The sequence below is a fragment of the Crocuta crocuta genome, unplaced genomic scaffold (genome assembly GCF_008692635.1).
Source record: "Crocuta crocuta isolate KB4526 unplaced genomic scaffold, BGI_CrCroc_1.0 scaffold260, whole genome shotgun sequence".
Taxonomy (NCBI): domain Eukaryota; kingdom Metazoa; phylum Chordata; class Mammalia; order Carnivora; family Hyaenidae; genus Crocuta; species Crocuta crocuta.
Window position 1 is genome coordinate 2,816,970 of NW_027527525.1, and position 72,089 is coordinate 2,889,058.

At 40.1% G+C, this 72,089-nt stretch overlaps 1 long non-coding RNA gene and 1 other non-coding gene across 3 annotated transcripts; both read right to left on the reverse strand.

Annotated features, from left to right (window-relative positions):
* Nucleotides 1–4,683: 4,683 nt before the first annotated feature.
* Nucleotides 4,684–13,575, reverse strand: LOC144231924 (uncharacterized). Of its 2 annotated transcripts, none has more exons than XR_013335244.1 (4): nt 13,451–13,575; nt 11,718–11,819; nt 6,923–7,206; nt 4,684–4,773 (listed from the first exon to the last, which is right to left on the reverse strand). It is a non-coding gene; the product is annotated as an uncharacterized LOC144231924 (long non-coding RNA). The 2 variants fall into 2 exon arrangements; XR_013335245.1 differs by lacking the exon at nt 13,451–13,575 and adding an exon at nt 12,642–12,721.
* Nucleotides 13,576–19,657: 6,082 nt separating this feature from the next.
* LOC144232170 (U6 spliceosomal RNA) lies at nt 19,658–19,760 on the reverse strand. The gene has a single exon (XR_013335324.1). It is a non-coding gene; the product is annotated as a U6 spliceosomal RNA (small nuclear RNA).
* Between the last annotated feature and the right edge of the window lie 52,329 nt (nt 19,761–72,089).

A 72,089-nucleotide genomic window follows, 5' to 3' on the forward strand; every position in this document is an offset into this window, starting at 1 on the left:
GAGCTGAAGAAGGGAGAAGGGAGGGAAGAGAAGGAAGATAAGAAGACAAGGGAAGGGAAGGAGATTCAGTGTCTTCAGTTGTCATCGCAGCACCATGAAGTGGGTATAGTTACCACCCCCGTTTTATAGATGCTGAAACTCAGGTATGGAGAGGTTACATGGCCTGCAAAGTCCTATAGTCAGGAAATTGGTGAACCATGCCCTAAGTCCATCTCTATTTGATCTTAAATTCTTAGTTTTTCCCACAACACTGCTTTTATGAGGAGTTTCTTGGCCACCTTCCATCCTGCCTCTAAACACTTAGTTAAGAGATGGCCAGTAGGCAAGCAATAAAGCAGTCTGGAATGTTACTATCGTAAAAAGGACTTGATAAGCTGAGTTCCAGTTCCAGGTCAAATCCAAATACAATTTTCTTAGAGCAGCATAAGATTCTTTGCCTCTTCGGTATCACAAAAAAGCGAAGACCACATAATATTGGAAGGATGAGCTTCAGGATCCAAAAATCTTGAAAATATTGGATCCTGTTCCTTATCTATAAAATGAGCACAGGGATGCCTGAGTGGCTCAGGTCGAGTGTCCAACTTTGACTCAGATCATGATCTCACGGTTCATGGGTTCAAGCCCCACGTCGGGCTTTATGCTGACAGCACGGAGCCTGCTTCAGCTTCTGTGTCTCCCTCTCCTTCTGTTCCTCCCCTGCTTGCATGCGCTCTCTCTCAAAAATACACATTTAAAAAAGATCAACGAGCAAAGTAATAGTACCTACATTATGAAGCTTCTCTGAGGATTAAGTGGGCAAAAACTTAGTGTCTCGCATGTAGAAAGCATTCAGTGACTGTTAGCTAGGTTTTAAGCATATACTGCCTACTGATGATTGCTAATGCTCCCTCCTACACTCAACATATTGTGCACGGATGAATCTTGCTGGCTTTGGAGTCACAGAATCTAAATTTCAATCCCACATCACCTGATTACTCTCTATGTGACCACGGGGGAGCAATTTGGCCTCTGTGTGCCTCAGTCTCCTCATTATTAAAAATAGTGTGATAATAACATCTGCTTGTTTGTGGGGTTTGAATGGGACAATGTATGTAAGGCATTAAGCCTGCAACCTGACCAATAACAAGAGGTTCATAAATGTTGGCCATTGATATTCATTCCAAGTAGGCGTATCTGATACACAAAAGGGACTCAGTCCATGTTCGAATCCTAGATACAAAAAAATTAACTTGTTGATTAAGTAATCGACAAACTTTTATTGTACACACACTCAATAATAGGCAGTGTCCTGTGGGCTGGGTTCAGACATAAATGAGCACATAGTTCTCTTAGCCGAGAGAATTGTCTTCCGGTATAGACAATGGGGTAAGGATCTTTAGGTACGTGGGCTGACTGGGGAGACTCTTCCTTCCCAGGTCATCCTGGAGCACTGAAGACATAAACTAGGTTGCAGTTCATGAAGTCTCAGGAAAATACATTTTATCCAACTTCCTTCCCAAGGTATGAGTTCCTTTAATCTGAAGTGTCACTTCAGGAATGAACAAATGATGACTCTCTTTCCACCGACTGACAGCCTGTCTTTAAACATCACTGCACACAGGACGCTTTGTGAAACAGTGGTTTCCACTGTCTGATAGCTCTGTAGTTCTTCCACCTAGTGGCTACAGTGAAGCCTGGTCCCCTTGAAAATGTCTATCCTTGGTCACTCGCAGTCCCTCCTCTGGGGCTGGGCAGAATCGATGTGGCCCCTCTCGTCCCCATAGGCCTTCCCACATGTTCACCCCACGTCCAACTCTCCTGCCGTCTTTGTTTCTTTAAGTTGAATTTGCAGACGTGCTGTGACGAAAGCCCAGTAGGCACGAGCATCTTTCCCCAGTGGTGAGCTGCCGAGTTCAGGGGCCACGGCTAGACTGCGCCCTGGGGCTCTGGCACCACGATTCTGGTCTCAGGGTCAAGGTCAACCCCATCCACACCTGTGACCTGGGCGGCTCTGTCGCTGTCCCCTCTCCTCAGTCCTTACTGGTGGCCTAACTTGTGCTCCAGTGTCAGCTTCTGCATAAAGGAGCTGCTATCAAATCTGCCCTTGGGGCTTTCTAAGATTTGCTAGCCAAAAAGGTGACTGAGGCAGTGATTTCCAGCGCCATTTAGCATCAGGCCATGATCACGTGGGCTGGGAACGGTAGAATCCTTTCTATCTGCGGCCAGGGCCTGTGTAATCAGCCCCCAGGCTCGGCTCTTTCCTGATGCTCCTTAAGTGCTGAAGGCTCAGAAACAAAGGCCAGTGAGGACGAGTTCCTGGAAGCCAAGCTCCTTGCACCTTGCACGGAGCAGGAGGAAAGAAGTGGTGCCGGTCTGGAGGCCACGGAGAGAGGACAGGAGGCTGCAGGCAAGACAAGCGCAAGGCGGACCCGCGCTGAGCTGACGCCCCCTGGTGGCACACAGAGGAAAGACGGCTGACGTGAGCTACGTCTACAGGGCTCTCAGGAAGGAGTGAGTGCTTGGAAACGGAAAGATAGGGCTCAATTACAACCACTGGGATGGAGCTAGAGAGAATTATGTTAAGCCAAGTAAGTCAGAGAAAGACAAATACCATATGATTTCACTATATGTGGAATTTAAAAAACAAAGCAAATAATCATAGGAGAACAAGAGAGAGAGACAAACCAACGAACAGACTTTTTGAAAAATATTCATTCATTTTTCATAAAGTGTGAGCAGAGAAGGGGTAGAGAGAGTGGATCTGAAGCAGGCTGGGTGCTGACAACAGCCAGCCCGTTGCGGGGCTCGAACTCACAAACTGTTAGATCATGCATGACCTGAGCCGAAGTTGAGCACTTGGCCGACTGAGCCACCCAGATGCCCCAAGAAACAGACTCTTAACTATAGAGAACAAATGGTAACTGATGGTTACCAGTGGGGAGGTGGGTGAGGGGGGTTGGATTAAACAGGTGATAGGGATTAAGCATCCTGAGCACCGGGTGTTGCATGAAGTCTTGAATCACTAAATTGTACACCTGAAACTAATATGACATTGTATGTTAACTGGAATCTAAACAAAACTTAAAGAAGAAAAAAAAAGAAAGGTAGGGCTCTGTGCGAAGGCAGTGGGAGAAAGGGGTATGGGAAACCACCCAAACAAAGATCTGAATATTGAAGTGCTGTTTGAAAAGGAACAAGGTCTGGGGCGCCTGAGTGGCTCAGTGGATAAGCGTCTGACTTCGGCTCAGGTCATGACCTCGCAGTCCTTGGGTCTGAGCCCCTATTCGGGCTCTGTGCTGACAGCTCAGAGCCTGGAGCCTGCTTTGGATTCTGTCTCTTCCTTCTCTCTGACCCTCTCTCACTCATGCTCTGTCTCCATTTCTCTCTCTCAAAAGAAATGAATAAACATTTAAAAAAATTCTTTAAAAAAAGAAACAAGGTCTTCAAAGGCAAGCAGTACCCTTCCTGCCAGATGATGATTCCTCAGACCTTGAAGGAAAGGGTTGTAGAAGCACCTACAGGGGTGCTGAGTGGCGTGTTTCCAGCCCATCCCCCAGGTGGGCAGAGGTCATGGTCCCCACTCTATCCCCATTCAAACACGATAATGCCCTGGGTCATTGTCAGGCAAGTACACTGAGACTGGACTGTGAAGGAGTTTGGGAGCCCCCTTCTGCCCTTCCAACCTCCTCCCAGCCAACTCTCACCCCACCTCACCCCTGCCCAGTTCACTTCTATAGCAAGGAGCCATTTGTGAAGACCAATATCAAGCACTGTGTACGGTGTTGAGAATTCTTTAAAATCTAAAGATGACAGCAACTCCCTTGATGGTGACTGCAGCCTTGTACAGAAAGCAATTTCACGAACGATTTCAATACAACATAGGAAGTGTCACACGTGAGGCATGCCCCCAAACTGGGGCTGGCAGGCAGGTTTCCTCTGGATCATCTGCTCTGGTTCATTAGTAGGGGCTTCCTGGAATGACTTAAAAAGGATTCTGAAGTTGAATCCTGGCTCAGCCAAGAAAGCGTGCCATCACTAATTAGTAATGTGTGCCAGGAATGTAAGGGAGAGGCGTACAATGTAGGAGGTGTCACGGGAGGAGAGAAGGGTCTGTGGACACAGTCCCAGGGGTTAGGGGAGACTTCCTACGGAAAGTGACGTCTCAGATGCCCCTGAAGAAGCAGGAGCAGATGGGCAGGTGAGGCAGGTAAATGCGTCATTGGAGGGTTGGAAGGGAATACTTCTCAGGCGTAGAACAGCTTAAGCAGAGGCAAAAGAAGAGTGTGTTCAGTAGTTGAGTCTGACTCCAGTGTAAAGAGGGAGAGGTGAGGGGCAAGATGAGGTTGACGGACAGACTGGAATCAGACTGTATGGGGCAATGTGTCCCTCTAGTACACAGGTGATGTGAATTGGAAAAATCATTATATTGGGGCACCTGGTGGGGAAGGGGGGCTCAATCGGTTGAGCGTCTGACTCTTGGTTTCAGCTCAGGTCATGATCTCATGGCTCATGAGTTTGAGCTCCGTGTCGGGCTCTGTGCTGGCAGCATGGAGACTGCTTGAGATTCTCTCTCTCTCTCTCTCTCCCTCCCCCTCTCTTTCTACTCTTCCCCTGCTTGTGCTCTCTCTCTCTCAAAATAAATAAACATTAAAAATTTAGAAAAATCATTATACATATGCTCATTTAATAGGGACTCCTGAAATTTTCTGTACACCTCGAAGTATGGGTAATGGATTACGTGTCCCCTTCACATTCATGGCCAATTTTTAGTGTCCGTCAAGGGTCTTCCCCCACCTGAAAGAGTAAAGTTCAGTGCACTGAGAATGTGGTACGCATTGACACATGAGGATTTAACCTTCCTGAGGTGGATATACCCAGACTTGTTGAATATTTCCAGGAAAAAAGTTCATTAAAACCACCTACTTACCCAGTTGAGGAATCCTTACTTCCGTACTCCCGACATAGTGTTCTTGAACATCTCTGAATAAAAGGGAGTTATGAAGCAACCTCTTTTATTGCTGAATAATCTTGTGTTCTTCCACAGCTGGGTAAGTTGACATGGGCCCTTTGCCACTGCCAACCCTGGTCATTGTACTTCTTGCTGGAGCCAGATAGAATGAACACAACCTCACCTCCCCAGATAGATATTTGCCTATTTGAACATTTCTCATGTTACCATTCTCGTTTCTGGATCGTTGCTTCCTCCACCTAAAATTGTATAGCTCCTCAGTTGCAGCTCTTTAGAACATTCAGGTTCCTCATCATTTGAACATCTCTTTCCTGGATAGACTCCAATTTTTTAGCGTTTCTATTGGGCTATGGCACCTGAATCTGGACAATCCTAAATGATTGCCAAGCCTTTAAGGAAAGGATAGATAATTCCCCAGTCCCCAGTGAGGTTTTCAGCAGCAAACTCTTCTGTGCAATAGAAATGTCAGGGACCTCTGGGAATCAATCACTTAGTGGATTCTCTGCTATTATGGGGAAATAAAATAGTGACCCAGGAATCTCTACCTATATTGACTGATCCTGAAGGATGTTACTATCACTTTGATTCTGCACATGAGGAAGGTTTTACACACCTCACTCTCTGAAGAGCTAACTTTCCAAATCAGCCATAAGGTTAATTCTTAAAACATGTTCATCATCAACGATCTTATGTGCCAGTCCCAATCCAGATGGCATTTGACTTAACACTTCATTAGCTAACAGAATGGAGATCTCTAAAAATGAGGCTTGTCTGGCTTCTTCTTTATGTACATTTGGACTAATTTTCAGTCCCCTAATTAAACCTCTCTCTGATCGGCAGAAGCTCATGACAAGCAGATATGCGGATGGAACTAAATATTTTCAGTTTTCTCTTCAAGACAATAGGCATCCAGAACACTGCAGAGAAGAGGAATTTGGTGAAAGAAAGAAATCATATACAAAATATAGGAGCATAAGGATAGCATCAGAAGAAGCCTTTGACTGGATGGAGGAAGGATCTTGGGGAACGTGTGGACAGGAATAGTCCTCTATTCGCTCTCCAGGAAATCAAGCTCCCAAGACAAATACACCCTTGGACAATTACTGTCAGTAGGGCAGTCAAAAGCAACCCCTCTTTCCTGAGTCCTACAGCATAGCACAGAATGAGACAGGGAGCACTGACCACAGAGTCCGTAGACGTGGGGGTGAGGACAGACTCGCTTCTTCTTGGCAAAGCATGTTGGCCTCATCTCTGAACCTCACATAATGCTAGCCAGCTGCTTACATCTCAAGAATTATTGAGCTTCAACTTATATAGGTTGGTGAACAATCTTTGTGTTACTGTGAAGTGTTACAGAAAGGTAAGACATTAATAATACCAAACTCTGCGTCATAGAATCATTTATACATACCGCCCACTAGAATATAAATGCTAGACAGCAGGACTTGCTGTCATCTCAGCCCCCTCTGTATCTAGCACAGTCCCTGTCATGCGTAAGAACTTGATAAATGTTTGCTGAATTGACATCCATTGAATTGAATCACTAACCTGCACGGTCTTTGGGGGCAGCTGTAGAATCTCATTTTACATCATCACTATCACCTTGCTCTGAGCTGACATGAGGAAGTATGCAATAAATGATGAGCGAATGAATGAATAAATTGTGAGGAGCCGAAACGATGGTTCTCAACTCAGAATGCACTTTAGAATCGCCTGGGGTGCTTTTAAAAATCAATCTCTGGGACCCTGCCCCAGAGATTGATTTTTTAAAAGTTCCCCAGGATATTCTAATGTACCGTCAAGGTTGAGAACCAATCACTTCAAACAATAGGAAAATGTAACGAAGAGCCCTCCCCCTAACACTTCTTTTTCTAACCACTCTAGGTTTTAGATTCTTGAGGGAAATAAAGCATTCTGAAAGCTCTAACACTCTAAAATGGAAGAGTGATGTGGGTATTGCTTTTTAGAAAATACCATCAAGAAGTGCTTTCCATCCATGCTGGCTGATGGGCCTCTTAGCAGCCATCACCTTGGCAGACACTTGACCTGGATGTGGCTGAGCTGGGAAGGCAAGATCAGCCACCAGGGCCATTGCAGGGGACTCTGGGAGCCCAGATGTTCTAAGAGACTGCCACCTTGTGGTCACTCTTCAGTGAAAGCTGTAGCACCTTCCTCAAAACCGGTTTATCTCAGGCTGCTGTTGGGTTTTCTCTTTCTCAGAGTACATGCAAAGCCTCCTGGCATATATTCTGGTATTTCTGGAAAAAGGAAATAAGGAAGAGAGGGTACTCAATTCTCCATGGTGGAAAGAATGCTTCAAATATTAACACCAGGCATGATATAATGGTTAGATGAACAAGTGACAGAGGTCAAGAGAGGAGAATGTAAAAAATAGTCCAGGCTTCATTTCTAGGGGGAAGGTATTGGTTATGTCAAACCCATTTACAAATCTTTACTTTCACAAGAAAGGAGTAAAAGAGTAACAGGGCCATCATTCTCATTTCACAGACAGAATGAAGCCCCGGGAGTTAATTGTGTTTGTCAGAGTTGCATGAACTCAGACTGGGAACTGACCTTTTAAACGAATGTCTTCAGAAAATGAGATTCCTTTTTATACTAAAGGAAAAATTCAGGAACACAAATTCAAATGTCAAGACCGGATGTAACTGTGTGTATGTAGGAAACAAAATACACAGATACACATATACACAGACCCATGTGTGTATTTTTGTTGAGGTTATTTATTTATTTTGAGAGAGAGAGGGAGAGCATGAGGAGGGGAAGGCAGAGAGGAAAGGAGAGAAAGAATCCCAAGCTGACAGCGCAGAGCCCAACGCGGAGCTCCATCTCACTAACCATGAGATCGTGACCTGAGCTGAAATCAAGAGTTGGGTGCTTAACTGACTGAGCCACCCAGGTGCCCCAACCCACATATTTTTTTTAAAAATTCAAAATGTGGACTAATTGAATGATAGAAAATTTCGCTCCATGAAAAATTTTACTTTTCAATATTGTTTAAGAAATTTTTTTTCAAAGATACAAACTAATATCAGTATTTTCAAGTTTTGCCAGACCTGCTTTAATGAATAGGTAAGATTCACCGGAAAGGGCACCTGGAAACTAATATGAGGTATGAATTTTATTCTTCACACCAGATCACTTTTCAAGCAGATTAAAATGTATGAGAAGTGCAGAGAGCTGTCCCTGGGTCCCACAGACCTGGGTTTGGGTGTCAACCCAACAATGAGCTACAAAATCCTGAAGAATTTGCTTGAACTTCTGGGGTGTCAGTTTCCTCACTGACAAGTAAGAAGAGTAAGGACAACTTGCTAATAATTCTTATTGCTGTTAAATAAGATAGCCCCAGCCAGAGGTCCGAAGACAGAAAGTGCCAGAATATTAAGGGAATGAGAATAGTTTTACCTACACTATGATTTTCTTAGAATGTTTGTCTAGTTGGTCATGTCGCTATTCAGTGGGGTACGACACCACTCTAGATGTCAAGGATCTTATCAGGGTGCAGGAAACAAACCATTTACATCATCAGAAAGAAAATATGAAAAGGATGTTTCAGACAGCTAAGAGAAGTTGGGGAAATTGCTGAATAGATTAGCATGGTCATCACAGTGGGTTAAATTGCACTTTGAGTGCAGTTTTAGGAAGTAATTTATTGGAACAATAGCTTTATCAATCAATGGACATTTGACTGTATTCAGCAGCCTGTACTCAGCTACCAAGAAGGCTGTGCCTTTTGATTCCCACCTGTGTCATGAGCCAGCTGGCATCCAGAAAGTCACATCTTGAAGGAACAGGCTGAGTTTCAGTAACCTGAGGCCATGTGCTCAGAAATCACTGTTAAAGGATGTGACTTCAGAAGCTTAGAGACAAAACCTTCCCCAAACACGATCTCTAGACCACACACTAGACACTAGAGGTGGAAGAGGGGAATTTCTATTGAAACTAGAAACTTTCCTCAGGGCTACAGGATAGAAACACAGGGCTCTGAATACAAATGCCTGTATTCATCCTGTTTTTTTTTTTTTTGTTTCCCTCCAGCATTAGTAGAATGAGGGAAGCATGGTGTTTATGCAATGAATGAACACACGAAATTTTAAAAAAATGATTGTGACATGGGTAGTATCTATCCTTACACAACATGTGGGGATAGAGAGCCTAGAGATAGATGAGCAAAGCCTTTAAAAATGAAATCATTGCGGGGCACCTGGGTGGCTCCGTTGGTTAAATGTCCCACTTCAGCCTAAGTCATTATCTCATGGTTCGTGAGTCCAAGCCCCGCATCGGGCTCTGTGCTGACAGCTCAGAGCCTGGAGCCTGCAGGCTTCAGATTCTGTGTCTCCATCTCTCTCTGCCCCTCTCCCACTCATGTTCTATCTCTCTCTGTCTCTCGAAAATTAATACATGTTAAAAAAAATTTTTAATGAAATCATTGCTCAAAATCACTCATCATCAGGGAAATACAAATCAAAAACAGGATGAGATCTCATACCACCTTACACCTGTTAGAATAACTAAAATTAACAACACAGGAAACAACAGACGTTGGTGTGGATGTGGAGGAAGGGGAACCCTCTTAACGCTGTTGATGGGAATGTAAACTGGTGCAGACACTCTGGAAGACAGTATGGGGGTGCCTCAAAAAGGTAAAAATAGAACTGCCTTATGACACAGCAATTGAACTACTAGGTATTTACCTAAAGGATATAAAAATACTGATTCAGAGGTGAATGTATTTATATGACATATATATTACATACATAATAAATATATCGTAACTAAATATATGTATAAATAAATCAGTCAGAAAAAGACAAATACCATATGATTTCATGCATATGTGGAATTTAAGAAACAAAACAGATGAACATATAGGAAGGAAAAAAAAGGAGAGGGAAGCAAACCATAAGACATTCTTAACTATAAAGAACAAATTGAGGATTGGTGGAGAATGGCGGGTGGGGTATGTGCAAAATGGGTGACGGGTATTCAGAAGGGCACTTGTCATGGTGAGGGTGTTGTATGTAAGTGATGAATCACTTCTTTTTTTTTTTAATGTTTTTTATTTATTTCTAGGAGAGAGAGAGACAGCGTGAACAGGGGAGGGTCAGAGAGAGAGGGAGTCACAGACTGAAACAGGCTCCAGGCTCCGAGCTGGCAGTCAGCCCAGAGCCCGACGCGGGGCTCGAACCCACGAACCGTGAGATCATGACCTAAGCGAAAGTCAGACGCTTAACCGACTAAGCCACCAAGGCGCCCCAGTGATGAATCACTTCTATAAATTCTATAAATTCTACTCCTGCAACCAATATTACACTATATGTTAACTGAGTGGAATTTAAATAAAAACATGAAACAAAAATAACACAAAATTAAAAAAATAAAATCATGAAATCACTACCTGTTTTAAGAATGAAGTCTAGACTTAATGACTTAAAGCACTAAAAGCTATTGGCATTAAGATCTACATCAGGTTATTTAAAGAGGATAAGAGGGGCGCGGGACACCTGGGTGTCTCAGTTGGTTGAGCACCAACTTCGGCTCAGGTCATGATCTCATGGTTCATGAGTTCGAGCCTCACATTGGGCTCTGTGCTGACAGCTCAGAGCCTGGAGCCTGCTTCAGATTCTGTGTCTCCCTCTCTCTCTCTCTCTCTCTCTCTGCCCCTCCCTCCCTCACACTCTGTCTCTTAAAAATAAACATTAAAAAATATTTAAAAAAAACTAAAAGGGATAAGACATTACTACAACGTATCGAGAAACGTCAATGTCAGTAACACAGGAGATACTTCAATGTAGTTGGCGTTCTCAACTGGCAGAGTGGATACTTTCCTATAAAGTGTGGTTTGAAGGGCACAGGATGATCACAGACCTCCTTAACCTCAAAGGACTTACTTATCAAGATTCTACAGAGCCTGATATTTTCATTTTCTCCCAGTTTAAGGAGTGTCCCCCAGAAAGATTCCAGTAAAAAGAAAAATATATTTCCGGGGCGCCTGGGTGGCTTAGTCTGTTAAGCGTCTGACTTTCGCTCAGGTCATGATCTCGCGGTTCGTGGGTTCGAGCCCCGCGTCGGGCTCTGTGCTGACAGCTCAGAGCCTGGAGCCTGTTTCAGAGTCTGTGACTCCCTCTCTCTCTGACCCTCCCCTGCTCACGCTGTCTCTCTCTCTCCTAGAAATAAATAAAAATATTAAAAAAAAAGAAAAGAAAAGAAAAATATATTTCCTTGGAAGGAGCCCCATTTGGCATGGGTTACTTTATCATGTACATAGGGGACAATCTGATGTAGAGAGAGCTGAGGAAAGCAGGAAGAAAGGGAAGAAAGAAAGAGTGGTAGAGGCGTAATATCCATCCATCCAACCTCTAGACCTGAACTGTCCAATGTGGTAGCCTCTATTCACACCTTAAACTTAAATTAACCAAAAGTAAGTCAGATAAAAAATTCAGCTCACCCATCACATGAGTCCTTTTTCCAATGCTCAATAGTCCCATGAGGCTAGTAGCTACCAGGTTTGTCAATGCAAAGATAGAACATTTCTCTCACTGCAGAGATTTCTATCAGACAGTACCGCCCCAGTGAACGAGTCTTAGAGAAGAACCATATCATATTCTTGAGAAGCAATGGGTTTTAAAAAGAGCTGAACAAGTGGATTCTACTAGAGAAAAACTATACTATTTGTAGCCCTGCTTAGCTTTGCTGTATTAAGATTAAAAAAAAAAACAAGAGGCAGATATTTTGTTGCAGACTTACTTACATGGGAAAAGGACAAGATGAGACACAGAGAAAAAGCAGCAGTGACAGCGAGCTCGAGGTCTCCTCCTAAGCAGCCGCAAGTGAAAACAGTTCCTCGTGGACACTAAACGGAGACGGACATTGAAACACATTACCCTGTGGAGCTAAAGCCTCTAACTAGGTGTTGTATACAATGCGAACTTCTCAAGGCAGGGTAGGAACCTTTGACTTATAATTTCAAGGTTATAGAACCACCCCCACCCACCACCATGTATTTTATAGATAGGGTAGCGGGTACCTGACCATAAGGATTATACAGGAATCAAGATTACGGAGCCTAGATATTTTTTTTTTTTTAAGTAATGTGAATTTGAACCCAGGTGTCTCCAGGTGTATATGACTCAGAACTGCAAACTTTTAAATCATATCATGCTGTCTCCATGTGGACAGAAAAAATCATGAAAGGGTTAATTTGGACAGAAATAAGTACAGGGAAGGCTACCACAGAAGGACCCTCTATTTTGCTTTGTCAATGTTGGGGAACCGATGGCCTGATCCTAGTTACAAGAGACATAATATTTATGGCTTCTCTGGATCTCAGTACCCTCTTCTGTAAAGTAAAGAGGTTGAACTGAAAGATCTTAAGCTCCTTTCAATCCTATGTAATTGTTTAATACCCTATATTTCTATAAAGCATTCAATGTGAATGAAGCCTCTCAAGTGAGGATTACTTTATTATCTAGTAAAAATGGTTTTATTGGCACATATATTTTTAGTGCTAAGAACGGACATCAGTGCACATTAGCTAGCCACAAAATTGATAGTTAACAAATTAACTCACTAGCCAGTTTCTCCAGGGGCATGTGAACCCTAAAAGGATATTTTAATAAAAAATAAATTATTTTTAAAAAATTGGACTATTGTCCACTTTTGCCAGGTTCATTACCTGGAAAATGCTTGTGGTCTTCATACGCATGTGTGTTACTTCCTGCCTCTCCTGTTCTCCCAAGCGAAATATGTTTGTGCTTGAAGCTGTTTTGCGAATCCCAAGAAAGCATTTGAAGAAAATTAAAAATCTCTGCCAAAAACTATAACCATCACCAAGCTTGATCATAAACTTTAATTGGAAAACTGATATTATGTATCTTTATTACATCTTGAAAACATGAATTATATATGTAATCGTCCACGGGCTGAGCTATGAACACGGCTTTATTATTCAAACATAAATAAAAGTGTACTATATTATCAATTAGTGTCCAGCTTCTTTGGGAAAGTGAGAATGAAATCTGTTAAACCTCAGCTGGTGATTTACATCCTCAAACATCTTTACTCACAAGCCCAAAAAGCAGGCTGGAAACTGTCACCAAAAGAGTTGCCAAGACGACTTACCTCTGGATGTCAGAAAAGACGCCTACGAGGAATTTAATTAACTAACACCTCAGCCTCTTTGGCCAAAAAAGGATAGATTTTCCTTTAACTCCAAGTCCCTAGAGAATGAGATTCAATGGAATGAGGGTAGACAGACACACGAGATAGACACACACACACACTCACAGATGCCGGGATTTAATTATAATACAAGACTAATTTTCAGGTGGGGTTTACACACAATCTGCCTTGGTAGTTCACACATGTTTGTTGAATAATTGTAAATAAACATGTAGCTATAATGCTCTATATATTTATATTATAGATGTTATATATAAGTGTATATATTACATACAAATATATGTTTACATTATGTATACTTACATGTTTATATATAATTCATTCATTCATGCATGCATGCATTCATTCATTTGTTTACTTTCCTTCTTCTTCCTTCTTCCCAGAAAGAAATAGGCAACTTATGGAAGTTAACTGAAACAAAATTAGCATCAAAGGTGAATCAGATATACAATTGATAGGAATTTTAGAATGTTAGAACCAAGTTTCATGATTGATTCTGAGCTTCCAGGTAACCATGGCAATAATGGAAGTAGAATAAATTGTATGGTTTACATTATTAATAGCTCACAAAAGGGAATGCTTTTACTCTCCTAAATTCTAACTAATTCTAATCCAAAAATTATTTGGGGGGGGGTGTTTGTAAACCATACTTAGCATTATAAAATTCCTACCATAAGTGCCATACGTTTATGTCATGCTCTGTACACGATTTTTTCCCATTTAATCCTCACAACTCACCACTAAAGCCCAATGTCTACTGAGCTAGTAGAAAGTACTTTATGAACCTTGCTTAATAGTATAATTAATATATACCTGGATTACATATCCTTCTTTCCCATGTGCTGCTTGTCTAACTGTCCAATTCAAAGCTGAGGACGTGGGGTCGAGCACCAAGCTTTCACACGCTATTAAGTTTCAAACACAACTCTATCTCCCACCTTTTGGGTACTTTTTTCCCTACAATGGGCAATAGTTGGGTAATTTTCCCCATCCCTTAAGAGCTCCAAATACATATGATGAAAGATTTGGATTCACACGCTGGCAATTTCAGATGTCCATAGTGTTTTGTCCTTTTTAAACGCATTTGCATGTTTTAATCCTCACAATGATTAAGAGCAAGTAGACAAATATTGCTTCTCTGTTTATATGCATTAAGCAATATGGGTTCACTAAAACACAAGTTTTATCCCTACTTTAGTGCCATACTTCCTATTTCCTTTCTTCCTATAGATAATCTGGCAACTAAATCATAACTCATATGCCTCCGGGATATGGTTTAGCTCATCAAACTAGTCATTTGCAAAATAGGAAAGCAATGACTTAATACAGTTTCAGGATATTCTTAATCGTCTGCCTCAGGGTAGAATTTTGAGCTAGCCAAGTCTATCAGGTAGTGTTACCCCTTCAACTTTGTTTCTTATTGTCAAAGGTTTTGTTTTTGTTTTGGTATTCTAGATCCTTTTCATTTCCATACAAACTTTCAAATCAGCTTGCCAATTTCTAACCCCCCCAAAAAAGCTGCCTGGAATTTTGATTGGGATTGTGTTGAGTCTTCAGATAAATTTGGAGATAACGGATATCTAACATATTGAATCTTCCAACCCACAAAGTACATCTTTCCACTTACATAGGTCTTCTTTAATTTCTCTCATCAATATTTTATGGTTTTCAATATACAGGTTTTACCTTTCTTTGTTTGATCTATCCCTAAGTATTTCCTATTTCCAATATTTGTTGCTACTATATTTAGATACTACTGAGTTTTGTATATTCTTATATCCTGTAACTTTGCTAAACTCATTAGTTCTAATATATGTTTTGTACGCATCAATTTTTCTACATAGACAAAGCCACCCAGAAGTAAAAATAAGTTTATTTCACCATTTCCAATCTGGATGCAATTATTTTATTTTTCTTGCCTAATAGCACTAGCTAGAACCTCCAGTACAATGTTGAATAGAAGTGATGAGAGCAGATGTCCCTGACTTGGTTCTGACCTTCAAAGGAAAATAATTCTGTCTTTCATCACGATATTAACTGTAAGGTATTTTCCACAGATGCTCTTTATTGGGTTAAGTTATCTTCTTTTCCTAGTTTGTTGACAGCTTTTTTTTTAATGTCTGTTTATTTCTGAGAGAGACAGAGAGAGAAAGAGAGAGAGAGAGAGAGAGAGAGAGAGAATGTGAGCAGGGGAGGGGCAGAGAAAGAGGGAGACACAGAATCCAAAGCAAGCTCCAGGCTCAAACTGTCAGGACAGGACCAATGTGGGTTTGAATTCACAAACTTTGAGCCAAAGTCAGATGCTTAAGCGACTGAGCTGTCCAGACTCCCCTGCTGATGGCTTTTTATCAAGAGTTGATGTTTGCATTTTTCTCTGCCCTCATGCAGTTTTCTTCCATGCATATTCTGATCAGTCCTCAACTGAAGCCTGGAGAGGGAAGGCTCTGAAGTTTTCCAGGGGTCCCTGTGTATGCTGCTCGCTCTCTCTTCAGTACTCCACTCATGCAAATCTAGCCACTTTGGTTTTCTTGGACTCCCACGTCCATTCCCCCAACACAGGGAGACCAGCAGGTTCAGCCTCAGTTGCCCTCTGCCAGCAATAGAACTTGCAAACTCTGTCAAGGCAGTAATCTGGGGGCAGCGTAGAGTTTACTTCATTGGTTTTCTGTCTTTCAAGGATTATTGCCCTTTGTTGTGCGATGTCCCGTGTCTTAAAAATTATTGTTCCTGGGGGCGCCTGGGTGGCTCAGTCAGTTAAGCATCCGACTTCAGCTCAGGTCATGATCTCGCGGTTCGTGGGTTCGACCCCCACATCGGGCTCTGTGCTGACAGCCAGCTCAGAGCTTGGAGCCTGTTTTGGATTCTGTGTCTCCCTCTCTCTCTGACCCTCCCCTGCTCATGCTCTCTCTCTCTCTCTCTCAGAAATAAATAAAACATTTTAAAAAATTTAAAAATTATTGTTTCATATGTTTTGTCCAGTGTTTTAGTTGTTTCTGAGGGACAGTTAACATCATAGTCACCATTATTCCAGATGGGAACAACATCATTCCTGGAGAGTTTCTATGCATGTACATTCTGAGGGATGTACAGAAATCGTGGAACAGGTCTTGAGAAACTGTACATTTTCTATTTTTTTAATTTTACTTATTTTTGAGAGAAACAGTGCAAGCAGGAGAGGGGCAGAAAGAGAGAGGGAGACACAGAATCAGAAGCAGGCTCCAGGCTCCACGCTGTCTGCACAGAGAATGACGTAGGGCTCGAACCCACCAACCCAGCAAGATCATGACCTGAGCCAAAGTCAGACGCTCAATCGACTGAGCCAACCAGGTGCCCAAAGAAACTGTACATTTTCAAAACTCTACACTGAACTTATTGACAATCCTGGCTTGTAAAGTTCAGACTTACCCTTACTTTATATCTCCTGAAATCTGCTCTCTAGGTTAAGATTCAGAGCATGACTTGGACGCTGGATGCAAAGTCTCTCTCTGTCTCTTTAACCTTGGTTTCTTCTCCTCACCCCTTGTGTGTGCAACCACCTTAAAGTCTACTACATTAGCGCCAATGCTGGGAACGTTAATTTAATTTCATACATTTCAGTAAGACATAACATCTACATGCATAAAAACCCAACTATACTATAAATTGGGTTGCTCATCAGAAAGTGGGTGTTTCTTGCACTGTGGGAAATATTACATGCTTGTATCAGATGAGGAAGGACCAAACTTGTTCTATAATGTATATGTAATCATCTTCCTAAAGAGGAAGCCATCAAAGTCCAGACGCATTGAATATTCTATTCTGTTTCTATTCAGGACTTCTATTCTCTTTTGTGTTACTGGCTTCCTTCCCAAGGTAATACCACCCTCAATAACTGTATTGCCCAATGGTATTGGTTACTTTTAAACATATTTTAAAATACAGATGGGTAGTCATCTCCTCATGTCTTCTCACAAAATTCTAAGTGGCTTTACTTATTTCTACCCCTGAATACTTAATGTACAAGGCACATAGCAGTATTCTAGCCTCCTTCATGGTATACTAACAATGTGTATTTGTATGATGACACTTGCACATTCTCAAATGAATTTTCCTCGGTAACTGACGTCATGGAAATTATTGACTTCCTATTCTCCTCCAATTCAATTATTCTAGAAATATTCAGAAATGTAGAGTAGATGATAATATATTACATAATATGAATATATAATTATGAACACATTGGTGATTACATAATTTAAATATACATATAATATGAATATAGATTTATTTCTTATTCTCTGGTATTCTGCCTGGGAACATCTGAAAAATACATAACTGAGCTATACTAAGTTTAATTAATATTAAACAGCATTAAGTTGGCAAGTCCCTTGACTCCTGTGCTGCTTGGCTTCTTATCTCGTGGGTATCTAAACTGGCTTACGATGGTTGAATGCATGAGGAGTTTTTGTCCATTGCGGTCCTTTGGTAATGAGCACACCCTGATAGTAATGCCTTAGGATTGTCTGTTTACCCTCTAACATACCACTGATTTTTAGAGAGTCAAGAAAAATCCCTTTGGCAGTGTCTCATCCTTTCGTGCAAAATGTTAACTCTATGAAATTTTATCCTTTATTCTTCAGATCATCTTTAAATTATTCATAGCCTGACAAACAATGTGTGAGCAAAAGAAGAGAATTTTGTTATACTTCGACATGTTGATCTAAGTTTATTTATTTATTTTGAGAAAGAGAGACAATAGGGGAGGGGGAGAGAGAGAGAGAGAGAGAAGGAGAGAGAGAATGCCAAGCAGGCTTCATGCTGGCAGCACAGAGCCCAACACAGGGCTTGAACTCACAGACCATGAGATCATGACCTGAGCTGAAGTCGAGTCAGATGCTTAACCAGCTGAGCACCAGCTGCCCCCAACAAGCTGACGTTAAGCCCAAATGGTGTTTAGAGTATGTGGTTTGACTGAGGATTTAAAAGGATAGCTGGGTAATGTGTACACATGCAGCCGAAACTAAGGCTGTCCCACCAACCACAGTAGGAACCATGTGCAAATCTAGTTGATGAGGAACTCAACTCTCAGTTCAAATGGAAGATTTAGCCCAATCCATTGATCAGGAGAATCCTACCAAAGAAAGCAGTAATCATGGACATATTTTTATCTCAAAGAGGCATTAGAAATCATCTAATGTTACATTTCTCAAATTGGTTGAGGAGCGGGACAATAATCAGAATTACCTGGTTCAGTGAGGAACAGAATGTATGAGTATTGAGCACATACAGCTTGTCAGAGCTCCAAAGAGATCCTTTTTTAACTTTTTATAATTTATGAATCACTGATCCAAACAATGATTTATATATAGCCTTGGCTGTAACCATTCAAACCATCCAGCAAGGGAGCTTTGAAAATTCTTAACATCTAGGTCATGTCACAGCCAAATTAGAATCTCTGGGTTAGACTTAGGTACCAATACTCTGAAGAGTCATGTAGGAGAGGTTGGGAATCCATAGCCTGTAATAACGGGGAGCTTGCTAACACCAGACCCAGAATAAGTACCCAGCTGATATTTGAGTAGCCACAAAGAGCCTCTCCACTTCCCTCTAGACAGCTCTACAACTAAGAATTATTGGGGGGCGCCTGGGTGTCCCAGTCAGTTAAGCATCTGACTTCAGCTCAGGTCATAATCTCATGGATTGTGGGTTTGAGCCCTACATTGGGCTCTGTGCTGACAACTCAGAGCCTGGAGCCTGCTTCAGATTCTGTGTCTCCCTCTCTCTCTGACCCTCCCCTGCTCATGCTGTCTCTCTCTCTCAGAAATAAATAAAACATTAAAAAAAAAAAAGAATTATTGTGCCCTCCAGGTAAAGTGTTATCTTTAAATGAACATTTTTTTCTTTAATTGTGGTAAAATACACATATAAAATTTACCATATCAACCACTTGTAAATGCACAGCTCAGAGTGTTGGATATATTTCTATTGCTTTGCAACAGATCTCTAGAACATTTTCATCCTGCAAACCTGGAACTCTATACCCATTGAACACTGACTCCTTGTTTCCTTCCCCTTTCATCCCTTGGAAACCATCTTATTTTCTGTTTCTATGAGTTTGACTATTTTAGATACCTCATATAACTGGGATCATATATGTGCTTTTTTGTGACTGCTTATTTCACTTAGCATAATATCCTCAAGATTCATCCATGTTGTGGCATGTGGCAGGATTTCCTTTTTTTTTTTTAGCTGAATAATATCCCATTGCACGTGTATATCACATTTCCTTTACCCATGCATCTGTCCATGGATATTTGGATTACTTCTACCATTTGGCTATTGGGAGTCAAGCTGCAATGCACTTGGATATGCAAATATCTCTTTGAGATCCTATGTTGAATCATTTTGGATATATACCCAGAAGGGGGATCATATGGTACTTCTATGTTTAATTTTTGAGGAATCTCCATAACTGTTTTTCATAGTAGCTGCATGATTTTCAATTCCTGCCAACGGTGTATGAGGGTTCCAAAAAATATGGAACGCTTCAAGAATCTGCATGTCATCCTTGCATAGGGGTCATGCTGGTCTTCTCTGTATTGTTCCAATTTTACTGGACATGCTGCTGAAGCAACCACTAAATGAAAAACTCTTGAGATAATTTTCATAACTTATTAACAAATCCCATGAGAGTGACAGATGGAGTCTCAAAAATTCATAAAAACTGCATATTTGAATAATTCATTTTAAGAGGAATCCAAAAAACGGTCAAGTCAAAGTGACTAAAGGGAGCCCTCAAAGCATAGTCCCCAGACCAGATCATCAGCCTCATTTAGGAATGTGCTAGAAATGCAGATTCTTGGGCCTCACTTCAGACTTACTGACTCAGAAATTCTGTAGGTAGGATCCAGCAACTTGTGTTTTAAAAGGTTCTAGCACTTATGGAAGCATACTAAAGTTTGAAATGCTCTTTCTGTTATGATTTTATGGATCTTAAAAAGAGTCCTCTAAGCTCTAAGACTTTATTGATGCGAGGAATGTCAATGAATACATTCCTTTTTGTTTTATTTTGCTTTTTGCTATTTGTCTGTTGCTTGTTTGGTAAAACAGCCTTGCTGTAAGTATCAGTGACTTCAGGATTGAAAGCTAGCTTGGGCAGTAGTTTACACTATAAAGTATGATAATATTAACTTCTTGGTCATGATGTATTCTGTAAAATGAGGAGACCAGACCAAAGGTGTTGAATATCTGCCTTACACCACTCTTCCAGAGCCCAAAGCAGACACTGCTAATTGATCTCACTCAGTCCATGTAGAATCCTATAATCCTTCTTACCAGCCTTACCAACAGATTAAATTTATGTCATGAGATGAAACCCATTTGCCACCACATAATCTTTATTTTCCCATCTAGCTATGTCCTCAAATAATATGCACTCCAAACATTATCCATTCTAGGGTGTTCTCTACAACTGTAAATACTCTATGAGCTTAGTTTCTTCAGCTATACGATGCTACTAACATTATCTACTTCATGGGGTTTTTAGGAAGATTAAAGGGGATATTATATCTGAACCAGCTAGATCAGTGCTAGGCATAAAGTTTTAAAAGTATCATTAAACCTTAGTTCCTGCATTCTCTACATTTTTTTCTGACCATTCACCTTGGCCGCCAGCTACAGCTGATCAAGTGCCGTGCTGCTCTGAGAAGCATGAGAGCTCCTGGTGGTGACCTGGCAATAATGAGGACTGACTGATTGCTTCTCTTACAGCGCTTCCCTCATCATTCTCCTTACCAAGTCTGCACTTTGGCTGAACTAGTTGCTTTTGGGTGAAAAAGGAGGGAGCCCTTTCACTTCTTAGTTAATCTAATCTCACAACAGAAAAATCAAAATGATTATATCATCCAGCACAAAACTAAACTCTGCATACATACAACCAACCTTTGAATGCTAACTTAGTAAGATGTTAATGAACAGGTTTCCCTCCTGGATTAGATGTCAAGAAGTTAAGATTTGTTAAGGCCCACGCATGCACAAAAGCTCTGTTACCCAATTTGCTGTTATATCTGATTTCTTTCACACAAGACTTTAAGACATGCAGAGTTACATTGTTTCTGATTTACAGATAAGAAAACTGAGGTCCCAAGAAGTTAAGAAATGTAACCAAAGTCATAAGCTTGAAAAAAGGACCAGCTACCTAATTTGCAGAGAGCACAGTGCAAAGTAAAGTTGTAGGGCCTCTTTTTTGAAAGATGATTCAGAATTTTAAGATAGAGGGGCACCTGGGTGGTTCAGTTGGTTAAGCATCCAACTTCGGCTCAGGTCATGATCTCACCATTCATGGGTTTGAGCCCCGCATCAGGCTCTGTGCTGACAGCTGAAAGCCTGGATGGAGCCTTCTTCAGATTCTATGTCTCCCTCTCTCTCTGCCCCTCCGCAGCTTGCACTCTGTCTCGGTCTCTCTCTCAAAAATAAATAAACATTAAACATTTTTTTAAAAAAGAAAAAGAAGAAGAATTTCAAGACAGAGACTGAAGATCATTAGGCCAAGTATGGGGATCTCTGCACAGGATCCAGCCTACAGCGCAGGTTGTAGGTTAATGAAGCTGGCCTTGCCTGTGTCAGAAAAGATTCTAAAAGGTGTGTCATTTTTCTGTTCCAGCATATGGGGGAGCCAAGTAACTCAGCAGGAAGTACATCTTGGAACCCTGGCCCCAGAAAGAGGATGAAGAGCTACCGGGAGTAAGAGTGAAACCCAAGGATAACCCAGTCAGCTTCATGGGTTTGAGAAGGGATCCAAAGGAGCAGCCCAAAGAGACGAAGCAGCACTGGGTTGGAGTCAGAAAACCTGGGCTCAGATGTTGCCTTAGAAATATTATTTGAATGATCTCAGGCAAGTCATTGAGCCCTACTAAGCGTCTGCCTCCTCCCTTGAAGAAGTGAGGGTTCACCATCTTTTCTTAATTCACAGATTGAACCACTACAGGGGTTGAAGCACATAACTGCATACAGTATGCAGGCAAGTACGTGGGGATAGCGGTTTTGGAGCCATTAACTGTAGCCCCAACGCTCTACCCCAACTACCTCTTGTATCCAATGATTTAAGTGGGTGCCAAAGGGTCTCTAGGGCAGGATGAAAATCTGAACTGTGTTCAATAATGGGATTCTGATGTAGAATGGCAGATGACTGAACTACAGGGAGGTTAACTGAAGACTGCAGGGACCAAGTAGGAGAATTCATTGAACACTTAATAGGTTCTGAATCATCATCTTGGGCATAAATTGTTTCTAATATTAACAGTGAATGACTCTGAGATTATATAGCATCTATCTATGTTGCTAAAAAAAAAAAACACGTATTTTTTTACTTTCTTTTCTTCTTGCTCCTCCTCTTCAATAATCACTCCAAGAATTTCAGCATTGCTTTTTTGGCTTTGGTCCAAAGGATTACGATCACGTTGTGGAAAGAGTATGTACAAGCTGTCCAGTGTGCCAGGAAACCTTTTTCTCCTTGGCTATTGTTATTGTCACTGGCCTATAGGGTCCCTCACACACGTCGCCTGTCTGTAGCAGTGACTGAGACATGCTCACCAATATTGGTTTGAGAGGAAGGTGTATTGCTTCAGGGAGCAAGCCATTGTCTCTTTGTAATTGTCTCATGTCTCATGTCAAGCCATTGTCTCGTGTAATCTGCCATGGTTACAGGAGATGAGTGGCCTTGAGTCCATTGCCACAGCTCAAGGTCTCACAGCCTACATCCACATATACTAATGGATATTTTTGTGAGACTCATCCATAGGACAGGTGGACAAGATTAGAGAAGAGTCTACCATGAGCCACACAATGTACCCAGTACTAGGTCTCCACTGAGATGGGGAGGCAGATGTAACACTACTTTATTCTACTCCACAAGGTCAGTCTCATGTCTTCTTATCATTTGCTAGCAAGGTGAGAGTAAATAAAGGTTTGTCCTTAAGAATCTGGGGCTTCACCACATTGGGGCTGCCATTATTATTTGCTCTGCCACTGCATTCAGCTCAAAGTGGATGAGCTCATCCTTGCTTGTCTCCATGAGATCAAGAGCAATTTATCTGCCTCTCTCCAACCTTCTTAATGACCTTCAGAACTGATGTCTAGCTTCCCATATTTCCATCTTTGATCTCTAAGACAATAAGTACTCTCCCTCTCCCCTTTGATGATTCACCATTTATTCAGCATTCATTCAACAGATACTTACTGAGCACTTGGTAAAAGCCAGGCACTATTCTAGAAACTCGAAATTGAAGAATGAACAGAAAATAATCCCTGCCTTCACAAAGCTTACATTCTAGTCCCAAAGTCTACTTTATTTCCTTCCCCAATTATCGGCAGTTCAAAGGATACTCATCTACCTCACCCAAGGCCCCAAATGTAACCTCCTAAATAAAACAGCATGACTTGGTATATTTTCAAGGTCTAAACTGCTTAGAGTTATTTAGTCAGCATGTAATATTTCAAGAGAAAGGAAGAAGTAGGGTTGACACAATAGAAACAAAAGTCCACATCAGACCTTAAGAGTTCTGAAATCATGAGAAATCATGGGGCACCTGGATAGCTCAGTCAGTTGAGCATCTGACTTTGGCTCAAATCATGATCTCACAGTTCATGGATGCAAGTCCTGTATTGGGCTCCATGCTAACAGCTCAGAGCCTGGAGCCTGTTAAGGATTCTGTGTCTCCCTCTCCCGCTACCCCTCCCCACTCGTGTGTGTGTGTGTGTGTGTGTGTGTCTGTGTGTGTCTTTCAAAAATAAATAAACATTAGAAAAGNAGTTCATGGATGCAAGTCCTGTATTGGGCTCCGTGCTAACAGCTCAGAGCCTGGAGCCTGTTAAGGATTCTGTGTCTCCCTCTCCCGCTACCCCTCCCCACTCGTGTGTGTGTGTGTGTGTGTGTGTGTGTGTGTGTCTTTCAAAAATAAATAAACATTAGAAAAGATTTTAATGGAAAAAAAGTAAGAAATCATGCTTCTGGGTGCACTATGGAGAGCGTTTCTTGAAACAATCCATAAACAAGTCTTAGTGGCTGCTTAAAAAAAAGGCTGCATATTGGGGTGCCTGGGTGGCTTAGTCGGTAAAGTGTCCGACTTGGCTCATGTCATGATCTCACGGTTCATGGCTTCAAGCCCCATGTCGGGCTCTGTGGCTAACAGCTAGCTCAGAGCCTGGAGCCTGTTCCAGATTCTATGCTCCCTCTCTCTCTGACCCTCCCTTGCTCACAGTGCCTCTCTCTCTCTCTCTCTCAGAAATAAATAAAACATTAAAAAATTTAAATACAAAAAAAAGGCTGCATATAAACCGAAGGGTGACAAACCGCAAGCAACAACCCCATGGAACCTTTCTCAGCAGGTGTAATCTGTGGGACAAAATTAAACGATGGAATCCATCGCTTTATTTTACTTACTTCTATCCTGTGATAATGCCAAGAACGCCAGCATGACTGGCTCTCTTAGATATCAAAACCAATGGGGTGTTGGATGAATGGATTCACCCAGCAATCCATTAAGTGCTGATGAAAAGGAATCAGAGCCTTGGAAGCAGGAACCTTGCATCCCCCACACAGAGAAGCTACAACACTGTTATAATCAAAGGCGCAGAAGGTGCTGAAGCTAAGAGCTTAGTTGAATAGGAGCAGGGTGATAGGAGGGATGGCTCAAGTGAAGTAGTGAGAGTGGAAATTGAAGACAGATTCCAACAGTGAGTCAAGACCTAGACTGATGAGTTCACATGAGAACCTCCTCCACCCTCATCCCGCCACGAGACATCAGAGAAAGAATAGAAGAGGAAGAGTGGCCTGGGCTCTGCAGGTAAGCAGGTCATGGCTGGGACCTACATTGTCATTTTGGATTGACAGTGTAAAAGCCACAATTGTCCTGTGATATTGGCCTTACATGCCTAGCTGCTTCTCGCCCTGCCATTCTGACAGTGACAGAAACTGATGGAATCATTAGCAGATGCCCCAGTATCATAGTGCCTCTGTCATCCTCTTCACCAAATCACTCCACATTTTGTTCTACTCGGTGACTGGTGGGTACGCTGAAACTGACAGAAGAATCTAGAATACCATCTTGCCAAGCACAAGTCTAAACTGGGTCTGCATGACTTCACGGGTTTAGGACAAGGGTTAAGAAATATCTAATTTTAGCAGATTGGAATTTGCAGAAGTGTTGAGAGCCAAAAAAAAAAAATTAAAAATCCTTAACCCTCAGCAAGAGATCCTGCTGGGACATCCAAAGCATCTCAAGTTTCTAACATCATTTAAAAACCACTTATTTCCATGCTTGTGTACTGCATGATCTTATTTGTGGTCAGGAAGACCCAGACCACCATCTCAACCTTGCCACTAGCTGTGTGACCTTGGTCTACTGACTCTTCTTTAGATCTCAAATTTCTCAATGGAGGTAATATAACCCCCTTTCAAGGCTGACGCAAACATTAAATGAAATAATATAAGTGTGAGGGTTTAATAGTCTACATTCTATTATAGCTTCTCAATATTTGCTTAAGGATAAATGATTTCATGAATGAATATTAATCAATGGGAAAATGTTTATTTCCTTTTCTTACACATTCTCATTCCAGAGTCACCTAAGACATGAACATAAAACATAAACACTATTAGCGCACCCGGCTGGCTCAGTTGGTTAAATATCTGAGTTCCAGTCAGGTCATGATCTCACAGTTTGTGAGTTCACGCCCCACGTCTGGCTCTGTGCTGACAGTTCAGAGCCTGGAGCCTGCTTGGCATTCTATGTCTTCCTCTCTTTCTGCCCCTCCCCCAATTGTACTCTGTCTCTCTCACAAAAATAAACATAAAAAAATTTTTTTTAAACATAAACAGTATTTTTTCATCAGAATTTATAGTTTATGAAATGAAACTTTATATATCTCATTTAATCCCCATAAAAGCCCTTGAGAGACACTTTAGGTGGGGGTGATCATTTCCATTTTACAGAAAGTGATGCAAAGGGGGCGCCTGGGTGGCTTAGTCGGTTAAGCGTCCGACTTTCGCTTAGGTCATGATCTCGCGGTTCATGGATTCGGGCCCTGCGTCGGGCTCTGTGCTGACTGGCAGCTCAGAGCCTGGAGCCTATTTCAGAGTCTGTGTCTCCCTCTCTCTCTGACCCTCCCCTGCTCACGCTGTCTCTCTCTCTCCTAGAAATAAATTTAAAAAAAAAAAAGTGATGCAAAGGGCAGTATTTTTTATTATCCAAATCCATACAGTTAAAGGAAGGAAGGAAGGAAGGAAGGAGGGAAGGGAGGGAGGGAGGAAGAGAGGAACAGAAGGGTAGAAGGAAGGAGGTAAGGAGGAAGTCAGGGAGGCAGGAAGAGAGGGAGGGAAGAAAGGAAGGAACAGGGAGGGAGAAAGGGAAGGAGGGGCTCAAGCTCAGATCTTCCAACTCTAACTCCATATTCTCTCCATTTTGAAAACCACCATCCCATGTATCATTGGAAACTGAAGCAACCCATCTGTCGTCACTGGACCAGTTATTAACACAATCAAAATAGACATTTCCTTCCTGACTAAAACAGATTAATGGCTTAATCTGTCTACAATATCATTCCTGGACAACACAAAGGAGGCTTTCTCATATGAGGCTGTCAGAAAAAATTCACGCTCAGAAAAAGCAATCTTTTAATTCTCTTCAGTTGTGCTAAAGGAAGGGAAGATTAGGACGCACCATCATTTCAGTTGTGTCATTCTTAGTGTTTGACTTGCCATTCAGGCCCTAGAACAGTTGCAAATAAAGCCATGGGTAAGTTGATGAAGAAGGAGGCCTTTTAAATCAGACACCAAAGAGGTGGACTAAGTCAGAAATTCCAAAACCACTGGGCTACCGAAATGTAACAATGTCCTGGAGTTAAGTAGAAAAATTAAGGGGTAGTGGCATCTGAGTGGCTCAGTCGGTTAAGTACCTGGCTCTTGGTTTTGGATCATGATCTGAGTTTTAGGAGTTCAGTTTCAGAAGTTTAGTGTCAGGAATTCTAGCTAGCCCTGCATCAGGCTCTGTACTGACAGTGCAGAGCCTGCCTGGGATTCTCTCTCCCTCTCTCCCTGCATCTCCCCTCCTCATGCTGCCTCTGTCTCTCTCAAAAGTAAATAAGTAAACTTAAAAAAAAAAAAAGGAAAAATTAAGGGGTAGAAGGATGCATAAATATTTACTGAATGTTTAATATAAGCTAAGCACTAAGGTGAAAACTCTAAAGTATCCTATTTAATCCCTCCATATACCTGAAAGGTAGATATTTTTAATTCTCATTGTACAAATAAGATTCTGTAGCTAACAGAATTTAAGTTACTTGTCCATAATTAGTGGCTGAGCTTCAGTCTAAACCCTCACTTGTCTGAACCCAAAGCCCATGTTCTATCACCTGACCAGGAATTTTCCACTAGCCGTCCACAGATGAGAGCAGGGCTGACAGAAAAAAGAAAACGACAGCTATAACTGTCCCTTTCTAGCATCAATATGCTGATTTAATACATCTGAGATGGAGCCCATACTTCTATATCTTTAACAAGTTTTCTGGGTTATTACAAGGGACAGTTAGTATGAAAAACCATGCCATGTTGCCTACTCAGGAGACAAAGGCAGTCGTGGTACTTGGTGTATTTAGCACTTAGCTGGTGTAATGGCTATAGATTGCTCCTTGACACTCAACATGCAAGCAAGGTCCTACTTCTCTGTATTTGCAAATCAAATTATGCCCTTTCAAACTCTCCCTTACCTTCGTAAATCAGTGATTTTTATGACTTTACAATATGCTAGAAGCCCTCAGGATTAGTCAAAAGTTAAAAAGGAGCCCTTTCTTCAGACCACTTACAGTCTTCACCATTACCCAACTGGCCACATCACATAGGTTCTCCCCATTGACACCAGCTAGGGAGTCACCAGCCCTTCACACAGACACCAGGGTCTCCCAGGCTGGGTTCTGAACACCTGGTTTCTTTTAAGATTTGACACTAGCTGTCTGTTTACTGAGGGTAGTTGTCACGTATTCAAGGGAACTGAAAGTACACTGTTCTTCCCAGTCTCTGGAAAGGTCCCCTAATCTCCTCTTAACCCACCAAGCAAAGCAGCCCTTACTTTCAACAATAGGACCACTGTCCACTTGTCTTTCTCCACTGTTTCTCCTTAACAGGGACATTGAATGGTTAACCAGGCTGTACAAGATATTTTAGGTCCAAGAATTAAAGATAACATTTTTTGCCTTTTATGGGAATCAGATCAGTCTAAAAATGCATGAGTTAGTCTTATATCCCCAAGGCTGAACAGCTACTTCTTTAAAGCAACAGGAAACAACACAAGTTTGAGTCTTCCTATTCTGCTACATTAAATTCTCATTAACCCACCTTGCCACACTGTTTACAGACTTGGAGGCAAAATGAGATGGCATTCAAATCAAGGTGCGTGTGCTTGGCCACAACAGGTGCCTAATATAGAATGAGCAAAATATGGAAAATAAAACAACTATAAAACATGGCCCCTTCCTCACAATGCTCCTATAATCCTGTTGTGAAATGGAGTATAATGTGAAAGTCCTTGAACTTTCACACATTGAGAACTTCCTTTGTTCTATTATTCACTACTTCCTGCACTCTTTGAATCTAGGTTTTCTACCCTGANAAAAAAAAATTGTAACACTGACATACCACAAAATAAGATGCAAGATACTTGGAAAACTGTAAAATTTTATACCAATGTATCAGAAAATCTAAGGGTGCCTGGGTGACTCAATCAGATGAACATCCAACTCTGGCTCAGGTCATGATCTCAAGGTTTGTGAGTTCAAGCCCTGCATCAGGTTCTGTGCTGACAGCTCAGAACCTGGAGCCTGCTTTGGATTCTGTGTCTCCGTCTGTCTCTGTTCCTCCCCCACTCACTCTGTCTGTCTGTCTGTCTGTCTCTCAAAAATAGATAAATTAAAAAAAGAAATTCTAAAAAATAAGAAAAAAGTAGAGAATTTTATGACAGCATTATGCAAAAACCTCACCTCTGGCTTCATCTTGTCTTTTCCACCCTAATTTTTTCTTTGTCCCACTGTCATTACCCACTTAGGCTTTAATTGGCTCTTACCTGACTGAGTTCAATGTATTTGCAGAAAATGCTTTAATCCTCTCTGTAATAAAATGATATTAAATAAACAAACAAAAAAAAAACCCATGGAGACCTTATTTACAGAAAATCTACAAAACGGTGCCAATTCAAGTGATGCATAGAGATACAAACCTTTAAAGGAGTCAGAAGAAGTACAGATTGAGGACTTCATTAGGAAAGGCTAGATGGAAGAGGTAGAAGAAATTAAAGAGGATCCACAGGAAGGAACAGAATATGAAGAAAATGTCATGTATAATAGACAGTGGGGTTGCCTGATTGCCTGATTAGATCAGTGTTCATATTGGCAAGCAGTAAAAGACAAAACTGAAAAACACAGGTGACTAATAAAATACAAAATTGTATGAGAAAAAGTATACACGATGTCCAAGTGGGATTTATTCCAGATAGGCAATACTGGTTCAATATTTGAAAACCAGTAAGTGCAACAACTTAACTTCTATAATCCAGTAACTTTAGCTAATGACAATGTATCTGTATTCATTTATTCACCGGGACAAATGTACCATAATAAGATGTTCATAATCGATGAAAACGAGTGAAAAGTATGTAGAAACTCAGTTACTATCTTCATAATTTTTCTGTAAATCTTAAACTGTTGTAAAATTCAAAGTTAATACCTAAATAACTAAATAAAGGATTTTTTAAAGGTAAATCAAGGAAATAGGGGCTATTAAATCTTTAAGAAACTTACAAGTGCCCATCCAAGGTCATTCAACTGGTAATGACTGAGTTAAAATCAGATTTGAAATCTGAGTGACTCCTGGCCTAGTGAGGTAAAGCAAAAGAACCAAAACAGGAAGATATAAGGAAATATGATGCTTGGAATATCTTCTTCCAACTAAAACAGAGACTTCAGCCTACCTACACTTATGACTTATAGGGAATACAAATGAACCTCAGCCAAAGACAATGTGTTAATCAATGATGATGCCAACAGGAACAAAAATGTCTGGTCTGTGTTTCTTTTTCAAGTTAGATAGATTTTCGTAAGTATGGCTTAAAGTATGTTAAACAGTCCACCCCCAAGCCTTATACGAAACAGTTATATTGCAGACATGAAATATCTGTTCTTTGTAATCATAGAAATATTTAAGTATTTATGAAGAGCATTGAATTGGTCAGGAGATCATGGTCACTGCTTCTGACATTGGGTCTAAATGTCAGAAAAGCCTAGCTCTCAGCTGCTGGGCTCCTATCTGGGGCCATCCACTCTGCCTGTCTTAGTTCATTCAACTCTCACAAGAATGCTATTAAGTCAAGACATCAGATGTTTTCAAGATTGAGCAAATATTCCAACAGGTTGGACGGCTTACCCAAACTCATATAAGGAAACTGAAACCCAGGTATATTTATTCAAACACCTGTGGTGCCTTTCTCACTCTATGACCTTGGACAGATTATTATGTTTATTTTTCAAACACTTTGTGGTGCTTATCACATACTGGTCACAACTCTATACACTTGACAAATATGAATTTACTTAATATTTATGCCCATTTATTAAATAGATGTTATTAATATCCCCATTTTAGAAATGAAGAAACTGGGCACCTGGGTGGCTTAGGCATTTAAGCATCTGATTTTGACCCAGGTGATGATCTCATGATTCATGGGTTCAAGCCGCATGTCAGGCTGTGCAGTCACAGCTCAGAGCCTGGAGCCTGCTTCGGATTCTGTGTCTACCTCTCTCTCTGACCCTCTCCCACTCGTGCTCTGTCTCTCTCTGTCTCTCAAAAAATAAATACACATTTGAAAAAAGAAAACTTTAAGAATTAGAAATGAAGAAACTGACTTCACCTTCTACGCCTCTGACTCCTTTTCTGAGAGTGATTTCTAAGAGCCCCTACAACCCTTGCAGTCACTGATTGAACAATAGGCAGGATGCCTCCCCAGCCCTGTGCCTCTCACAAGGCCATTCTGAGGACTGAGGAAGGCCTTTCAAGTGATGTCTATAAGACTCAGGCCAAAACAACAAAACAAAAACTCATAAGATTTAATTTTCCTTGGAAAAGTTATGGCAAACAGAGAGATGACATCAGTTGACATTTGTGCAAGTTGCTATTTTAATACATATTCATTTGAAAGGGTGCCTGAGAATATAATAAAGAAGTGAAAGGACACAAAAAGTTTCTGTCCAAAGGACTCAGTCTTTCTTGTGTCTTTTCACTTAACCAAAAAAAAAAAAACAAAAAACAAACAAACCCAAAAGTAAAAGGGGAGGAAAAAAAGGAGGAAGGTAAGGAGAGAAAGAAAAAAGAGAGAGTAGAAAGAAGGAAAGATGAGAGGGAGAGATAGAGTAAGATGGAAGGAAAGAAAGAAGATTAAGGGAAGGAGTGAAATGATAATCCTCTAGAAGCTAATGAAAGACTATGAAATAAGCAAAATACTAAGAAGTGTAATATAACAGTGTCAGCTAAACATGGGATCAAATCTTTCTTCCATCCCTTAAGAACTATATGGCCATTGACAAGTTACTTAACCTCTTTAAATAAAAATTTCTTTACCTGAAAAAAAGATTAGAACAGTATCTTCTTCCTGGGATTTTTTATGAGTGAATGAAACAATGTATGTGGAGAGTCTAGTACTGTGCCTAGCACACAGCAGGTACTGATCAAAAATTAAGTCCACCAATGTCTCACCTAATGGTGAGCCCAGAGAAGCTACTGTTCCCAGACTAAAAAAATAAGATCTGAGAACATAGTAAAAATGCACATGGAAAACCTTTCTTTGAACCATCACAACCCACATAGTGTTTAGATGGCCATTTTCAAAACCAAATGGAATTAAAAGATCTCTAGAATCATAGAGAAGGGTGCATTACTTCACTGAAGGAAACATTGAGAACTCCAGCCAACCCATCCTAACTATTTTAGATTCCTTAAAACAATGAGCAGAGTAAAAGGAGGCTAAGACTGGTCTACCTTAGATTTTTTTTTTAGGTTTTTTTAAATGTTTCTTTATATTTGAGAGAGAAAGAGAGACAGAGTATATGGGGGGAAGGGGAGTGAGAGAGGGAGTCAGAACCTGAAAGAGGCTCCAGGCTCTGAGCTGTTAGCCCAGAGCCCAATGCTGGGCTCGAGCTCATGAAACGTGAGATCATGACTTGAGCTGAAGTTAGCCACTTAATGGACTGAGCCACCCAGGTGCCCCTACCTTAGATATTTTAAGCATTGTCAGCGCATGAAAATAATACGTATATCTTGAGGGTTTCTTCAGTGTCATTGTTCGGTCATGTAAAATATCAATGTCAAAGTCTGTCAATTGTATTCTTTCCACTGTAAGGCATAACCTATCTCCTAAGTGCATGCCTGAGACTTCTATCAGGCAGGCCTTCAATAATGAACCTATTTATTCAGGAAGATTATTCTCAGTTTCCATCCTTCAGGCAATGTTTGGTTTATTCTCACAACATCAAACAGACTTTGCTACTAAAGATCTGGGTTCAAATTCCAGCTTTTTACGTTATTAACCTTGGGCACATTATACAATCTCTCTGGGCCTCGTTTTTCTCATTTAAAATTTGAAGTTAAGGATAATGTCTTTATAGGGAACTGACGATCTAATACAGTCAAACTACCCATGAAAGTGTCTATACACATTCATGCATGGCAAGTCCTAACATATTTATTCATATTACTATTTATTGTCATCTCTCAGTTCTGCTCCTTATGAACGTTCTCAAACAACTCCATCCATGCCTCAGACACTGTATCTACTAAAATCCCATCCTTCTGAGATAGTTTATAATTTCCTAATCTAGCTGATTTCTGATAAGTCCTTCATCAAGAGCTTCTGAGGAAATTCTGTTGTTGGAAATTGCAATAGAGAAAAAGTCCTGTCTTGAATTTAAGCAAGGTTAAGAATTAGAAATAAATGTATTCTCACTAACTTTGCAAAGGGAGACATGGCTATTCAACACATTGGTCAGTAATCAAGAAGAAAGTGCCGGTAGCCAAGATGACTGATTTGCTCATCACCAAATTACTCGGGTTAATCAGGAGGAAAGATGGCCACAAGGAGAATTAAAAACACCAAGGCATTAAACAACATGCAGAAACGAGTACGTAGGAAATTCACATTGTCAAGAATAACATACACGACATGAGCATTTTGGATTTTGAAGAGCTTATGATTCTGTTCATGCATTCTAATGGCATCCTTGAGATAATTAAAATGTCTCAAAAACTGGTGAGTGAGGTATCAAAGCAGATAACTCAATAGAGATGTCAGCTTTCTGTATAACAGCCATCAAAACAGTGACTGAGATTTAAGACTGGAATGATTTTCTTTCCTAGGCCAACTGATGGAATCACAGTGACCTCTTTTTACTAGTGTATACTCAGTAAAGTGTAGGCCTTGGAAAAGAGGAAAGAGCGGGAGAAGGGGAAGGATGTTGAGCTGATTGGACATCTATATCCCAGGAAATTTGGCCGTGAACTGTTGCAAAGACCTAATTTTACCTCTTCTTTCTGTGCCAGAAATAACTTTCAAAAATGCAAAAGTAATTCACATTCTTCCCTGATTAAAACTCTTCAGAAAGATCACATTGCTTGGGATGCAGAATCTTTTCTGATCTGTCTTTCAATAACCAGATGTATAGTTTTTCATGAGATTTGACGACAAAATTAATGACCCCCATGTCCACCCTTTATCCGGATCTGTCCTGTGTGTTTATCTGTGATATTGTTGAACATTTTATGTCCTGGTTCAGGGTCCCAATAGGCTCATTCTTACATGTCAAGCCATGCATGATGATATAGCAGTTAAGGACATGGGCACTGAAACCACATCATATGAATATGAACACAAGTCTGTTGGTTACCAGCTGTGGAGCTGTGGTCTAGTTAGTTGGCGTTCTGTGCCTCTGACTCTTTGTCAGAAAATCAGATATAATAACAGTACCTAACTCGTAGGAGTGCCATGAGCATTTAGTTTGTTAACACATGTTAAGTTGGTGGTAAAATAAACGTTATGATTTCGGGTTTAATAAACAGTCATCATCATGGAGTCTGGTCTTAATGGTGGTTCTATGGAAAGAACACAGGTCATGGAGTCATGAAAACCAGAGTCTGAAGCCCAGCTCTTCTGCTTATTGGCTATTTCTTGGCTAAAAACATCCTTAGCATTCCTGCACCATTTCATTTATGCACTGGAGATGAAAATATCTACAAAGAGAGTTTGGGGAGACAGATTAAAACCACAATGTGCCAAAACCACAAGGCGATATCACCTCATACCTATTAGGATGGCTTAAAAAAAAAAAAAAAAAAAAGATAAGAAGTGTTGGCCAGAATCTGGGGACAAGGGAACCTTTATACAAGTATTGGTGGAAATGTAAATTGGTGCAGCCACTAGGGAAAACAGTTGGAGTTTCTTCAAAAAATTAAAAACAGAACTACCACATGAAACAGCAATCTCACTTCTGGGTATATACCCACAGGAATTGAAATTGGGATCTCAGAAATTATGTGTATTATTCATAATAGCCAAGACATGGAAATAACCTAAATGTCCATCAATAGATGAATGGCCACAGAAAATCTGGTACATACGTATAGTATAATATTCTTCAGTCTTAAAAAAGAAGGAAATCTTGCCATTTGTGATAACACAGATAAACCTTGAGGACATTGTGTGAAGTGGGGGAAAAAAAAACAGGTACAGAAGAACACACTTTGCATGATCCCACTTGCATGAGGCATCTAAAATAGTCAAACTCTTAGAAGTAGACAGTAAAATGGTGGTTATCAAGTGATGGGGGAGGAAAGTTGGGAGAAGTGTTGGTCAAAGGGTACAAATTTTTAGTTATGAAGGTTGAATGTATCCTAGAAATCACTATAGTTAACAACACTGTGTCATATACTCTAGCATTGCTAAGAAGGCAGATTTTATATTAATTGCTATAATAATAATAATACTAAATAAAGATGGCAGGAGGAACTTTTGGAGGTGATGAATATGTTTATGGCATCAGCTGTGGTGATGATTTCATGGTATATATTGATCTCCAAACTCATCAAGTTGAATGTATTAAGCATGTACAGCTTTTTGTATGTTGATTATCATGTCTCAATAAAGAGTTTTTTTAGAAAAAAAAATTGGAAGTCATCACATCCATCCTTATAAGAAAAAGGCTAAACAAATGGAAAATCAATAGCTTTTCTCATACCCATCAGAGAATTGAGGTCACAGGGCAAATTGCCCTGCCAAACCATGGAAAGACAGCTCAATATAGAGAATCACATGCCAGCCAAAGGAGAAAAACAAAGTCATTTAAAATACTGAATTAAAACAAGAAAAGACAAAAAAAAGAGAGTAAGATAAACAAAGCAACAGGTGCAGACATCGGATTCAAATCTATAGAAAAATAAACATATTATTTATGAAGTGCCAGCAGCCTGCCAGGAACTGGGGTAGGTTCCTTGTGTATATTATCTCCATTCTCTCATTAGCCTCTGAAGTAGGCTCTCTTTATCTCTATTTCCACATCAGAAAACTGAGGCTTACACAGGAGCAGAAGTGTGCCTAATGTCCCACAGACAACACATGCCTCAGCTGGGATCTGAATTCCAAAAGCTGTGTTCTTTTAACTATACAAACCAGTGGCTCCAAGGGCCACGTGGACTCTGAAGAACAAATCTGTAAAAATAAGAAAATCTAGATTTGGATTAGTAGCAACCTGCCATCAGACTGAACACCCAGCATACACAGTGTGGAGCAGGATTTGTCTCCAGCTTCTGTAACTTGTCACTCATGCTTCTGTTGCTATGGCCTTGATGGCCTTCGACATCCTCAGGGAGTGTTACAGAAGAGCCCATAAGTCTCATGAACTACTCAATTCTCATTTGTCTGCAAAACCTTGGATTAGGTTAACATTCCATGACAGCCACTGGCAATCAGCGTTCATAACACTTAAACTTGGGTTTAATTAATGAGTGTTTATTATTCATTTCAGCCACATGCACTGAACACTTACTGAGATCTAAGGCCCACTGTGAATTTAGGTGAAGGATACAGTGATGAATAACAATTATAATAATATTAAATTCTTACATTTGTAAGGAGCTTTACTCGTAACAGAAGACTCTCACATAGGTGATCACATATAATCCTCACACACCAATGACAAGTAACTCATTATCCCAATTTTGTATATGAAGAAACATGGTTGTCTATGATATTGTCATTTATAATAAGAAGTATATAGTATTTGGTTTTCCCTTCCCTTTACTGAGCTCCTAAGACCCTTGGAATTTCCCAAGTGATGAGATTCATCAGGGTGTCTTTTATTATGTTAATGAGATTACCTAGAAAGCACCAAAACAATGGGGGCTGGTTACCAGTGGTTTTTTAGAGGTTCGAAAGTTTCAGTCCTACTCTTGAATTGCTGGGAGGGGAACGGGGCTGGAGGTTGAATCAATTACCTATGGCCAATGACTTTGTGATGAAGCCCCCATAAAAACCCAAATGGATGGGGTTCTGAGAGTTTCCAGCTTGGTAACACATGGTGATACAGGAAGAATGGTACACTTGGAGATGGCATGGAATTTCCTTGCCCCCTCCCACATACCTTGCCCTATGTATCTCTTCTATCTGGCTGCTCTTCGGTTATATCCTTTCATAATAAACTGGTAATCTATTAAGCAAAGTGTTTCTCTGAGATCTGTTACCGGCTCTAACAAAGTAATCAAACCCAAGGATGGGGTCATGAAAACCTCCGATCTGTATCCAATCACTCGGAAGAAAAGGTAACAACCTGAACTCATGACTGGTTTCTGAAAGAAATGAGTGGCTTTGTAGGAATAAACTCTTAAACTATGAAATCAAATACGCCCTCCAGGCAGCCAGTGTACAAATTGAACTAAATCATGTCACCCAAATGGTGTCAGAGAAGTACTTGGTAGTGTATACACACACTGGAATTGGATAGCAAAAGAATGTCCAGAGCCACACAGACAGTATTTGTCACAACTGAGATTTGAACTTGCCATTTCTCATATCAGAAAAGTTAGCCATTCCCTGATTTCTGAGTTGTTGTTTTTTTTTTTTTGCCATTCCATGAAAGAGAATCAGAAAAATAACTTGAAGGTGAGGCAGAAGTGTTTAAAAAGAGGGGTAGGAGTCTTATGGAAGACAAGAAAAACTAGAGCTAGGTACTGCCCTCCCTTCCCTCTCAAACTTTCTCTACTGGATGGGCAGCCTAAGTGAGGGGACTAAACTTGCCCAGCAGGAGACACCATCTGCACTGAGACAGCTGAGGTTCAAGAGCTGTAGGCTATAGGAAACATGGAAGAACCATAAACAGATCTAAAATGGAAAGGATTCAGGCTACAAGACCTGTAAGGAAGAGAATCTGGATAAATTCTGAATAAAAGGAAGATTTTTTGGCTCAAAACTTGACCCTGTCATGGACAAAGACCATAAGTAAATTGGGGTATTAGTGTACTTATGAGACATGACTGAATAATTTATATCGAAGCCTTGGCAGGTGGAAGGCCAGCCATGTGCCAATACTGCCTGAACTCGGAGTGGGTCTCTGGGCAATCATCAGATGAACAGTGCGGGAAAGGGTGGGGGGTGGGGAACAGTAAAAGGATTCCTTATTCAGCTACTTCTCTGCAAACATTTGCACTTTGGGGAGGGTATGGATTTCTGCATTTTCCGGGGAGACTGAGCCAAGAATTAGGGTCCTTTGTTTTATGACACTCACTATGCCGATTGATATATCAGTATTTGTTCTCATCGATTCTGATTTATCCATTTCTCATTCTGAGATGCTATGCTGACTCAAGAACCTATCAGGGAATGTGTAAGAATTGGTGGGTTTCTCTGGCGCATTCCTCACCTCACCTTATCTCCTAAGTTACTCACAGCCCATGCGAGAGGAGCAAGCTGCTTCTGGGTGAGTGATGCTAAATTTATTTTGATTAATATCAACAAATGTCAGGAATAGGTGAGTAAAGTGAACTTAGAAGACATACAGCTAAGAACAATGACAGTGAATAGGAAGGCACTCCATATCCAGTCCAGGGAGTGCTGGAGAGCATAGAAAGGAGAATATCCAAGGCACTGTATATAGGTAGTTTCTGATTCACGTCGCTGCATTTTGAGCAATGTTTTGCTTCAGTAGTTCACATTCTTTTCATAACTGCAACTGTTTACATGTACAGATGAGACCAAGTTAATATCTGCTGTTCCAGCATCTGTTGCCCCACCCATTAAGGGGGTGTTGTTAATGTAAGCAGCATGGCTTTCTCACATTTGTGCTATTTTGTCTGCTGGAGTGCTCGGCACACTCAGGAGTAGTCTTTCTACTATTAAGAGATGCCCTCCATGTTTTCCCACTGGCTACCCCTGGGCTTGCTGGAGCTTCTACAATATCCATGCGACGTCCTTATTGCACCAGGCTCTAGCAGCTCTAACAAGCACTATGGCTGCCTCTGCCATTGATTCCCAAGCACAGTCATTGCCAGCTATTGTTCAGAGCCCTGGACAAAAAGGGACAAAAGCTCAATAATGAACTATTCTTTCCATAAGAAGAAAAAGAACCCAGACCCCTCTTAATCTACACAGGAGACAAACCTGAGTTCGTGAAGACTGATCTTGGAGACAAATACAGAATACGGACATCATGTTCTCTCGTGTCGAAGATTTTGTCAGTCAACAAACAAGTTTATGTACGTGGTTCTTTCCTCCATTTTCCTCCACATGTTCCTTGTTCTCTAATTCTGCCCTAGTCTTGTCGTTTTCTAACCTTGCTTTAATTTCATGGATCAAAGCAGATTAATCTAAAAATAAGACTCTTATTCTGCTACTTTTTAACAGATGGGATTATCAAATAAAAGTCATTTAGGGAGAACCAAAATAATACTTAGAACAAAACAAAATTTACCACAGGAAAATCAGCTCTAACCACTGTCCAGGAGACTGCTTGTGGCTGAGTTGTTTTGGTATGCAAAATATGGACGGCTATACATTTCTTTCAAGTATTCTTTAAACATTTATGCATATAAGGTATACATAAAGTTTAAATTTTTTGACAGAAGATCGCAAATGCACTTCATTTTGGTAGATCTTCAAAACAAGGTCATCTAAAGAGAGTGATACCTAGTTCTTATCTTAAGTTAAAAAACTTATTTAGGTGATGGAGAAGGAGCTAAGAAATACTCTCTGTCCCTACAAGTGCACACTCAGGAGAAATCTGCATTTGTGAAGGAAGTCATAAAGCCAGCCAAGAATCTGTGAAACACCAAGTTCCTTCTACTCTGATTCAGACACCAGAAAAATTTAAGGTAATAATTTCAAAAGTGGCCCAGATGTCCTAACATGCTGGCACTTTCTCGAAGTGCTTGTCAAAACCATTGTCTGAGGATTAGCCCTGTCACGGATCCTCCTGACAGCAGTATGGCATCCTGGGAGAAAGATGAAGGAGCTTTATTGAGTGTAATCGAGACATCAGTGAGAGGGCAGCAAGTACCTTCCTGGTGACCTGCTCATCTCAAGTTGACTCCACTGTCTGACATCAGCAGTGCTTTTGGTTGTCAAATGACATTTAACTTCCCTCTTCCACCTACTTGATGGTCTTTGCTGATAATGGTGTAATGAGTTTTCTCAAACTCTTTGCCAAAAAGTAAGAGAAGGATTTCAGGTTCACTTTACAAGTGAACACATTGTAAAGATAAAGAGAGAAGGATGAAAGAGTTTGTGTGATTTCCCTTTACCAGTGATATACCACAGTCTCCTTTCTTCCCCCACTATCTTATGCCCTCCTCTCCCTGAGCACCTAAATTCTACTCATTAGTTGAGAATTAGCTTGTAGCTCATCTCACCCATGAAGGCTTGTTTGATCATTCTACCACCATTAACTTCATCTATTCATGGAAAAACTTGAGCAGACCAGGCACAGCTGATCATGTAAGTGTAGAGTAGTTACTGCCTCTTTTCTGTGTCTGTTAGTCTTTGCATTTCTATCCACGTTGAATAAACTTGAATGAGGAACTATGTGATAGACCAAAGTGGAACCAATGTGGGATTTAGAGTCAAGGAGACAAGGTTTGAATCTCAGCTCTACCATGTAGCAGCAGTATTGGTTGGGAATTATTTAAAAACAAAACCAAACCAAAAACCCCGTATCAACATTGGCTTCTACAAATAGAGATTAATTTTCTTTCCATAACATTGTCACAAATGGCAATACAAGACTACTTTGGCTATTCACAGATATCATTAAGACCCTAGATTCCTTCTGTTCGATTGTTACCCTTGGCTTGCATCTTCATGCTTATAGACTCATGATTACAAGATGCCTGCTGAACTTCTAGGAATTACCTCCAGGTCCTAAGAAAAACAGCAGGGAAAACACAATGGTAGTTTTAAAAAAATAGAATGTTCCAGATGAGATGGTCTATTTTTAATCAGGAAAGCAAAAGTTTTCCTGGAATCCCCACCAGCAGACTTCCAGTTGCATGCCATTGATCAGATCTGTGTCTAATGACCTCCATTAGCTAGAAGAAAGCTAAAAGGAAAGAGCCCAGGAAAGTTAAATAATCTCTTTTAACCTCAATTTCCAAATCTTGAAGATAGTAGAACGAACGCCTGCTTTGGGTTTTCTGAGAGTTAGTGAGCAACATATAGCTGGTGCAGATGTTTCATAAATTTAAAAAATAATAATAATAAAACAAATAAATTAGTAGAATGTAATTATTGACCATTTCCTATGACCTTGTCACAAAAAAATAGAAACCATTTTCAGAGTTTACTTTGAACTAATAACTGTGCAAAATCCTGTGGATGAAAGGATAATTAAGACATAATCTTTGCCCTCAAGGAAGCAATAATCTAGCAGGAAAAACACATATGTAGACACAAAAGGTCAATGAAATGTAGCAAGTTGCTGTGTGACTGTATTTACAAAGGGAAATGGGAGCATGGAGAAGAAAGTCTACTAGTGCCTGTGGATTTAGGGGAGGATTCATAGAGGAAGTGATGAACAAGTGAAACATAAGGAAGGTGTAGAAATTGTCCAGGGAAAGAAGAGAGAATAGTGTCCAAGAGGGGGAATCAGACATGCAAAGGTACACAGATGAAAAAAGATGGGCAATGCCATGGCAAGGCGCAACAAATGAAGGGCACAGAATAGAGATAATTCACTTTCTATTCATGAAAGCTACTGGAATAGAAGTTGAGTATGTGCCAGGCAGTATTTGACATGGCTCACAACCATCCTCAACTCCTAGAATTTACATCCTTGATGGAATCCCCACTGGATTATGGGCTGGATCCTGTGACTTATTTCTAACCAAAGAATACAGCAAAAATGATGGAGTGTCATTTCCATGATTAGGTTACAAAACACTATGACTTCTCATCTTTTCATCTTGCTGGTATCCTTTCCCTTGTTGTGTGTCTTCTCCAGTGTTCACTCGAATGGAGAGGTCATGTGCCAAAGAACAGAGAGCAGCCTCTGGCCAACAGCCAACAAGAAATAGACACCTTCCGCCCAAGAGCCCTTAAGGAGCTGAATCTTTTTAGTAACCACATGAGTGAGCTTAGAAGTGGATCTGTCCCATAATCATCAAGACACTATGGTATTGGCACAAAATCAGACACAGACCAATGGAACAGAATAGAGAACCAGAATTGGACGCACAAATGTATGGCCAATTCATCTTTGACAAAGCAGGAAAGAGTATCCAATGGAAAAAAGACAGCCTCTTTAACAGATAGTGCTGGGAGAACTGGACAGCAACATGCAGAAGAATGAAACTAGACCACTTTCTTATACCATACACGAAAATAAACTCAAAATGGATAAAGGATCTGAAGGAGAGACAGGAAACCATCAAAACCTTAGAGGAGAAAGCAGGAAACAACCTCCTTGACCTCCACCGCAGCAATTTCTTACTCGACACATCTCCAAAGGCAAGGGAATCAAAAGCAAAAATTAACAATTGATACATCATCATGATAAAAAGCTTCTGCACTGCAAAGAAAACAACCAACAAAACTAATAGGCGACTNAATTGATACATCATCATGATAAAAAAGCTTCTGCACTGCAAAGAAAACAACCAACAAAACTAATAGGCGACTCATGGAATGGGAAAAGATAGTTGCAAATGACATATCAGATAAAGGACTAGTATCCAAAATCTATAAGGAACTCACCAAACTCTCCACCAAAAAACAAATAATCCAGTGAAGAAATGGGCAGAGACATGAACAGATACTTCTCAACTCTCCACCCAAAAAACAAATAATCCAGTGAAGAAATGGGCAGAGACATGAACAGATACTTCTCCAAAGAGGACATCCAGATGGCCAACAGACACATGAAATGATGCTCAGCATCCCTCCTCATCAGGGAAATACAAATCAAAACCACACTGAGATACCACCTCACACCGATCCCCTTAGAAGGGGGGTTCTGAGCATTACAGAATCCACCACAGCTGGGGATGAAGAAATAGTGTAGACAATGCATTTGCAAGCCTGATTGGGCAGGGACAGAGAAAGGACCATGATTACCTGTAGGCTTGAGGGAACGTTTCTTTCTGGTAGTGCTGCTTTGTTTGATTTTTCTGTCAGAAGATGGGAGGTGCCCACACACAGAGAGAAGATGACAACGTGGGAGAGGAGGAGGAGATAATTATTTAGCAGAATAAAGCAGACTTATTTATCTTTCACCATATCTACACAGAACTTTTTACACCTCCATTATAGCACTTAGTCCATTATTACTTAGTCCCCCCCCACCCCCACTCCACTGGGATCCACACAAGAGCAGGGACCCAAACAGTTTCCAAATTGTATGTTGTATGCTCTGCATCTAGAACTGTAGATGGCACACAGTTAGCATGTAACTGTTAGGTCCTTGAATTGAACATTAAAAAATGGAAAAACCCAGGGCACCTGGGTGGCTCAGTTGGTTAGGTGTCTGACTTAAGCTCAGGTCACGATCTCATAGCTCGTGGGCTCAGGCCCCCCATCAGGCTCTGTCCATACAGCTCAGAGCCTGGAGCCTGCTTCAGATTCTGTGTCTTCCTTTCTCTCTGCCCCTCCCCTGCTCATGCTCTGTCTCTCCCTCAAAAATAAATAAACATTAAATGAAAATGGAAAAACCTAAACCCCTCAAATATCACTTTTTAATTAACTGAATACTTGGTAAGAATAAATGTCTAAACATTACATATATTTTTAAAGTAACAATATCCCTTACCTGCTGTGTAGATGTATCTTTCTACTGGTGTGGGCCAGGAGAAAAGGCACAGATGTTTCTTGCGGTAATTACGTTGGATAATTAACAGACCTAGATTCTAGTGGCCCCCAGGACCTATCAGCTTGTCGACTCATTATACAAATAAGAAACTCCAAATTAATACCTATGCAATGCAACTCAGGATTTTATATATATATATATATATAATGAGATTTTGAGAAATCTCAAATTGTCTTAAAGACTTTCTTCTTAAGATGTCTTTTCTCTCCTTTGAAGTATCTGCTGTGAACGATGATTAACACACAGCTCATTGGACTGGAAACCAAATAAATCAATGTTGTATTCTTTAAAGCTGGAGCACTCGCAAGGGACAGTTTTTACAATATTTATTTATCTTTAATAATCTCCAATGGACAGATCTTTACAATTGATCTGTCAAGTGTCAGCAAAGAATGAGGGAAATTCTTCTTACAGTTAACCTTCATGGGACCTTTATTTCTTGTTGGTGTTTGTGTTCTGTTTCCTCTGGGGCTGAAGGGAAGAGCAGCATTACAAGAAATATTTGTCTGTGGCTTTCATTCTTGGAGCACCAGAAGAATGTAAAAGAAGGTGGTATTAATGGAAGAGCACCATTCCAGATTCTCACAATCTTCCATAGATGCATCTAATCCAGTCTGCTATGTGATAAAAGAATACTGATTAACAAAGAGGAACTTTAATATGAGCCCATGCAACACTCACCCTCTGGGGAGTTCATGATTATGTAAATCTCTGACTCTATATCAAGGGGTTTGGATATGTGCTCAACAACAGCAAAATAGCAGACTGTTTCATTCTGAGTATTAGACCCTCCATGTTTATATTTCAAGGAGAAACTGCTACAAATAACTGCACTATATTTGGGGAGGTTTTGGCCACCAGTCCTCAATATAACTTAGGGGACCACTGAAACTTCCCCAAGATCGCTGCAAGATAGAAAGAGAGAGCCAAGGGGCGCCTGGGTGTCTTAGTCGGTTAAGCGTCCGACTTTCGCTCAGGTCATGATCTCGCGGTTCGTGGGTTCGAGCCCCGCGTCGGGCTCTGTGCTGACTGCCAGCTCAGAGCCTCGAGCCCGTTTCAGTCTGTGACTCCCTCTCTCTCTGACCCTCCCCTGCTCATGCTGTCTCTCTCTCTCCTCGAAATAAATAAACATTAAAAAAAAGAAAAAGAAAAGGAAGAGAGAGCCAAAAAATCAAGCCGTTTTTTATTCAATGCATTAGAACTTATACAGGTTCTTGGCCAACTTAAAGTAGTCCCTTTGAGAAACTACAAACTTATTTTTACTAGGTTGCCATGATTGAGGACATTCTTGGTGTCCCTCTTCCAGAATTCTTTTCAGATCATGATCGTGCTTTTAAATAGCCTCTGTGGCAGCCTCTAGATCTTCATGTTCTAAAGTGGATTTTTTTTTCAAGTTTATCATTTGAAACTGTCAAAAGCCACTCAGGGCTGAGCTTGAGTAAAACGTTACATGACCAAGGTGGGTCACAAACCAGTCTGACTTTGATTTTACGGGCTGAATTACTTAGTGGTGCTCTCAGAACCTGTCCAAGAGGGTAACTACCCCGAGGGAGATTGCAGAAATAGCCCGAGTGAGGGAAAGCCAAAAGGAATAAATGTGAAGCCTCCCCAGAGGAAGATCTTTGAAGAAGAAAAAACTGCACTCCTAAGGATGAGCTCAGACATGCCTGTTGAAAAGCCCTCTCATTCACATATACTAATTTAGCAGTGTGTGCAGGAAACATGACTGACTACCCACCAAGCCCTAGGCATAGCTCTGGGAGCTGGACACATTCAGATGAATAGGACCTCCTCTCTCCTCTGAAGTACTCACAGTCTAGTTGGTGAGACAGACATTTAATGGAGTACTATGGAAACTAGTAAATCCCTTTGATGACACACTTATGGACATCATAGAACCACATGAGACTGTGACCCAAAATAAGTTATGATGCCTTTAGTCATGGTCTCAACTTTCTGGTGAAACTTATGGACTCCTTATCTGAATACTGTTTTAATATTATAAGATAATTATATTTATTAATTATGACATATAATATATAGAATAAAATATTTTAAAGCATAATATAAAATATACAGGATTACAGGGAAGATCATTATATTGCAATTTAGTTATCAAAATATTTTAAATGTATGTGATTCTTAGTTAACTTATTAAAAATAAGATCAAATCGTGGGCCTAATAACTACTGTAGTTACCAAATAGTGAAGAACATAGTCAATATTTTGAGATATTTGCAATAGCTGTAATGGGGTAGAGAAAAAAAAAATCTGTGCTTCCTTTGGTAACAAAATCTCAAATACTGCTAATACCAGTAGGATTTGTTAACTATGTTCATAATGAAAAAAAGTGATCAATTTCAGTTAGAGGTTAAAAAAATAAAGATAATTTCCCATTCTTTAGACCCTCTGAGTTTTACCCATGGATTCTTTGGGAGGGGGACAGTGAACCCTTCTTAGGAGCCCCCATCTAACAGATAATACAGCTGAGTCCCAAATTAGTGGTGAGGCAAGGGAATCTGGGTAAACCCATGGTGACCTCCCAGAATACTAAAGGACTGTGTAAGCAAAGGCACACAGATAAGAAACACCATGGCATCTATGCGGGAAATTCATGCAGTTTCATTACTAGTAAAAGATATTTTATAACATTATTTCTGGAGCTGATGATATATGATTTTGTTTCATTCTATTTATTGTATGTTTGTGGATGAGCGAATGGAATATTATCCACAAGTAGTTCATTTTCCTGTAAGTGTCAGTTTTGGAACAATTGTCATCCAGCTTGGTATGGTTTCTACAATATTACTCAGAGGAATTGCACAGGAGGAAACCTGGATTCTCGTCCTGGCTTCTGACATTATTTACTTCATTGCAGGGCAAAATATTAATTCACTTATATATTTACTTCCTCGATACTTCTTGAACACCTACTATGTGCCAGGCACTGTCTTAGGCACTAAGAACATCAAGATAAAGTCACAGATTCTACGTTCAGGGAGTATACCATCTAGTGGTGGAGACGAAACTTGAATGTACATCCCACAGTCATAGCTAACAATGAGATAATGCATGAAAACCACTTAGTCTGGTTCCTAGTGCCTAGAAGGCATTCAACAAATGATAGTTGTTTTTAGGTTCTACTGGATTCTTGGGAGGAAAGCAGTGTTGTTTTCCTATCTATCTGGACCGCATCAGGGATGGCTTCCCGTTCAAGGTCACTTTTCTTCTCTGAGCCTCACTTTCCACACTTAAGAAACAATAGGATTTAGGCTAAACTTCTCGTGGTTTCAGATGCCTTTTTCTGCCACACTCTTCCTTCACTCTCTAGATCGGTATGGGTTGGGGTGGAAAGAATGGCAGTGTTCTGTAACGGGGGAGGTCACAGGCCTAGGCTGCCCAAACTTTGCACATTCCAAAGGTCTTCAGGATTAGCCTTCAACCACCTCCTGCAAAACAACCTGAGCTCATGGAATGTCCTGCCTGGTAAGAGTATTTTTGGATACCAGAGCCCTGAGCCACACCAGACAGTTTATGCTAACGATGTGACCTATGTTGAACGCCTCGTTTGGTATGCCTCTGAGCTATCTTTAATGGACTTTGGGCTATCTTGTATCAATTTGACTTCTAGTGTGGCTGGAAACTGGGTAACTGAAAACCTAAAAACCATGAACCCTAAACCTTGGATGATCTTACCTGATTGACAGTACATGTTGTCACACATCACTGCTGGGAGAATTTAGTGCCATCCATCAGACTCCATTGACAGAAGACAACTGGAATCTTGAACCTGGTCTCTCTTAGACTCTGCCCTACGTGCATTTTGCCTCTGCTGATTTTAACCTGTATCCTTCCACTGTAACTGTAATAAATGAGTATAAGTTTTTCTGAGTTCTGCGAGTCCTTCCAGGGAACCTGCAAACCTGAGTGTGGTCTTGGGGAGCCTCAACACAGGGGAGTCACTTTTTCTCCCAAAGCCTGTCCTACTTCCTTCGGTCCCTGCTCCTGAGCTAGTCTACAACTCACAGCTGTAGTCTGTAACACATAATTTATTTTTTTAAACATAATTTATTGTCAGGTTGGCTAACACACAGCGAATACAGTGTGCTCTTGGTTTGGGGAGGAGATCCCGTGATTCGTCACTTACATACAACACCCAGTGCTCAACCCAACAAGTGTCCTCCTCGATGCCCATCACCCATTTCCCCCTCTCTTAAAAACAGAGAACAAACTGAGAGCTGATGGAGGGAACATACGTGAATTTAAACATTTATTTAACTGTTTCATGACTAGGTTTTTGGTCAACCAGAATCTCAGTTCTGCAAGGCCTTGCTTATATTTACACACCCACAGATTCCACACAGCCAGGACTGGGCACATAGTATACTCCCAATGCATACGTACTGCAATAAAGTGAATTGTCTGGCAGAGTCAGCAGAGAAAGACAAAGTGGAATTCTTGTACGTAATCAACTAGGCCTGTTAAGGAGGAATGAACCAGGATCTTCGCCTTGGTATGGAAGGTAAACAAGTTAGGAAGTAAAGGGATCAAGGGAGATTAGTCAGGTATGAGAAGGAATTGTCTGCCCAGAATGGAAACCAGGAAAACAAATAGGAAATCTGTAGCAAAGGGATTACAAAAAGATTATATTGGAAATTGCAAGATGAAAGGAGAGGCAAGAGGAACAAAGTAATGTAGCAATAGGCAAGGTCCCAAGNGACAATGCAGACAGGTGTGATAAATATGAACCACCTTGGAGCCTTGGGGGCCTATGATGCTCTTAGGCATTTTAATGCTCTGCATGAGATGGGAGTGGATTCCCCAGGGGTGGAGAGAGGGAAGGGAATCTCCAGTAGGTACACACCCTAGTGAGGTCAGGTCTGGAGGACCCTGGCCAGAAACAGCCCCAAGCACAGGCTGAGAGAGGATCTTCCAGGGCCTGCAAACATTATGTTCCTCCTACCAAACTCATGTGTGTGTGTGTGTGTGTGTGTGTGTGTGTGCATCCACACATGCAGCAGCCAGACAACAAACTCAGAAGCTGAGGAACTGAGGGACCCAACATTTTTCTCCTTTCAGCAGAGCATCGCCCTAACCTAGCACTGACTTCCTGTTTCTCTTATGTCCAACAACAACATACTGTGTGTCAGGCACCATAGACTGAACTGTCAATGCCCTGGAAAAATTCCTAGACCTTCCCCAGGGATTATACACAGGTGCTGCTCTACACCATCTCTGCCAAAGTGTATTTATTCTCTAGCAGAGTTTTGCCTGGCCAGCTCATGGCACAGGCTACAACCTAGGAGCCATGCTTAACCAGTGACAAGTTCAAGTTGGTGAACTCAGGTTTCACTGACCCTCAGTGCAAAAGATCTGAGGTGCATTCTATAGAGTTTCTCAAAGGGTTTCTAGGGGGATTATATCCTTGTTGCCCATTGTGGCAACCTGCACATTAGCATACCCTTTATTGCTCTTCCTTTCTTCCCTATCTCATTCTGCGTGACTAACTTCCCAAATAAACTACTTGAATTCTAATCCTTGTGTTTTTAGTTGGGGAGGGCGCTACTTTTAGGAGAGAAAAAAGCTAAGACACCATATCAAGTATGCATGAGAATAGAAAGAAGACAAGGTTTCTACATGTTTACTTTAGTTAAGAACTTCATTGGTATTATTATCATTTAATCCTCAATTTGTCAAGGTAGGTGTTGTTATTATCCTTATTTCATAAATGAAGAAGCTAAGGTTAAGAGAAATTAACTAGCTTGGTCCAGAGCACTAGCTAGAAGGTGGTAGAGTTGGAGACCAAATGCAGGCCTAATTCCAAATCACATCTCTTTCCTCTGCATCACATGGTATTTCCAATCAGCAGTAACACTGCAAGCCTGGTGGTTACTCAGGGTGGTATTCCGAGGAGTTTAGACAGGAGGAGGCTGAAAGCCAAGGATTAGTTCAGAGGCTTCTGGCATCAGCCAGCCCAGAGGACCTGAGAACCCAATACAGCCGTGTCATAGAAGTGTTCAGGGAGGAAAAAAGAAGAAGTATTCAGGGAGCAATAAATACAAGACTGGGGAGGCAGGAGCATCAGAGTCTGATAATACACAGATGTGGAAAGGAAGAGAAAGAAACCAATAAGATGTCCCTAAAAGAAAGAGTGGGCGCACTATTCCCAAGTGGGGCACTATCTCCCTCCCATGATCCTAAGGAATCGCTGGGCACTAGGGGGAAGAGGTCTTGCGGATGAATGTGGGGACATGATTCTCAGATGACTTGATTCTCTTCCGCAGGACCTCTTAATTGCACTATTGGAGTCTCTTCCCAAAATACATCCTAAATAAAGCAAAGAGAGAGAGAGGCAGCAGGGTGGGGTAGTCATTCAGGACTCAGATTACTTTCTTCTGGTATGAAAACTCACCAGAGCTGGGGCTCCATCTAGACATGGATTCTAAGAGCCCCCCTGGGTCCCCATCATGGACGAAGCAGAGACCAGAAATGTGCAAAGCCTATTGCAAAATAACTCCTATACCACAGGCACTATTTTTCCCGTCAATCCTCATAAATCTTGAATTCTCTGTCTTGATGATAGCCAGCATGCTATATTCAATGGATAGAACAAACAGAGAGTGACTTGGGCCTATATTAATATACAAAGATCCAAAAAACAGGAGGGACTGTCCTAGCTCTGCCATGAAGGAGCTACGGAGCCTCATATGGAAAAATCATCTAATCTCAAAAGTCTGCCAAATATCAGCCCCTATGAGTTTTCCAGGGAGTGCACAAATAAAGGAGTCTCTCAGAGTGATTAATTGAAACAATAACAGTTTTAAAAGGTAAAAACTGTGTTATTTATTGTGCGACCAAGGAACAATCGTATCTCAGACGCTGGAGAAGAAACTCATCTCTGCCACAACATCCCATGTTTCACTAGGAAATTAAAATTAGAGTGTTCCTTTAAGACAGAGACTGAGCAGAAGGCAGCACAAGGTAGTCATGACACAGCATGAGCCCAGGAGACCTGCCTTGTTGGCCTCCTGAGGCAGTGTCTCACACTACGAAGTGTGGGGCCATGAGAAATAAGGCGTGGAGAAGAATTAGTGGTGGGTAGAAGCAGTCACATCCATCTTCCGCTGAAATAGTCCAGATCCTCAAGTGGATCTGTGAAGGTTCTCATTCTTTTGGAATTTTACCTGGCATTCAGTTTATAACGCTCTACAAAATGTCAAAAAGTGTGTTAGTACTCCAAAAGCCTCTGTGGCAAGACCTGGACAGACAGTGGCAGATTACACCAGAGAACAGAAGGGAGAGCGAACTCCACGAAGGAACTGGCCAGTTGTTGGGCCACCACGGTGGGGGCAGCAGACCACCTGGTCGACCTATGTGTATAAATGACCTGAACATAGTTGTGAATCAAGTAGGTGTTGGAATATGTGCTTCGGAAGGACCTGTCCAATGAGTGGGATCAGGATACAGATGTCCGCAGGGAATATTCTAGGTCAGGTGGATGACTATTACCCCAGATAGTATGTCTGTTTCAGAACAGGAGGCAAGTTAGCAGTGGAAAAATAAGGACTCTGAGGAGGGGCCCTGGAAAAACTTATGTAGGCAAGATGTCAAGACTTCTGCCAAGTATAGAAGGTAAGAGCTTTAATCCCAGTGTTGTAATTGGAGTGAAAGCCAAGACCCTAGGCTTAGCAAGGAATGTAAATGGAGCAACACTTAGGTAAAGAATGACTCCGAGGATAAGGTCACAGCAGCAAAATGATTGTTGCTTATCTTCCTGATACCCCACCAGCGTCAGTGGTTTCAGTTATGTTGACATGAGGAGGAATAAAGGTTTAACAATCAGGTAATCACCCAATCTCCACTTTACTGTAAGTTGTGACATCTCAGGCAGAGCGACGAGGCATTCATTTTCAACTCTGTAGTGTTTCTATCTCTATAAAGGATGCAATATGTCTGTGTGAGGTACCCTAAGAGATCTAGTCTGCCAGTAAAGTGGAAGCCTATGATAGTTCAGTATGTTCCCATATGAGATTGAATACTTTATTCATTAACCCTTCAATATTATAGTTTTTATTCATTTCTTATCTGCCACAAATTTTGCTAGATACTTACTAGTCATGACCCTGAAGATAGAAAATACTTATAAAAATAGTGCCTATCATATATTGGATACAACTTATATGCTAGACCCTATGCTGAGTATTTTTGTATTTTTTCTTCCTTTGCAAGCCTCACAACAGAACTCTAAAATAAGAAACATTTTTCCCATTCTACATATAAGAAAACTGAGATCTGGATTGTGTAAGTAATTTGCTTGATATCACAAACATGATAAGCAACAAAGTGATGTGTAAACTCCCTCCCTATTTGAACACATGGTACTTTTTACCTCCCTAATTTGCTACCTTATAAAAATTACCATTTTTCAAATGGCTCAAATGCATGAAAAGTTCATCAGAAATCTACACCTGTAATGCTTCTCAGAAAAGAAATAAAATCTATGCATCAGACATTTTGGGGATAATTGATTACTTTAGTATATCAGCAGTCCATTGTCAATGAAGGAAGAGAATTCTCAAGGAGGAATGCGAGTAGAATTTCTCAATCAAAATTCTAACCTGGAACTTGCTTTGGAGAAAACCAATATGATTTCATTGAAATGGAAATTAAGGAATATAAAACAGGGCTGATACCAGATTTAAGTGGACAAGAAACAGTGCATTCTAAATTTGTACTTAACTTCCAAGAACAAATTGCCAATCAGAGTCCAATTCCAAAAACATGTGAAAGAGAGCTGAAATACCATCTCAACAAATCTGCAGGAATGGTCATGTCCTTTTGAGAACAATAATCACCCCACAAATACCAAAGGATAGAAGACCCTAGAAATGTAAATCTGAATGTTATAGGGATATTTATGTTTTGCAAAAGTCATCTTTAAAAAACTGACCCCAGAAGGAGAGAGTGATACTTAGAAAGGTGAAGGTTAAACTTTATCTCTCCATCCTGGATATTTCTAAGACCGAAGAGGTTATCAGTAGAGCAGACCAGAAGAGCTTCAAAAAGAAGAGTACAGTGCTCTATTGATTTACTTGTTCTCAATGCTATGCAGCTCAGGGTGTTCAAGGCCAAAGAAAGATACACAGGAATTTACCCAAAGAGAAGTTTGGGACCAATGAAAACATCTTTCTGGACTAGCGTGCTCTAAGGACCACTGTTTGGGAACCACTGATATACAGAAATAAAGACAAGATTAGAAGACATGTGATTCAGGCCTGACCATAGTATCTACACTTCCATATCCATGTGATGTTGGACCAATTAGTCATCTCTGTGCTTGGATTCCCTACTCTTAAAATGATCTGATAATGCCAAGGGCTGCCAAATTCACAAAATCTCTATGAGGGCCAAATGAAATGAAGGATGTAAAGGTATGCTCTCAGATAATATGGCTCATATGTAAAAGGGTGTTAGTATCTCCCTTAAGACTGCATCTTTTCCAGTTTTTCTATTTTTAATTTTTAACTCATTTTAGTTAGAATTATAAAGATCACCATCAAAAGAATCAAGTGGGTGTATAGCTGCTACAGGTTAAGAGTAGATGCTTCTGGGGGGTGCCTGGTGGCTCAGTCAGTTGAGCATCCAACTCTTGATTTTGGGTCAGGTCATGATCCCAGGGTCATGGGGTCGAGCCCCAGCATCAGGTTCCACACTGAGAATGGAGCTTGCTTGGGATTCTCTCTCTCTCTCTCTCTCTCTCTCTTCCTCTCTCTCTGTCTCTGAAAAAAAAAAAAAAAAAGACCCTTCTAGAGAGGAGCCTGGGAATGAGGGAGGATAAGCTGGGGATTACTATATTTTCATTAATGTTCTTCAGGACCTTTGGTTCTTTGACAATTGCGCATTTAACTCCAAGTGAACAATTTGTAGAAGTATCAATTCACACCACCGCAATTTCCTTTTTTCCCAATGCCCATATGTCATTATTTTTATTTAGCTATTAACTAACTTTAAAATTTAAACACTCTTTGATTCCTTCTTTTTTATTCACCAAATATTGACACTATTTCTTAAGCAAATTTTAGGATGAATATGCTGGAAACTTGCCCTTCCCTTCATCTCCTTGCTACCCACCCGCTGCCACTCCTAATTTTTTTAGTTTGGGTTTACATTGTTAAGGTTGATCATATCTACATCTTGTTTCAAAACCGTTCCAAGCATTAGCTACTGCAGAAATGACATCCTTACGACTTGGCTCTCTGAGCATGTTTGGTATTCCTAAGTACCTGTTAATTCAACAAGTATACAATCAAAAATGAAACAAAAGTTGGGTGGGTGCAGTATGTTTGCCCTTTATGGAGTGTAAAACTTCTGGACCAAACAGTTTTGACCAACAGATGTAGCATTGTGAGGAAAATTAAATGCTGAAAACATTATTTTCCCCAAGAAGCTTAGGACAAGGAGGAGTGGAGTAATGTCCATGAACAATAAAATTCTACAGCCTTTTCCAGGTTGCCTGCAATAAACTTGACATAGGTGCAGAGGGGCACTGAATCAGTCAGGAGGTATTTATGTGCTCACCCACATGTCCCCGTTTGCACAGTAGTGACAGACAAGTTGCACACATCAGTTAGACATCTTGGAGGCTGGCTCCTTCCAGTCGCTATCCACTTAGTCTTCCCTGTAGAACTGGCACATCTAAGAACAGCCATCCTGGACCCAGTGTCAAAACCTGCTAGGCTTCTCTCATTAGCCATTGCTCAGGTTGTTCTAGAAACAGCGCCAGTAGAGAGCTATTTCCTCAGTGTTGGCAAATTTGTGAAGGATTAAGGTGTTCATCAGAGATGATCTTGGCAAATTTACACATGTAATTCTCAGCTGCTTCATGATCAACGGAAGCTTTTTCGCCACAGATTTTCAAATATTTTACACCCTGACACTTTAAGTTTCTGCAGCCAACTTTCTGAATATTCACGCTCACCTTCCATATTCACATTTTCATGGACTAGCCTGGCTGGCTTCATGAGGAATAAACTGATCATTGGTGTATAATTACTTTGTTTTCAAATATGATAAATCTAAACTCAAATGTTCATTTTTTGACTAATGTAATGTTTTTCTCACTTTCCTTTAGTTCTTGCTTGTTGCTGATACCATAAAACATCAACAAATTGTCTTTATATTTCACTAAGTTATATACGGTGGTGGCTTCCATGTTATATTCTTTAACAAGACATCTCACAGACACACCATCTCATTTAACCTTTCTCCTCACAACCTATGATTTGAAGCTTCACTACTGAGTATATTTTTAACTTAAGCACTGAATCTGTTCTTTTGTTTCTCAAATCCTCCTTCAAGAAAAATTTGCCTTTCAGTGCAAAGAATGTAGTTAACTGACAGCCTTCAACTATAGTATGTTCAGGATTCATCTCAGCTTTTCAGCCAATTCCATGTCCTTCCTAGCCAGCCCCCAGCCAATGACTAAATACAGCCGGAACACCAGGGTCTGGCCATCCCTGTCCTTTCATCAATAAGCAATCTTTGCTTCAGAGCTCCTATTAATCTGTCTGAGATTTTGTCAGGTCTACATTCTGGTCTAAGATTTTCCCTGCCCAGTCCTGGTTGCATCCCTTTTTCCTTTCTTAGATGTAAGAACTTCATGGCAATCTGAAGACTATCCCAACCTACTCCTGTTTCCTCCAATCAACCTCCTATATTCCTCACTCCATCTCAGTGCCTGCTTCCGGGAAGTCCCGGCAGACATACTGGCAGTCTTCTCTTCAAGAAAAGCTAGTAGGCAGCTGGCTATCATATTAGTGGACCCAGATCATCCTGCATTACCCGGATGGACTGTAATCCAATGACAATAGACCTTATTATAGACAAAAGAGAACACACAGATGTAGAGAAGACCATGTGAAGATAGAGGAAGATACAGTAATGATGTAGCCACAAGCTGTGGAACATCAGAAGAGTAAGAAAACATAACCATTCAGTGATCAAAGGTTAAGTACCTAAAATCTAATTATGGATAATCAAAAGAAAGTGGGATGATATCCAGGTTCAAATCTTACTAATTCCCAAACACACACACACACACACACACACACACACTTACATGTACTAGTAGCTACTACACTTTGAGCACCTCTGTGAGTCAGGTACTTTGTTAGTCCCCTTGCACATCTGACCTATACAAAAACTTTAAATATATCACAGAGTATGAGAATTTTTCTAAGATTTAGTTTATTTGTATGAAGATAATGTGTGATGATGTATGAAGCAATGAATATGAAATGAGATCAGTATGATGGGAGGACTTTGTTTCTGTTGTGAAATGAGGGTAATAGTGCTGTTTTCTTAAAAGAAACCGGACTCATTTCAGGTGTACAATATAGTGATTCGACAATTCTATACATTACTCAGTGCTCATCACAAGAAGTATACTCTTAATCCCCATCACCTGTTTCACCCATTCTGCTGCCTGCCTCCCCTCCGGTAGTGGTAATGGCCAGTTTGTTCTCTGTACTTAAGAGGCTGAGGATATTTTTTCTTTATTTCTTTTTGTCTTTGTCTGTTTGTTTTGTTTCTTAAATTCAACATATGAATGAAATCATGTAGTATTTGTCTTTCTCTGACTGACTTATTGAACTTGGCATTATACATTCTAAATATATCCATGTCACCTGTTAATATTTTATAAGCTGTTTTTTAACTTTGGGAAGATCTTTTGGGAAGGAAACAATGGCATGTGATAAAGAAACATTTATCTGGGGGAAAAAAGACAACAGACTAAACATTTGGGGCTTAGGCAACAGCACAGAGAATAATAGCAAAAAATATCAGTTCTACTTTGGCTACCTATAAACAATGACCTAAAAAACAACAAACAAGCAAACAAACAAAACAACACAAGGTCCATGGAAGCTGTATTTTATTGGTAAAAATCCAATCAAGTAAAGAATGATAATATCTCTTAATGAACTGCTTTATGTGTGTCATCTCAAAATATTGTTAATAATATGTATTTTTAATATATAATAGATTAAGTTGACTCAGTGGATGGTCCTGCTTCACATTTTGTCATGGAAGCAACCCTTATTTCTAGTAAAATCTTGCTGCAGACCTCTGATATGTCTCTTTTGAAGATCTCTTAAACATATATTTTTACTTCTGCCCTCGGTAAAGAACCCTAGTTATAACTGTAAATGGATGAAAAACAACCAAACAAAGCAAATTATGAACACGCAAGAAAAAGAGACCACAGGATAATGGCAACAACATTTGGAAGCTAGAAAGGATAAGGATGAATGGTAATATGTACAGCAGACTTGAAAAGGCTAAATCCTTGAGCAACAGCAGGGTAAAACCAAGAAGCTACCTATTCCTTCCTTAGAATCTTTGGAGGGTTTAGGGATTAGTTTCAGCAAGTACTTTTGAAAGTTAGTCCAAAAAATAAAGATTAGTTGAAATTCTACTTGTAAAGTAGCTAAGTACTCAGACTCCTACCTTCATTCCTTACAGTTGAGTAAATGCTCCATTTCCACCCAACAGAACACAGGAGTCCTGTTCTTTGGAAAGAATAACTCAGAGAAGTACCTTTATATACCAGGCCAAGATATAAGCTTTGGATTTCATACTAAAAACAACTTTCTTTGCTAGAGACAGATATCTATAATGAGGAGACTACAAAATAATTGGAAATAAATTATATACAACCAAATGAGGTGGGGTTCTTTTTGTTTGTTTTTGTTTAGCCTACGATGTATATGCGTTGTGAAGCTACACACCTCTTCCAACAAGCTCTAAATCTTTTGGAAATTGTAGAGGAAATATAAGCCAATTTTTTAACCATTAGCCACCTTGATAGTAGACTTTATTGTAAGAAACAATAATGCTTCCTTAGCAAATAAGGTTAGTAATTACACTAATGGTGACACTTTGGTTTATAAATGTCCAACTCAATGTAAAGTAGTTAGTTTTCTTGTTCAACTCATAAGCAACTCAAAAAGCTTCCAAGCAAAATGTCCTAAAAATGCTCTGAGTAATTGTATGAATATATATGCTAAGACTCTGACTCAAGATGATAGATGAAACCCACTGATTTGACAGCTCCTAACAAAATTGCGATAAAGGAATAAAATAAGATAATCCAGAAGAGCAACAACAACAACAAAAAAGGAATGGACTCATCACAGGACAAGAAAATAGGAACAGGTTCATTAAAAGGTAAGAGGTTTCAAAAACCTTCTGTAAGATGGAAAACAAATGGCATAGTGGTGGATGTCAGGAAACTGAAGGAGCTACAACCTGAGTATGTATACAGAGGGCTGCTCTGAAATCTGGAAGCAATATCCTGACAGAACATTACAGAAGTTCTAGACTTGGCAGCCAGCGGTAGAACCAAAGGTAGTCTTGTGAACTGGGGCTAAGAAGAGGGGATCAAATAAATATCAACTTGTGGAACAATCAAACTGCTCCTCTCATGCAACCAGAAGAACAAGCAGCCATTATTTTTACTGTCAGGCAAAACAATAAAGTAAACTAGAGAGATGTTCAAGACTGGGAATGACAAGGACTTCTGGGAGTTCTACACATGAGACCACCTCTGGGGGTGAATGGCTACATGGTACATCTGGAGAAGCAATGTCATAGCCACTAGGATTACCAGCCTCAGAAATGTATCTGGTGTCCATGGGAATAGAGCTGTGTACATGGGACACAAGGGACAATGTGGCTTGAAGAATGGGCATTAGAATGGTAAACTGTGTGGTCCAAGACTGAGGCAACCTCCCCAGAGGATTTTTTCCCCTTCTTAAGAGGAACAACCCCTCTATAACAACCCTGGGTCTAAGGAAGAAAAGCTCCAATGATTATTGTGATGAATTTACTGCCAGCCAACACAGGCAGAGGCTTGAATTTAAATTCAATGCAATTTCAAGAAAATACATATTGACTATGTATTTTTAAGGCTAAAAACAAAAATATATATACAGAAATATATCCTAGTTAGTAGGTTTGTTTTTTTATTTTTTTAAAATTTTTAATGTTTTATTTATTTCTGAGAGAGAGAGAGAGACAGCATGAGTAGGGGAGGATCAGAGAGAGAGGGAGATACAGAATCTGAAACAGGCTCCAGGCTCTGAGCTAGCTGTCAAGATAGAGCCTGACGCAGGGCTTGTACCCATGAACCGTGAGATCATGACCAGAGCCAAAGTTGGATGATTAACTGACTGAGCCACCCAGGCATCTCTGTAGGTTTGTTTTTTATAGAAATATGATCTGACTTGAATATGATTTTAAAAATAAGTATTGGGATGCCTGGGTGGCTCAGTCGGTTAAGCGCCTAACTCTTGATTCTGGCTCAGGTCATGACCTCACAGTCTGTGAGATCAATCCCCACATCAGGCTCTGCAGTGACAGCACAGAGCCTGCTTGGGATTCTCTGTGTCCCTCTCTCTCTGTTCCTCATGCTCTCTTTCTTTCTCTCTCAAGAACAGATGAATAGATAGACAGATAGATGATAGATAGATGATAGATAGATAGATAGATGATTGATGATAGATAGATAGATAGATAGATAGATAGATAGATAGATAAAAAGAGTAAGTATTGATTAGTATTCTAAGAATAAATGCTAAAAGAACTAGGCACAAATATTGTACTCTAGATAGTGGGTTCATTTTTCACAAAGGTGTGGTTGGTAATTTTGAAGCCACTTGTATGTATTTGGGGATTGAGCAAATAAGTTAGTATATCATAGATAATGAGAGCCAGGTTTACACTGGAGAAAGAAGTTATGAATAGAAGAAGGGGGGAGGTGAGCATGAATCTTGTGGTGTTGGACTGACTTCGATGTATCATAACCTCATGGTTTTTAAATACATATACACGGATAAATATAGACATAGATACAACTCTGTCCACTGAGAGGACTGGAAGCAATGATATTCTACCCTAATGAGAGACTTCTGATTTCCAAATGTCCTTCTCCAAGCCGTAGAGAAATGTTGATTGAAGGATCCAGAGCAGGGAAAGTACAAGATGGGGCTGGAACAGCTTGTGGGTTGAAAATGTAAGGAACTGCCCCCAAAATCACAGTAATAATTTAAAAAACACACAGAAATTGTGGTGCCTGCATGGCTCAGTTGGTTAAATCTCCAACTCTTGATTTCGGCTCAGGTCAGGATCTCACAGTTCATGGATTCAAACCCTGTGATGGGCTCTGCACTGATGGCATGGGGCCTGCTTGGGATTCTCTGTCTCTCTCTCTCTCTGCCCATCCCCTTCACTCTCCCCCCCTAAAAAAAAAAAAGAGAGAGAGAAAGAAAAGAAAAGAATAGGAAAAAAAACAGGAAAAAAGAACAGAAACCAAATTGATGGGGCACCCTGTGGCCAAATCTGCAACAATTTGGGGGTCAAATACACAAAGATAAAATAGATTATAATCCCTAAAACAAAGTAAGAATCCACAAGTACACAGTGATATAAATAAATAATGGCATAAGTAAATAAAAGATGGAAAAGGCTTCCCTTACACTAGCATTGCAACTAAGAAATGTAAAAGAAATAAAGGAAATAGAAAATCATCATGTAGCAAATTGCACAGTAATGATTATTTTCAACAAGGTTCATCTATGAATACTAAAAATAAGCGGGTGAAAGCATGACAAGAAACAGGATAGCAATATAGTCTTAAATTATTTCCCGGCAAGATACTTACTAATAATAAAGAGAAAATATTTCCTATACAGTGGAGAAACCTGACAGTCACCACCTTAACAAAGTGATCAAAATTAACATTTTAGAAACAAATTGACATCATTTGCTTCTTGATTCAATGAAATGAGAAAGGCATATTACCATTTGTGTAACTATTCTTGCCAAAAAAAATGCATAAGCTGAATTTAATCATAAGGAAATATCAGACCAATCACTGAGGGATATCTACAAAAAGACCTGAATAGTATTCTTCAAAAGTGTCAGGCCACAAAAGAAAAAGAAAAACTCAGAAAGTGTCCCAGATTGGAGAGACTAAGAAGACATGACAACTAAATGTGTTGTGTGATCATAAATCCTACATTGGACTAGAGAAAGGTAATTAGTAGAAATACTGGTGAGATTTGCATAAGGTCTGTATATTAGTATTACCTACAGTATTGTATTTGATAATTCTCTGCTTTGGGTCATCGTACTGTGCTATGTAAGATGATAACATGTGTTGAGTTTTAGAGAATAGTTTGTGAGGCTCTTGGTAGTATTTTTGCAGTGTCCTATTATTCTGAACTTGTTTCAAAATGAAAATAAAAATTAAAAATAAATGATCAGTGAAAAAGTAAACTGTAATACATCCAGAGAGTGGAATATTATTCAGTGCAAAAAAGAAATAAGCTACCAAGTCATAAAAAGACATGGATGAATCTAAAATGCATATTACTAAGTGAAAGAAGCCAATCTGAAAAGGCTATATACTGTATATTCTAACTATATGACATCCTGGAATAGGCAAAACTATGGAGACAGTAAAAAGATGAGCACTTGCCAAAACTTAAGGGAAGGAAGGAGAGATGAATAGGTGGAGTACAGAGGATTTTTGGGACAGTGAAACTACTCTGTATGATTCTATAATAATAGATACATTTCATTATACATTTGTCAAAAGCCATAGAATGTAAAATACTAAAAGTGATCTCTAAAGTAAACTATGGACTTTAGGCGTTTATGATGTGTTGATGTAGGCTTACTGGTTATAACTAATGCACCACTCTGGTGCGGGATGTCAATAATAAGGGAGTCTGTCATGTGTGGGGACAAGGAATATATATGAAATCTCTGTACTTGCCATTCAGTTTTTCTGTAAACCTGAAACTGCTCTAAAAAAAATAACTGTTTACCAATAATAAAATAGGATAAATATATAAATAAAATAATATTTAAAAATAACTGTCAATGGATGTTAAAACAAGTGTCTGATGAGAGTGTCTGATGAGGAACAGTGTGTTTACATAGTTTCAGAGTATCTATCACAAATTATTTATTAATTACAAGGGAAATATTGGATCTTTACAGTGTAGAAATCTGGCAAATACCACCATAGCCCTACAATCAGACATCACCAACATGGAGAAAAAACTGGTGTTATGTGGCTCCTGATAGATGCACTGAGGCTAATGTCACTTATCTGCTATTCCAGCCAGATACACATAACCTGAATCCAATCATGAAGGAACAACAGACATCCCCAAATTGATGGACGGTCTACAAAATTACTAGTCTGAACTCTTTAAAAGTATCAATTCACTCCCAAGATATAATCTAAGCTGCCACTATCTCTATCTTGAATGATGACACCACTGTATGGTGGTTTTGTGCTGTGCCAAACTACATAATGAGTTTCTCCACATTTCTTCTCTGTGTTATTCTGGGTTAGGTTAGACCACACAGGAAAAAAGCAAAATTTGGAAGTCAGAAAAAAACTCAGTGTCTGTTACCCCCTAACAGTCGGTATAGGGAGTTAGGTGTTAGTACAGCTTATGCATCTTGCTGCTCATCTGTTGGCTCATCTAGTTGATGGAGAGTAGCAGCCAGACTTGCAGATCCTCCACCTTCTTCCAGATCCTTCCCTTCATCATCTCCAGGTCCTGAAACAAGTGTTTGCAGAGCTGCCTAGGGAAGGGTACCAGCTTTTGCATGTCACCCAATGTCATGAGAGATAGTGAGAAAAGGATACAGGTTCAAGTTTATCCTCAGTTGCCAAGCTTTTCATCCAGGTTAGCAGTCCTCCTGACCTGTCTAGTGACTGCAGACCACAGCTAGATGGAAGCACAAGCTGCCCTTAGACTTTTATACCAGCTCCCAGAGTTCTATAAGATCGAATCCCTGTTTCCCCTCAATATACCAAAGAAGAGTGAATTTTACAAATTATAACGCTAATCATGTCAACACCTCCCTCTTCTAAAACCCTCCATGACTATCTTTTCTTACTAGGATAAATACAATCACTCCTAACACTGTCTACACGTCACCAGGTCTGGTCCCTATGCATCTTCCCCATGTCACTTCTGCTCAGGCTCCTTCTTGTTCTCTTCTCCAGCCACATTCACCTTCTTTGGTCCATGGTTCTTGCCAATCTCCTTTAAAGCACAGGGTCTTTGCATATGCTGTTCCCTGAACCTGGAACTCCCTTTGTTCCCCTCTTCAAGTAATCAATCTCCTCTCATCTCTTAGATCTTAGTTTATGCTAGGTAAATTCACAATTCTGAATATTAATAGCAGAAAGCCAGTTTCATGTAATTTGCCACATACTACAAAATATCCATTTTACTTCTGTTCATGTGATCATTTGAATAATATCTATCTCCTCTACCAGATAGTAGGTTGTATGGAGACAGATTCTGTGTGTGGTTTGGCTCATCATTATATCTCCAGAACTTAACATAGATTCTGTAACATAGACAAATAGCAAAGAATTATTGCAAGGATGTATGCACAAATGAACAATATTGCTTCTATGTTTTTGTAATAAATATTTTTTTTTTGCTTTAGCAACTCTGAGTGGAACTCTGTGACCTTTAATCAAAATAGTCTTGAATGCAATAACCATCTCATCAAAAACCTATAGCATATAGTTTTCATCTACAAAAGGAAAGAAATCATTGTCACCTTGCCAATCTTGCTGAGCTATTGTTAGAGTAAAATTAACTGATCAGATGAAAAGGGCTTTATAAAATTTGGTCATCCCTGTTCAGGCCTGCTCTACTCTCTCCCACCTAGATCTTATAGGTTCACATGCCCAGAGGCTGGTCCTCATCACAGGATCTGCAACTGTATGTATGAATGCCCAGTCATTGTTATACAGCCCAAGATAATGGCACAAATTAGCACTGGTGGCTTATATGGAATTTTAGCCAGATCTCAAAGAGATTCAAGTGATGTCTTGCTAAATGGTAAAGTGTACAACTATGGAAGGCAACCTGTTCAAGTTTCAGAGTGATGTAGTTACAGATGTAAGAGGCTGTATGGGCCCCTGTTGGACATGCAGAATATCATTTCTGCCCACTAAGCATGTCACCAGTGAGAAATGGGGAGATTCAAGGTGAAAGCTCACCAAATGTGGAGCAGCCTGATAACCTTTGGTAATATTTTCTGACAATGGCCAGTAGCTCAACGGAGTGAAATGGAGCTTCTCTGAGAGTACAGTGTGTATGTGTACCAGAAGATTCCTTTAAACTAAGCTTTCAACTCTAACCGTGGTTCTGCTTCTAAAGTCACATATATAAGACAGAGTGGGCACCAAAAAGCTCTTTTCAGTCACAGTGACTCCCAAGTAACCACAGAGATTAGCCCAGATAAGCCCTAGGGAGGTCAGGCACAAGAAGTGGCCTTTAAATACACACACACACACACACACACACACACACACACACACTCACTCTAGCCATGTGGACTTCATTTTGTTCCTCATTCTCTCCATGCTCTTTCTGTTCAGACATATGGCCTTTGCACATGATGCTCCCATTCCTTGGAAATGCTCTTCCCTCCTTGTCCATCTGGTACCACCTGCTTACCTTTCAGATCTCAGCTAAAGCATCTCCTTTTCAAGAAAGACTTCCCTGACATACTGATAAGGTTAAATATGATAGGTCTCTCATTCAAATGTTCCTCTCCTGATTTTCAATTCACTTATGCGCCTATATGATTGATGTTTGACTACAGTCACTGGGATGGGGCTAAGGGACTTGCCAGGTTTTGTTCACCATGATGTGACCAGTCATTAGCACAGTACTTGCCTCTAGAAAGATTCAGTGAGTGTTTGTGGAGGAAATCAGTGGATTTTTTTAGCCATGTTCCACAAAAGATTTGATTAATGGCTCTATGACTATTGATGTGCCTATATTTTCCTTCTGCAGGATCATAGGTAATATAAAAAGACTAATTTAAGCCTCTTCACAGGGCCCATGTCTCTGGCTCACAAAGGTACCTTCATCACCTCCCTTTACACTCTTCTCAAGAAAACAAGAGTCTTGACACTGAGGCGAATTGCACCATGAATCCACAAGTTTATGGCCATTAACAATGAACTCGGGCATTTTCCCCTTTTATTATTTGTTGGACAACGTGTGTTTTTTATGAGGCTATCAAAGTAAGCCACAGGAAAGCTGCCAATGTGTTTCTGAAGTGATTTTTGGCAATCCATTTCCATCAGCCTCATGCAGTTCTGCACCTATTAACACATCCCTTTGAGATTCGATTTCATTCCAAACCCCATCAGTTCTAAACCACACGAATCAAATTAAACACCAAGAAATTTCATCAAAATATTCCAATTAATTCTAGCTAATTTCATTCAGTCTGACATTTTCAAACACGCAAATTTATGTCATTCTTGCCAGCACATACCAACTGATTTTGCTTCCCTTGGATCCTTTGCTTTTCACTCCTCTATAAAGTATCTCTAAACGTGTTTACCACCACACCTTTATAGCTTCTACTAAATCTTCTCAATTCCTAATAATCTGAAGGGGGTCCATGTGTTGCTATGAAGATCTCAACCCCCAGTCCCCTCTGTAGTCATGACCTGTCTGATGTCACAGAATAACATGGAGAAGCCAAAGTGACCACAGTGAACTTACGGACTACATAACAGCCCTGACCAATAAGAACAAACATGTTGCTCAAGCCTGGCTCCGCACAGAGGCTGTGTTCTCGTATAGAACTGAACAAAAGAGTATACTTCTTTTCCAAGCTTGATGGGAATGAGCACTTTGATATGTAAATCTTACATTGGTCTCCTTTTGCTATAATAAATTCAACAGATTTTTTTTTTCAGAAGGGACATAAAAGTACATCAAGACTGAGACAATTAGTGGGTGTGGTTGCTAGATTTCTTCTAGTTTTCTGACATGAGATATGGTGACTGATATTCTACCCATCCATGATGAGACCCTTCCACATAACAGGAAGCCTCAGTGAACTTATATACTTAATCATGTTACCCTGAAGCTCCTGCCTTAAAATTGTATATATTGGCAAGTTTTGACACTGGAACTGACATTCATGTTATGGGTGGAATTCCTCCTTATGCCAACCAGGATCATCTTGCAAAATTGTTCAGAGGCTACATAGGAATCACTGGGTATTACACATGAGAAGTTGGATGTAACAATAATCTGAATGTGAACCTATGGAATCCTTTGTCTCCTAAAAATCACTAGTCCTTCTGGGACCTTAATTACTTTCTATGCCATTTTGCCATTTAACACTGTGACAGTCTACCAATGAACACTGAAGTGAAATACCAGCTCACTTTGCAGCAAAAAGGTAGATTAAAAAAAATTACTGATATGCTTCCCTCATTGGAGCAGGCCCAGTTCTACAGTTTAGGGATTTAGTCACTCCAGCTGCGAGGGAGTTTCTAGTCATAGAGCTGGTAGCTTCTGGAAGTTTCTATTCCAGGGGCTTTTACCTAAGCATTTTATTTCACATTTCCCAAGGGCAAACTTTGTTCACACTGTGTTCCCTGTTTAATTACCTTTTTGTGTCTGTTTTATCTTTTAAAAATCTGAAAATCCTTCAAAATATATCCAACACCTTGTTCTATATACAAAAGATTGCTTAATAGCATGATGATTTTAAACACAGGACTTGCTGACTGTATAGTCTTGGGCGAGTTACTATGTGAATCTGAATTTCCTCTTCTTAAAGATGAGGAATATAATGCCAACTGCATATGGTTATCATAAATATCAAATAAGTGACTTTAATATAAAATATTTAGTAAACTGCATGATATACTTAATATTCAAAAATTCTTGGTTATGATTATTACTACTCTTATTAGTATTGTAGTTCATCATTACATATGTGTGGGTACGTGTGTGAGGGAAGAAATATGCATATCCATACACTCTGTTGTCTTCACAATTGGGTTACGTGTTCCTAAAAAGCAAAAGCCATTTGTAACACTTTCAATGTGTCTTTCTTCTTGTCTAACCCAGTGTTGTGTCCACAGTAAAAGCTGAAAAAATATTTGCTTAAAGAAAGAATCCAAAGAAACTGAAACAGGGTGAATGTCGGAGAAACAACCAAACACCGAATAGAAGTGAGGCAAAATTTTATTCATGGCCAGGCCAAACCTGATCTCCTGATCTCAAGGAGAAAAATGCAGAGAATGGCCCCGAACAAAACAACAGTGAGCTTATATGGATTTCAGAAAGGCAGAATATGTCATGATTTAGTTAAACAATTACAATTTCCAGCATTTCATGGGTGCCAATTATATTTTGACACACAGATATTAGTTTTGGCGGAAACCTATCATTTTAAAATTCTTTTTCTTAAGTGTTTGAAATGATCAATTATAGTTAGACCTAAGACACCATGGGGCAGTGACTAGGTGACTTTTTACATGTTGGCCTTGCCTTCACCAGATCTTAGTAGAAGGGGTGGGGAAGAGTTTTGCCACCTAAGTTATCTATTTAGCAAGTAGTTGAAGTTACAGACGCGAGATGAGGCTGATAGTAATTTCTGATAACTCTAATAGGGACCTACATAAGCTTTTATCTCAATTATTTATGAAAGGTGAGTTTAAGCCAAACTTATATACAGTAAGCTTTCTGATATCTTATAAGTTGACCTATTACAGAAACAAGAGGGCACAATCTAGGAGATGGTATTTTCGTTTAAATCCAATGCCTATACTTTTCCTCTTGATTTTAGATATTTCACTCCAAATTCCAGAACCCAGCACATCCAAATGAGATATAGGACCGTGAAATTATAGAGCATTATAGAATCAGCCAACCTAAGCTTATAATAAAAATGCGACTCCAACTTCCCAGCCTTCATGAGAGGAAGTCCATTCATTCATGCATTCAAATGACATTCATTTGGTTTCAGCCATAATACAGTCAGTGAACAAGATAGATACGGTCCTTAAACTAACAAAGCATGCATTCTGTTGTTGAAGAAAGGAGAATAATAAATATTAGATAGACAGACAGACAGACAGGATTGATATACAAAAAACTAAAGCAGTATTAAAGTATAAAGAATAACTAGAAGCTAGGGAGAGACAAGGTGCTACTCTGGCCAGGATGGTCAGAAAAAACATCTTTAAGGAAGTGCCGCTTAAGCAGAAGCCTGATAAATGAGGAAAACCAAGCCGCATGAAGGTCTGAAGGAAGATGGCTAGGCGAAGCAAAGGACAGGTGCACAGGCAATAAGATGGTAATGAACTTGGTATGTTTAAAATAACAGAAGACCAGTGCATCCAGGAAGTACTGAGTAAGAGGAGAGCGTTGGGGAGTGAGTTTAGAGAGGTGGGGGAGGCCAGATCCTGAAAGGCTTATAGACACACAAGGACTTTCAATTTCATTCTAAATGCAGTAGGAAAGGTTCAAGTAGGTGAGTGTTATTAGATTTGTGCTTGAGGGTTTTTTTTTCCCCCTCCTGACATCAACCAATTCTGACACCAATTGGGTGTTTTGCAATTCAATTCAATTCTAACAGCCCTAACTACCTGGAGTCAGACTAGGATCAGACACTTCAGTCTGCCACTCCAGTCAAAGATGTCAGACCCCACAGTTTTAAGGGCTTGGTCCTATAAGACTGCCCTCATAGCAGACACTACTTGCAAGTATTACGTCCCAGGTTACCCACATTTCTGTTCAACTTGCCTATAAAATCAGAGATTACCACTCACAGGATTCAGGAACTATTTTTCTAATTATTTGCTACTTACTATTACCAATCTGTTATAAAGGGCAACTCAGGAAGAGCCAGATAGAAGTGATACATAAATCAAGATATGGGGCAAGGGGCATGGAGGCTCTGCAATCTCGCCGAGCACACAATCCTCCCAACACCTCGATGTGTTTACCAACCCCAAGACTCCTGAACCCCTAAATTTGGGGGATTTTTATGGAGGTTTCATTACATAAGCATAAATGATGAAATCATTGACTATTGATTAATCCCCAGAGGTGGGGGATGGGGATGAAAGTCCCAACTCTCTAATCAAGCGTTGGTCTTTGTGGTGACCAGCCCAATCTCTAAGCCTTGTAGAGATTCCCAAAACCAGTCATCTTATTAACATACAACAGACACTCTAATCACTCAGAGATTTCAAGGGTTGTAGGAGTTGCGTGTGCCAGAAATAGGGTACAATGACCAAATATGTATTTATTATACCACAGTGCTTTAATAAATACATAAAGAAAAGATTTTTGGAAAGGCAAGAGTGAAAGCAAGGGGGCACCAGCTAGACAGCTGTTGGAATAATCCAGAAAGCAACTAACCCACAATAGTTACACTACAGTGATAACGGTAAAACTGACCAATGGGCATCTTTGTGGACGTTCCTAGTAAAGGCAATTACTAAGGATGCAAGAATAATAGCTCTGTTTCACTCTTAAGAGTCTAGATAGTTAGAAATGTCTTCTGTAAGCAATTTGGCAAAGTGTATCAAGACTGTTGAAAATATTCGTGTTTCTTGGTTTAGAAATCTCACTAAATAATTCATCTCAAAGAAATATTTTAACCAAAAAGAAAGAAGAAAGAAAGAAGGGGAGGAGAGAGGGAGGGAAGGAAGGAAGGAAGGAAGGAAGGAAGGAAGGAAAGAAGGAAGGAAGGAAGGAAGGAAGGGAGGGAGGAAGGGAGGAAGGGAGGAAGGGAGGAAGGGTGAAATGTGTAGAATTATTTATTGTGGCATTAATTGTGAACAAAAAAGCCCTTAAAATCTGATGATAGAAAGAAGATGAAGAAAATTATGATACTATAACTCAATGGAGTTTTATCAATCACTAAAAATTAAAATTGTGAAGAAAGTATATATCATAAAAAGTATTTGTGGTAGAATATAAAGCAAAGATGCCTGTGAAACGTATGTCTGCTTGTACCCATGCTCTTACATTGGTCTATATGTGAACAAGGCTTGGGGAAAAGTAATGAATGTGTTAAAAGGGTTGAAGGTGGAGATTTTTAAAAAACATTTTCCATGAATTTTATAGGCCACTGGTTTTGATTTGGGCTTCTGAGATTTTGTGTTCCCTTGAGAATTGTCCAGACCAAGGAAATCAAACTTCTCTCTGGTAAGTAAAACATAAACTTCCCCAATAAATTTAACCATAACTCTAAATGAATCAAAGGAAATTGCTCTTTTCTGGAATTGTAAGTCTTTCTGCAGGGCCCAAGGCCAAGGATGGGAAGGTACAAATGTAAATCTGGAATCAAATCCAGAAGCCTGTATGTCATTTTGATGTCTTGGAACAAAGAATATACCCTTCGGACACTTTGCTCCTCCCTTCTGTAATTCCAGTTCTCCTCTCTACTGAACAAAAAACAGGATCAGGAAAGGATTAACATTCTTTCTCTCGGCCTTGTTGAGCATACACACTAGGAAGAGCATATCCTTGTCATAATACCAATGCACCCCCACAAAGTCAGCTCCCTAGGTAACCTGCCTCATTCTTTAGTGGCGTTTTACTGCCTTTAAAATGACATAACTAGAATTTAAAAGAGAAACCACTAAGTTCTGTTGAGTATCTTGCCCCATGAAAACTGAATGTAAAATCTCCTAAAGACCACCAACTCCTCAAGAAAAACCTCTCTATTTGATAGAAAATAGAGGATATGATGACAGAATTCTGAAATAAGAGCATGTAAGACAGGCTGTTTTCAAAAGAATTGGGATGCCCCAAAAATAAAATCAAGAAGACTTTTTTAAGAGTCATACCACAATTGTTCTCCAATATCCAAATGACTTCAGTAGTCATACGGCCTTCCCCCATTTAAGTCTGCAAGAATTTATCAAAGGGCACTTGTAGAAATCTAGAAGTACAAAGCATGTTCTTTGGATTCAGGGAATTTATTATCTCATGAGCATGATAGTTTCATATCAGCATCAATTAGAGAACGAACCAGGACATGTAATGAGATGGAAATGGGACAGCAGAGTTATATGGTAGAGGGAGCAAAAGTTCTTTTAGATTTAGTCTTAAATTCCCATTCAACCACTTACCAATTAAGTGACTTTAAATGAGTCATTTTAGTTTATTTGAACTGCTGTATCTTTTTCTGCAAAGTGGGAATAATAGTAACAATGATCAGGCCTCAAATGTGTGAGTCACCTAACAGAGGGAAGTTCACATTTCAGAAAAAAGGTTAGAAAGGATGCCTATGGTTTTGAATTTCATGCAGACAATAGAGTGCAATTTCAAAAGTACGTGCACATCCTGAGGGTCAAAAAAATAATTTTTTAAAAATTTAATGTGTATTGTATTTTTGAGACAGAGAGACAGAAAGAGAGAGAGAGAGAGAGAAAGTATGAGCAGGGAAGGAGCAGGGGGAGGGGGGTGAGGAGGCGGGGACACAGAATCCAAAACAGGCTCCAGGCTCTGAGCTGTCAGCACAGAACTTGATGCAGGACTCAACTCATGAATCGCAAGATTATGACTTAGCCAAAGTCAGCACTCAACCAACTGAGCTACTCAGGTGTCCCAAAATAACTGCCTTCTTACAAACTTGGACAGAAACTGATGAAGGAGCATCCCTAGGTCCTTTTGACACCAAAGAGAAGCAGACAATATGAAGCCGTTTGGAGTAGCTTCTGAGTTGGCAGCTACCTTGGAATGGTGATATCTGCTTGGGACCCAAAAAGGCTAAAAGAATTCACTTGTACCCTCAATCTAGTCTCACAGAACCAGGGAATTCCCTGCTTTCCTCAGTGAATGAGACAGCCCCTCCCCTATGTGAGCCTCATGTGAAAAAGCTACTCCATGAAAAACTTACCTCACTTAAAAATTAAGTTTTCATCAGAAAAGAGTCACCCTCATCAAAATACAATGTCTATGACATAAAAAAGAAGAAAAGAATGAAAGTAACTTAAATGGCAAAGAACAGTCACCAGGAAAATATGACCATGAAAATTGTAATGGCAGATCAAATTGTTATCAAAATTAGCACCATAGAAATTAATCAATGGGATGAAGAGTCCATAATACAAGACAAGTAAGCTCTAAAAACATTGTACAACATGGAGCATATAGTTAACAATATTATATTGTACATTTTAAAATCTGTTAACAGGGTAGATCACATGTTAAAGGTTCTTATCACAATGAAATAAAAATAAAATATGATTAATATATATTATAGTATCACAATGAATATCACAATGAAATATAATAAAAAGAAAATTCAGCCAACCAACAAATCATTAGAGAAGCACTAGCAAATGTGCTGGTGGTGAGCAGTGAGTCCATTTATAAATAAATGTATGAATAACTAAAACAATCGTAAAAATTATGACCATTAAAAGAAACTCAAGGTAATCATGACTGTGTAGAAACAATATAATTAGCAAAAGTTGAGAGGTGATTTAAGTATGCTGAGTCTTCATATTACATAGCTGAGTCCTATAATAATGATAATATTTTTTAAAACCTGACCAAATAGGGGCGCCTGGGTGGCTCAGTCAGTTAAGTGTCCAACTTCTGCTCAGGTCATGATCTCATGGATCGTGGGTTCAAGC